The 72,089-nt window shown below is 45.7% G+C and overlaps 2 protein-coding genes across 2 annotated transcripts; both read right to left on the minus strand.

Annotated features, from left to right (window-relative positions):
• Nucleotides 1–5,435: 5,435 nt before the first annotated feature.
• On the minus strand, nt 5,436–50,304 carry LOC130356484 (olfactory receptor 7A17-like). Its single transcript, XM_056558104.1, has 3 exons — nt 49,975–50,304; nt 40,442–41,314; nt 5,436–5,546 (listed from the first exon to the last, which is right to left on the minus strand). Exons 1-3 carry the CDS (start codon nt 50,302–50,304, stop codon nt 5,436–5,438), a joined length of 1,314 nt encoding a protein of 437 aa, XP_056414079.1.
• Nucleotides 50,305–56,811: 6,507 nt separating this feature from the next.
• Nucleotides 56,812–65,943, minus strand: LOC130356527 (olfactory receptor 1500-like). Its single transcript, XM_056558204.1, has 2 exons — nt 65,935–65,943; nt 56,812–57,750 (listed from the first exon to the last, which is right to left on the minus strand). The coding sequence occupies exons 1-2, from the start codon at nt 65,941–65,943 to the stop codon at nt 56,812–56,814; spliced, it is 948 nt and encodes a 315-aa protein (XP_056414179.1).
• Nucleotides 65,944–72,089: the final 6,146 nt, after the last annotated feature.

Raw genomic sequence — 72,089 nt, forward strand, 5'->3', positions numbered from 1 at the left:
ACGTATTCGGACATGGCAAGAGTCTCTGGGGCAGAGAGAGGATAAATTCTGCCCCGGGGTGGAGTAGTACCCGGGAGGAGGTCGATAGGGCAATCATAAGGCCTGTGAGGAGGTAGAGTCTCAGCTTGTTTTTTGCAGAAAACATCCGCGAAGTCCATATAGGCCTTAGGGAGACCGGTTACTGGAGGAACCACAGAGTTACGGCAAGGGTTACTGGGAACCGGTTTTAGACAGTTCTTGGAACAAGAGGACCCCCAACTCTTGATCTCCCCAGTGGACCAATCCAGGGTTGGGGAATGAAGTTGAAGCCAGGGAAGTCCAAGGAGAATCTCCGAGGTGCAATTGGGAAGGACCAAAAGTTCAATCCTCTCATGATGAGATCCGATGCTCATAAGAAGGGGCTCCGTGCGGAAACGTATGGTACAGTCCAATCTTTCATTATTTACACAATTGATGTAGAGGGGTCTGGCGAGACTGGTCACTGGGATGTTGAACCTGTTGACGAGAGAGGCCAAAATAAAATTTCCTGCAGATCCAGAGTCCAAGAAGGCCACTGTAGAGAAGGAGAAGGCAGAGGCAGACATCCGCACAGGCACAGTAAGACGTGGAGAAGCAGAGTAGACATCAAGGACTGTCTCACCTTTGTGCGGAGTCAGCGTACGTCTTTCCAGGCGGGGAGGACGGATAGGACAATCCCTCAGGAAGTGTTCGGTACTAGCACAGTACAGGCAGAGGTTCTCCATACGGCGTCGTGTCCTCTCTTGAGGTGTCAGGCGAGACCGGTCGACCTGCATAGCCTCCACGGCGGGAGGCACAGGAACAGATTGCAGGGGACCAGAGGAGAGAGGAGCCGAGGAGACGAAACGCCTCGTGCGAACAGAGTCCATATCTTGGCGGAGTTCCTGACGCCTTTCAGAAAAACGCATGTCAATGCGAGTGGCTAGGTGAATAAGTTCATGTAGATTAGCAGGAATTTCTCGTGCGGCCAGAACATCTTTAATGTTGCTGGATAGGCCTTTTTTGAAGGTCGCGCAGAGGGCCTCATTATTCCAGGACAATTCTGAAGCAAGTGTACGGAATTGTACGGCATACTCGCCAACGGAAGAATTACCCTGGACCAGGTTCAACAGGGCAGTCTCAGCAGAAGAGGCTCGGGCAGGTTCCTCAAAGACACTTCGGATTTCCGAGAAGAAGGAGTGTACAGAGGCAGTGACGGGGTCATTGCGGTCCCAGAGCGGTGTGGCCCATGACAGGGCTTTTCCGGACAGAAGACTGACTACGAAAGCCACCTTAGACCTTTCAGTGGGAAACAGGTCCGACATTATCTCCAGATGCAGGGAACATTGGGAAAGAAAGCCACGGCAAAACTTAGAGTCCCCATCAAATTTATCCGGCAAGGATAAGCGTATCCCAGGAGCGGCCACTCGCTGCGGAGGAGGTGCAGGAGCTGGCGGAGGAGATGACTGCTGAAGCTGTGGTAGCAACTGTTGTAGCATAACGGTCAGTTGAGACAGCTGTTGGCCTTGTTGCGCTATCTGTTGTGACTGCTGGGCGACCACCGTGGTGAGGTCAGCGACAACTGGCAGAGGAACTTCAGCGGGATCCATGGCCGGATCTACTGTCACGATGCCGGCTGGCAGGTAGTGGACCCTCTGTGCCAGAGAGGGATTGGCGTGGACCGTGCTAGTGGACCGGTTCTAAGCCACTACTGGTTTTCACCAGAGCCCGCCGCAAAGCGGGATGGTCTTGCTGCGGCGGTAGTGACCAGGTCGTATCCACTAGCAACGGCTCACCTCTCTGGCTGCTGAAGATAGGCGCGGTACAAGGGAGTAGGCAGAAGCAAGGTCGGACGTAGCAGAAGGTCGGGGCAGGCAGCAAGGATCGTAGTCAGGGGCAACGGCAGAAGGTCTGGAAACACTGGCAAGGAACACACAAGGAACGCTTTCACTGGCACTAAGGCAACAAGATCCGGCAAGGGAGTGCAAGGGAAGTGAGGTAATATAGGGAAGTGCACAGGTGAAAACCCTAATTGGAACCACTGCGCCAATCAGCGGCGCAGTGGCCCTTTAAATCGCAGAGACCCGGCGCGCGCGCGCCCTAGGGAGCGGGGCCGCGCGCGCCGGGACAGAACAGACGGGGAGCGAGTCAGGTAGGGGAGCCGGGGTGCGCATCGCGAGCGGGCGCTACCCGCATCGCGAATCGCATCCCGGCTGGCAGCAGGATCGCAGCGCCCCGGGTCAGAGGACGTGACCGGAGCGCTGCAGCGGAGGGAGTGAAGCGAGCGCTCCGGGGAGGAGCGGGGACCCGGAGCGCTCGGCGTAACAATTTATAGCCTTCCCTAATAAAAGTTTCAATCACCCCCCTTTTCCCATTTAAAAAAAAAAAACTGTGTAAATAAAAATAAAAATAAACATATGTGGTATCGCCGCGTGCGGAAATGTCCGAACTATAAAATTATATCTTTAATTAAACCGCACGGTCAATGGCGTATGCACGAAAAAAGTTCCAAAGTTCAAAGTAGTTTATTTTTGGTCCCTTTTTATGTCATGAAATTTTTTTTATAAAAAGCGATTCAAAAGTCTGATCAATACAAAAATAGTACCGCTAAAAACTTCAGATCATGGCGCAAAAAATGAGTCCTCATGCCGCCCCATACGTGGAAAAATAAAAATGCTATAGGGGTCAGAAGATGACAATTTTAAACATATTAATTTTCCTGCATGTATTTATGATTTTTTCCAGAAGTCCGACAAAATCAAACCTATATAAGTAGGGTATCATTTTAACCGTATGGACCTACAGAATAAAGATAAGGTGTCATTTTTACCGAAACATGTACTGTGTAGAAACGGAAGCTACCAAAATTCACAAAATGGCGTTTTTTCTTACATTTTGTTGCACAATGGTTTTTTCATTTTTAGTTTCATTGTAGATTTTTGAATAAAATGACTGACGTCATTAAAAAGTAGAATTGGTGGCGCAAAAAATAAGCCTTCATATGGATTTCTAGGTGCAAAATTTTAAGCGTTAGGATTTTTAAAAGGTAAGGAGGAAAAAATGTAAACTTTTTTATATATATATATCAACTGGTTCCAGAAAGTTAAACAGATTTGTGAATTAAATTAATTTGTAAATTAAAAACGCCCAGTTTAGAAGCAAATCCCCATAGAAAACCTCTTCTAAACTGGGCGGTTCCCGAGACACGTGTCATCAGAGACAGAAAAGAACAACCTAAACTTCAGAAGCTCATAAGTACTGAAAGGATTAAGATTTTTTAATAGAGGTCATTTACAAATCTGTTTAACTTTCTGGAGCCAGTTGATATATAACAAAAAGTTTTTTTTCCTGGAATACCCCTTTAAGTGCAAAAATGGAAAAATGCTCGGTCATTAAGGGGTTAATATACCAGTAGGAAAACTCCTCGAGGGTTTATAGCAGCAACGAGGCCGACATCATTAGAAATGACACTATAGATAAATACAAGACCTAGTGCTGGATAATTGTGCTTAACATTATAGTAATAAAGGCTTCGTATAACTTGTTACCAGAAAGTCGCTTTTTTTAGCTTATAAAACAAAGCCTGATCCAGACCCTATCCATAGGAGTGATATAGTAATTGCTTATGTCTCACTAGAGATGAGCGAACTTACAGTAAATTCGATTCGTCACGAACTTCTCAGCTCGGCAGTTGATGACTTTTCCTGCATAAATTAGTTCAGCTTTCAGGTGCTCCGGTGGGCTGGAAAAGGTGGATACAGTCCTAGGAGACTCTTTCCTAGGACTGTATCCACCTTTTCCAGCCCACCGGAGCACCGGAAAGCTGAACTAATTTATGCAGGAAAAGTCATCAACTGCCGAGCTGAGAAGTTCGTGACGAATCGAATTTACTGTAAGTTCGCTCATCTCTAGTCTCCAGTTTCGGAAACCTCCGGGTTTCCGGGACTGGGGACATCACACCACGCCCCCTCCATTCATGTCTATGGGAGGGGGCGTCAGACATAGACATGAATGGAGGGGGCGTGGCGTGACGTCACGTCCCCAATCCCGGAAACCCAGAGGTTTCCGAAACTGGAGACGCAGCCCGCTTAGATTGCGGGTGCTGCAGGGAGATCGCGGGGGGGTCTCAGCAGCGGGCCCCCCGCGATCAGACATCCGATCCCCTATACTTTGGATAGGGGATAAAATGTTTTTGCCCGGAATACCCCTTTAATATTACAACTTGAATTTTTCACATTTAAACCCCCCCCCCCCTCCCAAAAACAAAAACAAAAAAACATTGCGCTGCAGCCACCACATAAAAAAGCAGCATATCCTCATAAAGTCAATAAGGTTTTTACAACCATTGTGACCATATTTGCGGGACCCTCTATCTATTATTGCGGTTTGTATATATATATATATATTGATCTTTCCCAGCTAATTAGAACTTTTATCTTATCATTAAAATGTCGTATCATTGGGGGTTCAACGTCCTTCCAAAACTGCGCAATTGTTTTCCTAGCCATAGATAATAAACGACTGAAAGCTACTTTCTCATTTTCCCCAATTGGTAAATCTTTAACATAACCTAGAATACAGGTTATAGGGGTTCTTGGGGGTATTAATAGCAAATACGGAGTTAATTGTACTTAGAATAGATGACCTATAATTATAAATAGTCGGGCAGCTTCACAACATGTGGAGAAGGTCGGCGCCACCTTGAGAACAACGCTGACATAAAGAGTATTTTTTAAAACTTATTCTGTGAAGAAAAGCCGATAAAAAAGCTGATAAACCCGCTATAAAATATATAGTTGCGATGGACCCCCAACTTTCCCCAGAGGTTGATCAGGAACAGCTTTTAAAGAGGTATTCCAGGAAAAACTGGCTCCAGAAAGTTAAACAGATTTGTAAATTACTTCTATTAAAAAATCTTAATCCTTTCAATAATTATCAGCTGCTGAAGTTGAGTTGTTCTTTTCTGTCTGGCAACAGTGCTCTCTGCTGACATCTCTGCTTGTCTCGGGAACTGCACAGAGTAGAAGAGGTTTGCTATGGGGATTTGCTTCTACTCTGGACAGTTCCCGAGACAAGCAGAGATGTCAGCAGAGAGCACTTAGACAGAAAAGAACCACTCAACTTCAGAAGCTCATAAGTACTGAAAGGATGAAGATTTTTTTTTAATAGAAGTAATTTACAAATCTGTTTAACTTTCTGGAGCCAGTTGATGTATAAAAAAAAAGTTTTTTTTTCCTGGATAACCCCTTTAACCCCTTAACAACCACGGGCGTAAAGGTACATCCTGGTGCAGAGGTACTTCTTGCACCAGGATGTACATTTACGTCCTGTACATGACCGCTAGTAGATATGTGCAATTCGTTTCGTCACAAATGCATATTCGTACGAATTTTACCAACTTTGTATGTTCGGATATCTTTCCATCTCCCCACTACCCCTCATGCATCTGATGAAAGGTCACATGACCTGAAACGCGTCATGCTGGACGTATCCTGGGTTTTATGCCATTGTCTTTGTGTCTGAGATGAATCCATGTCGATGTTTTTAATCTGGATGAAAATAAAGGTGAAGTTACTTTTATCGCTGGCTACTGCTGTTCTGTAATTTACAAATCTGTTTAACTTTCTGTCTCCAGTTTATTAAAAAAAAAAAAAAAGTTTTCCACTGGAGTACCCCTTTAATACAGATGCCCGAAAGAGTCCCAAACCTAGAAAGAGCATTAATCAGGAAAGACCCCATATGATTACGAAAATGTAACGCATCATTTGCTTACAGGGTAATCTTATTTTCATAAGCTCCATTCCGGAAGTCCTCAGTAGATAATGGAATTTATGCCGCCATGGGTTCCATGACTATAGCGAATAACAAAGGAGATAATGGGCAACCTTGTCTAGTACAGGTATACCCTGGGTCCTTAAAGGGGTAATCGGCCCCTAGATATCTTATCCCCTATCGAAAGGATAGGGGATAAGATGTCAGATCGTGGGGGTCCTGCCGCTGGGGACCCCCAGGATCTCGGCTGCAGGACCCACCTGTTGGGGCTTCCGGCAGCACCAGAGTCTCTCATCCTAATGCCTCAAGACCACGGTGATGTGAGATTGTGACGTCACGACTCCGCCCCCATGTGACGTCATGCCCCCTCAATGCAAGTCTATGGGAGGGGGCGTGACGGCTGTCACGCCCCCTCCCATAGACTTGCATTGAGGGGCGGGGTGTGACATCACACGGGGGCGGAGTCGTGACCTCATGATCTCACGTCACCATGGTCGGGAGCCGAAGCCTCCAGCGTTTCCGGAAGCCGCAACAGGTGGGTCCTGCAGCCGAGATCCCGGGGGTCCCCAGGATCTGACATCTTATATATATCAACTGGCTCCAGAAAGTTAAACAGATTTGTAAATGACTTCTATTAAAAAATCTTAATCCTGTCAGTACTTATGAGCTGCTGAAGTTGAGTTGTTCTTTTCTGTCTAAGTGCTCTCTGATGACACGTGTTTCGGGAACTGTCCAGAGTAGAAGAAAATCCCCATAGCAAACCTCTTCTACTCTGTGCAGTTCCCGAGACAAACAGAGATGTCAGCAGAGAGCACTGTTGCCAGACAAAAAAGAACAACTCAACTTCAGCAGCTGATAATTATTTGAAGGATTAAGATTTTTTAATAGAAGTAATTTACAAATCTGTTTAACTTTCTGGAGCCAGTTGATATAAGAATTTTTTTTTTCCTGGAATACCCCTTTAACCCCTTAACGACAATGGACGTAAATGTACGTCATGGTGACGTGGTACTTAACGCACCATGACGTACATTTACGCGCCGACATGATCGCGAGCACCATGCCCGGCAGGGCCCGGCTGCTATTAGCAGCCAGGGACCCGCCAGTAATGGCGAATGTCCGCGATCATGCGGATGTCCGCCATTAACCCCTCCGATGCCGTGATCAACACAGATCACGGCATCTGGGGCATTGCGGTACTTTGCACGGATGATCGGATCGCCCGCTGCGCTACCGCGGGGATCCGATCATCCAGCATGGCGGCCGGAGGTCCCCTCACCTGGCTCCGGCCGTCTCCCGGGGTCTCCTGCTCTGGTCTGAGATCAAGCAGACCAGAGCAGAAGATCTCCGATAACACTGATCAGTGCTATGTCCTATACATAGCACTGAACAGTATTAGCAATCAACTGATTGCAATGAATAGTCCCCTATGGGGACATAAAAAGTGTAAAAAAAAAAAAAGGAAAAAAAATGTAAAATAAAAAAGTAAAAAAATTTGAAAAATCCCCTCCCCGAATAAAAAAGTAAAACATCAGTTTTTCCCATTTTACCCCCAAAAAAGTGTAAAAAACAATAATTAATACACATATTTGGTATCGCTGCGTGTGTAAAAGTCTGAACTATTAAAATATATTGTTAATCATCCCGTACGGTGAACGGCGTAAACGTAAAACATTTTTAAAAAGTTCAAAATTGCTGCTTTTTTGTCACATTTTATTCCCAAAATTTTTTATTAAATATTAATAAAAAGTAAAACCTAAACAAAGTGATACTGATAAAAACTACAGATTATGGCGCAAAAAAATTAGCCCTCATATCGCCCCATATACGGAAAAATGAGAAAGTTATAGGTAGTCAAAATAGGGCAATTTCAAACATACTAATTTTGTTAAAATGGTTTGAGATTTTTTTTAAGCGATACAATTATAGAAAAGAATATAATCATGGGGATCATTTTAATCGTAATGACCCACAGAATAAAGAAAACAGGTAATTTTTACCGGAAAGTGTACAGCGTGAAAACAAAACCTTCCAAAATTTGCTAAATTGCTGTTTTCTTTTCAATTTTCCCTCATAAATAATATTTGTTTGCTTGCACCGTACATTTTATGGTAAAATAAGTGATGTCATTACAAAGTACAATTGGTGATGCAAAAAACAAGCCCTCATGTGGGTCTGTGGATGGAAATATAAGAGAGTTATGATATTTAGAAGGCGAGGAGGAAAAAACAAAAATGCAAAAATAAAATTGGTCTGGTCCTTAAGGCCAAAATGGGCCTGGTCCTTAAGAGGTTAAAGATCTATCTAAATTCATTCGGTCCTCCTCAGACAGTTTTGGCAAGTTGACAGATTGTAAAATTGTATCAATTTCCCCCGGGGTTGATACATCTCTTGTTTTATAAAGGGAAGCATAGAATTTTTCAAGCACGTTTAAAGGGGTACTCCGGTGAAAACCTTTTTTCTTTTAAATCAACTGGTGGCAGAAAGTTAAACATATTTGTAAATTACTTCTATTAAAAAATCTTAATCCTTCCTGTACGTATTAGCTGCTGAATGTTACAGAGGAAATTCCTTTCTTTTTGGAACACTGATGATATCACGAGCACAGTGCTCTCTGCTGACATCTCTGTTCATTTTAGCAACCATGCATAGCAGATGTATGCTAAGGGCAGCATGGTGGCTCAGTGGTTAGCAGTGCTGGGGACTTGGGTTCAAATCCCACTAAGGACAACAATAAATAAAGCGTTTTTATTATTATAATAACGTCAGCAGAGAGAACTGTGCTCGTGATGTCATCAGAGAGCATTCCAAAAAGAAAAGAATTTCCTCTGTAGTATTCAGCAGCTAATAAGTACATAGTTAGTACGGTCGAAAAAAGACATATGTCCATCAAGTTCAACCAGGGAATTAAGGGGTAGGGGTGTGGCGCGATATTGGGGAAGGGATGGGATTTTATATTTCTTCATAAGCATTAATGTTATTTTGTTCCATAAATGTATCTAATCCTGTTTAAAACCTGTTAATTGTTCCTGCTGTGACCAGTTCCTGAGGTAGACCGTTCCATAAGTTCACAGTCCTCACGGTAAAGAAGGCGTGTCGCCCCTTGAGACTAAACTTTTTCTTCTCCAGACGGAGGGAGTGCCCCCTCGTCCTTTGGGGGGGTTTAACCTGGAACAGTTTTTCTCCATATTTTTTGTATGGGCCATTAATATACTTATATACGTTTATCATATCCCCCCTTAAACGTCTCTTCTCAAGACTAAACAATTGTAACTCCTTTAATCGCTCCTCATAGCTAAGATGTTCCAGGCCCCATATTAGTTTAGTCGCGCGTCTCTGCACCCTTTCCAACTCTGCAGTGTCCCTTTTATGGACAGGTGCCCAAAACTGAACAGCATATTCCAGGTGAGGCCGTACCAATGATTTATAAAGGGGGAGTATTATGTCCCTGTCCCTTGAGTCCATGCCTCTTTTGATACATGACAATATCCTGCCGGCTTTGGAAGCAGCAGCCTGACATTGTGCTATTCTGTAGTCTGTGATCTACAAGTCACCCAGATCATTCTCTACCAGTGACTCTGCCAGTTTAATCCCCCCTAAGACATACGACGCATGCAGGTTATTAGTATACACAGCCCCCTCTATATACACAGCCCCCCCTCTATATACACAGCCCCCCCTCTATATACACAGCCCCCCTAAGACATACGACGCATGCAGGTTATTAGTACCCAGATGCATAACTTTACATTTATCCACATTGAACCTCATTTGCCAAGTAGATGCCCAGACACTTAGTCTATCCAAGTCATCTTGTAACTTATACACATCCTCTATAGACTGTACCCCCCCCCCTCTATATACACAGCCCCCCTCTATATACACATCCTCTATATACTGTACCCCCCTCTATATACACATCCTCTATAGACTGTACCCCCCTCTATATACACATCCTCTATATACTGTACCCCCCTCTATATACAGAGCCCCCCTCTATATACACAGCCCCCCTCTATATACACAGCCCCCCTCTATATACACATCCTCTATAGACTGTAACGTGCTACAAAGCTTGGTGTCATCTGCAAAGATAGAAACAGAGCTGTTAATACCATCCTCTATATCATTGATAAATAAATTAAACAACAGCGGGCCCAGTACAGAACCTTGGGGTACACCACTAATAACCGGGGACCAATCAGAGTACGAATCATTGACCACCACTCTCTGGGTACGATCCATGAGCCAGTGTTCAATCCAGTTACAAACTAAAGTTTCCAAACCCAAAGACCTTAACTTACCTGTCAGACGTCTATGAGGGACAGTAAGGATTACGTTTTTTAATAGAAGTAATTTACAAATATGTTTAACTTTCTGCCACCAGTTGATTTAAAAGAAAAAAAGTTTTCACCGGAGTACCCCTTTAAGGACCCATGACGTACAGTTACTTCATGGGCAGTTCCGGTCCCCGCCGTGCGCCGGGTGGGGATCGGACTGGGATGCCTGCTGAACTCATTCGGCAGGCATACCATGCAAACGCCCAGGGGGGTCATCAGACCCCCCCATGTCGGCGATCGTGGCAAAATGCAAGTGAATTCACACTTGCGATTTGCGCAATTCCGGGTCATTACGGGTCTATAGTGACCCGGTGACCCGGAATGTAAGGGGGATCGTGGTTGTCTAAGACACCCAGGATCCCCCTGAAGTGATAGGAGTGAGGTGGCAGCGGTGCCACCCCTCCTATCCCTGCTATTGGTGGTCTAGACGTGACCACCAATAGTAGATCGGGGGCGGGGGGGTTAACTTTCGTTTTCCCCATCCTGCCCACCCACAATAGGCGGGGCAGGACGGGGAAACGACGGGGACCGGCGCCGAAGATCCACTTACCCATCCAGGCGGGCGACGGAGGCTGCGGGCGACGGAGATCGGCGGGCGGCGATGTCGTGCGGCTGGATCGTACGGAAGCCGGTGAGTTGCCTAGCAACATCTGGAGGGTAAAGTTTGAGACCACTATACAGTGGTCTCTAACTGTAGCCCTCCAGATGTTGCAAAACTACAACTCCCAGCATGCCCAGACAGCTTTTTTCTGTCTGGGCATGCTGGGATTTGTAGTTTTGCAACAGCTGGAGGACCACAGTTTGTAGATCACTTTGCAGTGTTCTCTAAAACTGTAGCCCTCCAAATGTTGCAAAACTACAAATCCCAGCATGCCCAAGCAGCTGTCTCGGCATGCTGGGAGTTGTAGTTGTGTACCTCCAGCTATTGCATAACTACATTCCCTTCAGCAATCAGTACATGCTGGGAGTTGTAGTTTTGCAACAGCTGGAGGCACCCTGGTTGGAAAAAAAACTGAGTTAGGTAACAAAACCTAACTGAAGGTTTTCCAACCACTGTGGCTCCAGCTGTTGCAAAAGTACAACTCCCAGCATGCTCAGTCTGTCAGTACATGCTGGGAGTTGTAGTTTTGCAACAGCTGGAGGCACACTGGTTGGAAAAAACTGAGTTAGGTAACAGAACCTAATTGAAGGTTTTCCAACCAGTGTGCCTCCAGCTGTTGCAAAAGTAAAACTCCCTGCATGCTCAGTCTGTCAGTACATGCTGGGAGTTGTAGTTTTGAAACAGCTGGAGTTTTGCCCTCCCAGGGGGAACGTACAGGGTACATTCACAAGGACAGGTTTACAGTAAGTTTCCTGCTTCAAGTTTGGGCTGCGGCAAATTTTTCTCCGCAGCGCAAACTCCTAGCGGGAAACTCACAGTAACCCACCAGTGCGAATGTACCCTAAAAAACACTACACTAACACATAATAAAGGGTAAAACACTACATATACACCCCCTTACACTGTCCCCCCCAATAAAAAGGAAAAACTTATTGTATGGCAGTGTTTCCAAAATGGAGCCTCCAGCTGTTGCAAAACAACAACTCCCAGCATTTCCAGACAGCCACTGACTGTCCAGGCATGCTGGAAATTTAGCAACAGCTGGAGGCACCCTGTTTGGGAATCACTGGCGTAGAATACCCCTATGTCCACCCCTATGCAATCCCTAATTTAGTCCTCAAATGCGCATGGAGCTCTCTCACTTCGGAGCCCTGTCGTATTTCAAGGAAACAGTTTAGGGCCACATATGGGGTATTTCCGTACTCTGGAGAAATTGCACTACAACTTTTGGGGGCTTTTTCTCCTTTTACCCCTTATGAAAAGGAAAAGTTGGAGGCTACACCAACTTGTTAGTGTAAAAAAATAAAAAAATTTACACTAACATGCTGGTGTTGCCCCATACTTTTTATTTTCACAAGCGTTAAAATTTGACAAAATTTGTAACGCAATTTCTCCTGAGTACGGAAATACCCCATATGTGGGCGTAAAATGCTCTGCGGGCGCACAACAAGGCTCAGGAGTGAGAGCGCACTATGTACATTTGAGGCCTAAATTGGTGATTTGCACAGGGGTGGCTGATTTTACAGCGGTTCTGACATAAACGCAAAAAAAGAAATACCCACATGTGACCCCATTTTGGAAACTACATCCCTCACGGAACGTAACAAGGGGTATAGCGAGCCTTAACACCCCACAGGTGTTTAATGAAAATTCTTCAAAGTTGGATGGAAAAATGAAAAAAAAAAAAAATGTCACTAAAATGTTGGTGTTACCCTAAATTTTTTATTTTCACAAGGGAAAATAGGAAAAAAGCCCCCCAATATTTGTAACCCCATTTTTCTGAGTAAGAACATACCCCGTATGTGGATGTAAAGTGCTCTGCGGGCGAACTACAATGCTCAGAAGAGAAGAAGCGTCATTGGGCTTTCAAAGAGAAAATGTGTCCAGAATTGAAGGTCACGGCCAGAACAATGGACCCCCCCACATGTGACCCCATTTTGGAAACTACACCCCTCACGTAATGTAATAAGGGGTACAGTGAGCATTTACGCCCCACAGGTGTCTGACAGATTTTTGGAACAGTGGTTCGTGAAAATGAAAAATGTAATTTTTCATTTGCACAGCCCACTGTTCCAAAGATCTGTCAAACAAGTGGGGTATATATACTCACTGCACCCCTTAATAAATTCTGTGAGGGGTGTAGTTTCCAAAACAGGGTCACATGTGGGGGGGTCCACTGTTCTGGCACCACGGGGGGCTTTGTAAACGCACATGGCCCCTGACTTCTATTCCAAACAATTTTTTTTTTCCAAAAGCTCAATGGCGCTCCTTCTCTTCTGAGCATTGTAGTGCGCCAGCAGAGAACTTGACGTCCACACATGGGGTATTTCCATACTCAGAAGAGATGGGGTTACACATTTTGGGGGGCATTTTGTCCTATTAACTCTTGTAAAGAAATTTAATTTACACATCCAAATTTAATGAAAAGTCGTCAAACACCTGTGGGGTGTTAAGGCTCACTGGACCCCTTGTTACGTCCCATGAGGGGTGTAGTTTCCAAAATAGTATGCCATGTGTTTTTTTTTTTTTTCTGCTCTGGCACCATAGGGGCTTCCTAAATGTGACATGCCCCCCAAAAACCATTTCAGAAAAACTCACTCTCCAAAATCCCATTGTCGCTCCTTCCCTTCTGAGCCCTCTACTGCGCCCGCCGAACACTTTACATAGACATATGAGGTATTTTCTTACTCAAGAGAAATTGGGCTACACATTTTACGAAGATTTCTCTCCTTTTACCCCTTTCAAAAATTCAATAACTGGGTCTACAGGAACATGCCAGTGTAAAAAATGAAGATTTTGAATTTTCTCCTTCAATTTGCTTCTATTCCTGTGAAACACCTAAAGGGTTAACAAACCTTTTGAATTTCATTTTGAATACTTTGAGGGGTGCAGTTTTTACAATGGGATCATTTGTGGGGTATTTCTAATATGAAGGCCCTTCAAATCCACTTCAAAACTGAACTGGTCCCTGAAGAATTTCGATTTTGAAATATGTTGTGAAAAATTGGAAAATTGCTGCTGAACTTTGAAGCCCTCTGATGTCTTCCAAAAGTAAAAACATGTCCCCTTTATGATGCAAACATAAATTAGACATATTGTATATGTGAATCAATATATAATTTATTTGGAATATTCATTTTCCTTATAAGCAGAGAGCTAAATTTTTAATTTTTTTCATCAAATTTTTAATTTTTCACCAAGAAATGATGCAAGTATCAACAAAATTTTACTGCTAACATAAAGTAGAATATGTCACGAAAAAACAATCTCAGAATCAGAATGAAAGATAAAGGCATCCCAGAGTTAATAATGTTTAAAGTGACAGTGGTCAAATGTGCAAAAAATGGCTGGGTCCTACAGTGAAAATTGGCTGGGTCCTTAAGGGGTTAAAGGGGTACTCCACTGGGAAAAAAAAATGTTTAAATCAACTGGTGACAGAAAGTTAAACAGACTTGTAAATTACTTCTATTTAAAAATCTTAATCCTTCCAGTACTTATCAGCTGATGTTTGTTCAGGAGAAAGTTCTTTTCTTTTTGAATTTCTTTTCCAGTCTGACCACAGTGCTCTCTGCTGACACCTCTGTCCATGTTAGGAACTGTGCAGAGTAGGAGCAAATCCCCATAGGAAACCTCTCCTGCTCTTGACAGTTCCTGACATGGACAGAGGTGTCAGCAGAGAGCACTGAGGTCAGACAGAAAGGAAATTCAAAAAGAAAAGAACTTCCTGTGGAGCATACAGCAGCTGATATGTACTGGAAGGATTGAGATTTTTAAATAGAAGTAATTTACAAATCTGATTAACTTTCTGGCACCAGTGGATTTAAAAAAAAACTTTTCCAGGGGAGTACCCCTTTAAGAATGATCCATCATATCAAAGCTATTAAAGAGTTAAAGAAACCCACCATCTCAGAGCTACCAAAGATTTAAAATACCCCACCATCTCAAATCTATCAATAAGTTAAAGACATCCACCATCTCGAAGCTACCAAAGAGATAAAGAGACCCATACTCTCAGAGCTACCAAAGATTTAGAATACCTCACCATCTAAGAGCTGTCAATAAATTAAAGGGGTTATCCAGGAAAAAATTGGCTCCAGAAAGTTAAACAGATTTGTAAATTACGTCTATTAAAAAATCTTAATCCCTTCAGTACTTGTGAGCTGCTGAAGTTGAGTTGTTCTTTTCTGTCTAAGTGCTCTCTGATGACACCTGTCTCGGGAACTGTCCAGAGGAGAAGCAAATCCCCATAGCAAACCTCTCCTACTCTGTGCAGTTCCCGAGACAAGCAGAGATGTCAGCAGAGAGCACTGTTGCCAGACAGAAAAGAGCAACTCAACTTCAGCAGCTGATAATTATTGGAAGGATTAAGATTTTTTAATAGAAGTCATTTACAAATCTGTATAACTTTCTGGAGCCAGTTGATATATATATATATATATAAAAAAAAAAAAAAAAATTTAAAAAAAGAAAGAAAGAAAAAAAATGTTTTTTTTCCTGGAATACCCCTTTAACCCCTTAAGGACTCAGGGTTTTTCCGTTTTTGCACTTTCGTTTTTTCCTCCTTACCTTTTAAAAATCATAACCCTTTCAATTTTCCACCTAAAAATCCATATTATGGCTTATTTTTTGCGTCGCCAATTCTACTTTGCAGTGACATTAGTCATTTTACCCAAAAATGCACGGCGAAACGAAAAAAAAAATCATTGTGCGACAAAATCGAAAAAAAAAACACCATTTTGTAACTTTTGGGGGCTTCCGTTTCTACGCAGTGCATATTTCGGTAAAAATTACACCTTATCATTATTCTGTAGGTCCATACAGTTAAAATGATCCCCTACTTATATAGGTTTGATTTTGTCGCACTTCTGGAAAAAATCATAACTACATGCAGGAAAATTTATACGTTTAAAAATGTCATCTTCTGACCCCTATAACTTTTTTATTTTTACACGTACGGGGCGGTATGAGGACTCATTTTTTGCGCCGTGATCTGAAGTTTTTATTGGTATGATTTTTGTTTTGATCTGACTTTTTGATCACTTTTTATTCATTTTTTAATGTTGTAAAAAGTTACCAAAATACGCTTTTTTTGAGTTTGGAATTTTTTTGCGCGTACGCCATTGACCGTACGGCTTAATTAATGATATATTTTTATAGTTTGGACATTTACGCACGTGGCGATACCACATATGTTTATTTTTTTTTTTTTTTACACTGTTTTATTTTTTTTATGGGAAAAGGGGGGTGATTCAAACTTTTATTAGGGAAGGGGTTAAATGACCTTTATTAACACTTTTTTTTTACTTTTTTTTTGCATTGTTATAGGTCCCATAGGGACCTATAACACTGCACACACTGATGTCTCATCCTGATCACAGGCGTGTATTAACATGCCTGTGATCAGCATTATCGGCGCTTGACTGCTCCTGCCTGGATCTCAGGCACGGAGCAGTCATTCGTCGATCGGACACCGAGGAGGCAGGTAAGAGCCCTCCCGGTGTCCGATCAGCTGTTCGGGACGCCGCGGCGGTCCCGAACAGCCCGACTGAGCAGCCGGGATACTTTCAGTTTCACTTTAGAAGCGGCGGTCAGCTTTGACCGCCGCTTCTAAAGGGTTAATACCGCACATCGCCGCGATCGGCGATGTGTGGTATTAGCCGCGGGTCCCGGCCGTTGATTAGCGCCGGGACCCACGCGTTATGATGCGGGATCGCGGCGCGATCCCGCTTCATATCGCGGGAGGCGGCGCAGGACGTAAATATACGTCCTGCGTCGTTAAGGGGTTAAACAAACCTACCATCTCAGAGCCACCAAAGAGATTAAAAAAAACACCATCTCAGAGCTATCAATGAGTTAGAGAAATCCACCATCTCAGACCTACAAATCTCTACAATCTCATCGATACCAAAAGGAATTCCCCATCTCAGTCCTACCAAAGATTTTGGATACTAGACCCCACCATAGCAGCCAAAGAGGTTAAGAAATCCACCATCACAGAACTACCTGATCTTATGGGATCATTTACAGATAACCTCTTAGATCTTATTGATATGTCCTGAATGTACAAATACAGTGAAGATTATGAAATCATTTAAAGGGGTACTCCACTGGAAAAAAAAAATTTTTTAATCAACTGGTGCCAGAAAGTTAAACAGATTTGTAAATCACTTCTATTAAAAAATCTTCATCCTTCCACTACATATCAGCTGCTGCATGATCACAGGACATTTTATTTTTTATTTTTGAATTTCTTTTCTCTCTGACCACAGTGCTCTCTGCTGACACCTCTGTCCATTTAGTAACTGTCCAGAGCAGGAGAGGTTTTCTCTGGGGATTTGCTCCTATTCTGGACAGTTCCTAAAATGGACAGAGGTGTCAGCAGAGAGCACTGTGGTCAGACAGAAAAGAAATTAAAAAAAGAAAAGAACTTCCTGTGGATCATAACAGCAGCTGATACGTACTGGAAGGATTAAGATTTTTTTAATAGAAGTCATTTACAAATCTAAGGTAGAAGTATAGGGAGAGCACACATGGAGAACTATATCACCGAGTGACGTCTACAGCAGGGAACGCGGCGATTTTCCAAAAAGTCTCCTGCGGGGTGCACGTACACAGATATGAAGTATCAAATAGAACAACAAAAAGAAACGTAGGTGCACTCACCGCAAAGTCGAGACTGTCACATCTGGGTATCCGGTGTCGGGTAGCCGGGTCACGGCATTCGGCGCTGGTTACTTGTGGCGCTCAGAGCGCCACAAGTAACCAGCGCCGTATGCCGTGACCCGGTTACCCGACACCGGATACCCAGATGTGACCGTCTCAACTTTGCGGTGAGTGCACCTACGTTTCTTTTTGTTGTTCATTTACAAATCAGTTGTTGTTCATTTACAACACCAGTTGATTTAAAACATTTTTTTTTCCAGTGGAGTACCCCTTTAAGGGACCTCTACATGTTGTGTATAGATGAACCCCTTGAAATAAACAAAATAATACAGAAATAAAACTCCAAATCTGTCCTACTGATCCTGGGTGTTACTTACGAATAAGGAGGAGAACTGTAAGGGTTGTGGTCATGATCCGACATCCGTGGTGAACGCCTCACCGTCGGCAGCCCTCTATATATACAGTATGTGTATACGCCGTAGTCCTGGTCCCTCATGACCGTCACCGGGATGTTGCTTCTTACTAATGAGAGTTTATTAAGTCACCGGGGATCTCAGGTGTCACAACCAGAACACTGACTGCACATCCCATAATATCACCTCTGCAGCTCTAGGATCTTATCTTCCCATCATTCTAGGTGGACAGGGCTCGTTTATGGATAATGGTCAAAAACATCTAAAAAACATCAAATATCCGAGAGCAAAATGTTTTGTTCCTGGAGTCAGATGATCAGTGGTGATCTTATAGAGTAGATCCCTATGAACTATTCATAACAACTCTATGGGGAGGGCAAACTAGGCCAAATAATTAGTGTTGAGCGACGTCACGAGCTCCCGGCGCCAGCTCCAGCGTTCAGAACAGTTTGTTCCAAATGCTGAGCAGCGGAGTACCCCTTTATACTGATGTCAGATACTGAACCATGTTCTTTTTTCTAATTGGTTTCTATTTTCTGATTTTAGTTTTTCATTTTACAAAATTTAGGCCTTCACAATCCCTAAGATTAAAAGATGAATTAAGAAATTTAAACTGAAGATTTTGGATAGCGGGTGCTACCTATGAGAAAATTTGAAATTCCCAGACCCAGGCCAAACAGTGGCATCAGTAACCCATATATTGCCTGAATGACACAGCCTGGAGTTGGCTGATGCATTAGTACACACCAGGGCTTCACAATCCCCCCCAAAAAACAAAAAAATGTTTGAAATTTTTGAAGAAGATTTTGGATAGTGGGTGCTACCTATGAGAAAATTTGAAATTCCCAGACCCAGGCCCGGCAGCGCCATCAGTAAACCATATATTACCTGAATGACACAGTCTGGAGTTGGCTGATGCATGAGTACACACCAGGGCTTCACAATCCCCCGCAAAAAACACAAATATTTTTGAAATTTTTGAAAAAGATTTTGGATAGCGGGTGTTACCTATGAGAAAATTTGAAATTCCCAGACCCAGGCCCAGCAGCGCCATCAGTAAACCATATATTGCCTAAATGACACAGCCTGGAGTTGGTTGATGCATGAGAAGACCATTGAAATATCAGATTTTTTTATTTGAAATTTAAATCAAACTTTGAGTGTCCCAGACCCCAGCGTGTGGGTACGAAGGGCCAAATCTAACAAGCCCCCACAGGGCTCATGTGGCCGTGTGATGTAGGCGCAACATCTCCATTGTCCTGACCGGCCATTGTTTCCAACACTTTTCGCCAAGGCAAACCATATGAAGAACAGCGTGACACCGCCGTGCCCTGCACACATGGTATGCTGAAGGGCCATTGAGACTTGTCCGGGCAGTGGAGGCTTAGGACACATTGGAGGATGTGGAGGCAGAGTCGCACACTGTCACAGGACCAACAGGCAGACAGTGTGGAGCAGGAAGCAGCATGAGTACACAAGATGGGTTCACAATCCCTAAAATTAAAAGGTGAACTTTGAAATCTCTATTGAAGATTCATGTTAGGTAGTGCTACCGTCCAAAAATTTAAGGCCCAAGCCCAGAAGCATCAGTAAGCCAAGTAATTCCTGAAAGACACAGGAGCAGGCATCAGCAGTACACCCAAGGGTTTCATAACTCCTTTACATTGCAAGATCAAGATCAATGTTGAAATTTGCATTAAGCATGTATTTAGCTACTGCTAAACATCCAAAAATTAAAGGCACAAGGCCAGAAGCATCAGTGAGGCAAGTAGTTCCTGAAAGAGACACAGGATGAGTCAGGAGCAGGCATTCGCAGTACCCAAGAGGGTTTCATAACCCTAATTGATAACCAAAGAGGGTTTCATAACCAAAGATAATTGGGAAGTGTTGGTGTAGCAACATGGTCAATCTACTCTGAGGCATCTGGCATTGGTGGCTGGAAATCCTGGCTGATCCATCCCTGATTCATCTTGACAAACGTCAGTCTCTCCACATTTTTCGTGGACAGACGAGTTCGCCTTGGGGTGACTATGGCCCCGGCCGCACTAAACACCCGCTCTGATGGCACACTACTGGCCGGGCAGGAAAGCTTTTCCAGGGCAAACTCTGCTAATTGCGGCCATAAATCAAGTTTGGCTGCCCAGAAGTCCAGCGGATCTTCAATGGTTGTTGGTATGGCCATGTCAAGGTATGCCACCCCCTGCTGGTTCAGGTCCTGCTCCATGTCTACCTGCTGCTGATGAGTTGCTTCACTATGCGGGTGAAGAAAGTTACTCATCAGCGACTGTAGACTTAGGCTGCTGCTGATTGAGCTGATACTGCTCCTGCCACCCCTCCCCTCCCCAGCAGCCATGGCAGTGGAAGGTGAGCGCAGAGGGCCCCCCGAGTCAGACCTGCGAGTGGATGGACCGTGTCGCTGATAGGCATCGGCCAACTGACTACATAGGATCTCTCTGTAGTAGCAAACGGCAGGTGTAACGTATGAGCTGCCACTGGTTCACATTGAAGTTTCACAGGGGAGTACTCCTATCTGCTTGGATCATCAAGAAATCGGTGATGGCTTTTCTTTGTTCGTATAGTCTGTCCAACATATGGAGGGTGGAATTCCAATGTGGGGAAACCTCACCAATAAGACTATGTTGTGGGATACCGTTCTGACACTGCAGCTCAAGGAGGGTGTGCTTTGTGGTGTACGAGTGGCTGAAGTGCATGCACAGTTTCCTTGCCATTGTCAGGATGTTTTGCAAATGCGGTGAAGACTTCAGGAAGTGCTTGACAACCAGAATCAACACGTGTGCCATGCAGGGCGCATGTTTCACACTTCCTTGTGGCAGTGCAGACACGATGTTCTTCCCGCTGTTTGTTACCATGGTTCCCATTTCCAGATTTCATGGAGTAAGCCATAATCAGATTTCTTGACAAATGAATTTTAGCAGTTCCACCCCTGTGACTCCGTTCGCCAAGGCAAACCATGTGAAGAACATCTTGACACCACCGTGCCCTACACACATGGTACGATGAAGGGCAACCAAGATTTCTATGTGTAGTGGAGGCCGAGGACATGGTGGAGGATGAGGAGGCGGAGTCGCACACTGTCACAGCACCAACTGCCTGAGAGCGAGAGCGTGGAGGAGGAAGCGGTGTGACCTGTCCAAGTTGCTGTTGTGGCTGTGCAGGGACCACATTTTCCCAGTGGGCCGTAAAAGACAAGTATTGTCCCTGTCCGTAGTTAAAGCTCCACACGTCGGTGCTGCCGTGCACTTTTGAACACACCGACAGGCTCAAGGACTGGCCCACCTTCTCTTGTACAAACTTATGCAGGGCTGGTACTGCCTTCTTTGCAAAGAAATGACGGCTTGGGACTCTCCACCTCGGCTCGGCACAAGCCATCAATTCTATGAAAGGTGCAGAGTCCACCACTTGAAAAGGGAGGGACTGCAGCACCAGCAACTTGGACAGGAGCACATTCAACTTCTGTGCCATTGGATGAGTGGGCGCATACTGTTGTCTCTTGGACATGGCTGACTAAAAGCAGGAGAAGCAGGAGCATCTGGAGCGACAGAAGGAGGGTTTGGCACACAGCTCCATTCGGCTGAGCGGATGGCCACTTGGTGATTAAGCAGGCTGGACCACTACATCAGAGCCACGGTTCTCCCATGCCGCTTCATGGTGGTGAAGCATGTGTTGACGCAGGGCCATGGTGCCGACATTGGGACCCGGGCCATGCTTCACCTTCTGCCGACATATCTTCCATGTGGCTACGTGAACCTCCTCCGGATGCCTGATGAAAAACTTCCACACCGCAGAGTAGCTGATTTTCCCATCTACAGTCCACACTAATTGACTGCTACTGGAGCCGTCTCCAGGAACCCCTGTTCCACTAACTCCCGGAAAGGTAGGCTGCCGCAAAGCAGGTGGTCTCCCCCTTGCACGTTTGGCTCCAGAATTTCCACTCCTGCCACCATGCTGACTGCCAACCGTGCTACCGCCTAGCTGCCTCAAGGGCAACCTGCAACTCTCTTCTCCTAATGATGATGAAGCCCCTTCTGCATCCGGCTCCCAATTGCGATCGGCTTCATCATCATCAACAGGTGTGTGCACGTCACTGATGTCCTCCTCAGGTTCCCCAACAGTGTCTGCTTCAGGACCCTGAACCCTGGCAACACCGCCTCCCACGTCACTCTCCGCATCACTACTTGGCCGCCTAGCAGAGGAAGCGGCGCATGTCTCCTCCCCTTCTTGGCTGGGCAGTAGCTGCTGACTTTCCACTATTAGATTGTCCTCAGTGCATAGTGGAGCTGAACCCACAGTATAAGATACTTCTCTAGGAGAGGGAACAGCATAGGACAAAGGCAATGAGATGACAGGGACTGCTCCCGGGCCATGCCAACTGAGGATTGTGTCTGAGGAACCCACCGACTGTTTACTGGGGGTACCAGATGTCACTTATGATGAAGTGGATGACTGTGTTAACCAATCGATGACGGCAGATGGGTTGCTGGTCGAGACACGACCGCTGGCTGATAACGGGTGCTCAGGCCTCTCGCTGCGACTCCTGCTGCCATTCGCCTCTAGTCTGCTTCCACCTCTGCCTGACGTATTTAGGCCTCTGCCACTCCTCTGTGCACGTCCTGGCACTTCTCTGCCTGACATACTTAGTGCGTTTATGAGGGTATTACAATATGCTACACTACTCTTTAAACAGTATTTGTCTAGAACAGCAGCAGGTGATTACTTACGGCTGTCCTTTCACAGTGTCACGATGCCGGCTGGCAGGTAGTGGACCCTCTGTGCCAGAGAGGGATTGGCGTGGACCGTGCTAGTGGACCGGTTCTAAGCCACTACTGGTTTTCACCAGAGCCCGCCGCAAAGCGGGATGGTCTTGCTGCGGCGGTAGTGACCAGGTCGTATCCACTAGCAACGGCTCACCTCTCTGGCTGCTGAAGATAGGCGCGGTACAAGGGAGTAGGCAGAAGCAAGGTCGGACGTAGCAGAAGGTCGGGGCAGGCAGCAAGGATCGTAGTCAGGGGCAACGGCAGAAGGTCTGGAAACACTGGCAAGGGACACACAAGGAACGCTTTCACTGGCACTAAGGCAACAAGATCCGGCAAGGGAGTGCAAGGGAAGTGAGGTAATATAGGGAGTGCACAGGTGATAACTCTAATTGGAACCACTGCGCCAATCAGCGGCGCAGTGGCCCTTTAAATCGCAGAGACCCGGCGCGCGCGCGCCCTAGGGAGCGGGGCCGCGCGCGCCGGGACAGAACAGACGGGGAGCGAGTCAGGTAGGAGAGCCGGGGTGCGCATCGCGAGCGGGCGCTACCCGCATCGCGAATCGCATCCCGGCTAGCAGCAGGATCGCAGCGCCCCGGGTCAGAGGACGTGACCGGGGCGCTGCAGCGGAGGAGGTGAAGCGAGCGCTCCGGGGAGGAGCGGGGACCCGGAGCGCTCGGCGTAACAGTACCCCCCCCCTTGGGTCTCCCCCTCTTCTTGGAGCCTGAGAACCTGAGGAGCAGACTTTTGTCAAGGATGTTGTCCTCAGGTTCCCAGGATCTCTCTTCAGGACCACAACCCTCCCAGTCTACTAAAAAAAAATTTTTTCCTCTGACCTTTTTGGCAGCCAAAATCTCCTTGACCGAGAAGACGTCCGAGGAGCCGGAAACAGGAGTGGGAGGAACAGATTTGGGAGAAAAACGGTTGAGGATGAGTGGTTTGAGAAGAGAGACGTGAAAGGCATTAGGGATACGAAGAGAAGGAGGAAGAAGAAGTTTATAAGAGACAGGATTAATTTGACACAGAATTTTGAAAGGACCAAGATAGCGTGGTCCCAACTTGTAGCTAGGGACACGGAAGCGGACATATTTAGCGGAGAGCCATACCTTGTCTCCAGGGGAAAAAACGGGGGGAGCTCTTCTTTTCTTATCCGCGAACCTCTTCATGCGTGAAGAAGCCTGTAAGAGAGAATTTTGGGTCTCTCTCCATATAATGGAAAGGTCACGAGAAATTTCATCCACAGCGGGCAGACCAGAGGGCAAGGGGGTAGGGAGGGGGGGAAGAGGGTGACGGCCGTACACCACGAAAAATGGGGATTTGGAGGAAGATTCAGAGACCCTGAAGTTATACGAGAATTCGGCCCATGGAAGGAGATCTGCCCAGTCATCCTGGCGGGAGGAAACAAAATGTCGCAAATAATCACCCAGGATCTGGTTAATTCTTTCTACTTGTCCATTGGACTGGGGATGATATGCAGAGGAAAAATTTAATTTAATCTTGAGTTGTTTACAGAGAGCTCTCCAGAATTTAGACACGAATTGGACCCCTCTATCCGAGACAATCTGCGTAGGCAACCCGTGAAGACGAAAAATGTGTACAAAAAATTGTTTAGCCAACTGAGGCGCAGAAGGAAGACCAGGAAGAGGAATGAAATGTGCCATTTTGGAGAATCGATCAACGACCACCCAAATAACGGTGTTGCCACGGGAAGGGGGTAAATCAGTAATAAAATCCATACCAATCAGAGACCAAGGCTGTTCGGGGACAGGCAGAGGATGAAGAAAACCAGCGGGCTTCTGGCGAGGAGTCTTATCCCGGGCACAGATAGTGCAGGCTCGCACAAAGTCCCCAACATCCGTCTCCAGAGTTGGCCACCAATAGAAGCGGGAGATGAGTTGCACAGATTTCTTGATGCCCGCATGACCTGCGAGATGGGAGGAGTGACCCCATTTGAGGATTCCGAGGCGTTGGCGTGGAGAAACAAAGGTCTTTCCTGGAGGAGTCTGTCTGATGGAGGCAGGAGAAGTGGAGATCAGGCAGTCAGGTGGAATGATGTGTTGCGGAGGGAGATCAACTTCTGAGGCATCCGAGGAACGAGAGAGAGCATCGGCTCTAATGTTCTTATCGGCAGGACGAAAGTGAATCTCAAAATTAAATCGGGCAAAGAACAGAGACCACCGGGCCTGGCGAGGATTCAGCCGTTGGGCCGACTGGAGGTAGGAGAGGTTCTTGTGGTCGGTGTAGATAATAACAGGAAATCTTGATCCCTCCAGCAGATGCCTCCATTCCTCAAGTGCTAATTTAATGGCTAGAAGTTCTCGATCCCCGATGGAGTAGTTCCTCTCCGCTGGAGAGAAGGTCCTAGAGAAAAAACCACAAGTGACAGCATGCCCGGAAGGATTTTTTTGTAGAAGAACAGCTCCAGCTCCTACTGAGGAGGCATCAACCTCCAATAGGAAGGGTTTGGAAGGGTCAGGTCTGGAGAGCACGGGAGCCGAAGAAAAGGCAGACTTGAGTTGTTTAAAGGAGTCTTCTGCTTGAGGAGGCCAGGACTTGGGATCAGCATTTTTCTTGGTTAAAGCCACGATAGGAGCCACAATGGTAGAAAAATGTGGAATAAATTGCCTGTAATAATTGGCGAACCCCAAAAAGCGTTGGATAGCACGGAGTCCGGAGGGGCGTGGCCAATTTAAGACGGCAGAGAGTTTGTCTGGATCCATCTGTAGTCCCTGGCCAGAGACCAAATATCCTAGAAAAGGAAGAGATTGGCATTCAAACAGACATTTCTCAATTTTGGCATAGAGTTGGTTGTCACGAAGTCTCTGAAGAACCATACGGACATGCCGGCGGTGTTCCTCTAGATTGGCAGAAAAAATTAGGATATCGTCCAGATATACCACAACACAGGAGTATAATAGATCACGAAAAATTTCATTGACAAAGTCTTGGAAGACGGCAGGGGCATTGCACAGTCCAAAGGGCATGACCAGATACTCAAAGTGTCCATCTCTGGTGTTAAATGCCGTTTTCCACTCGTCCCCCTCTCTGATGCGGATGAGGTTATAGGCGCCTCTTAAGTCCAATTTAGTGAAGATGTGGGCACCTTGGAGGCGATCAAAGAGTTCAGAGATGAGGGGTAAGGGGTAGCGGTTCTTAACCGTGATTTTATTAAGACCGCGGTAGTCAATGCAAGGACGTAGGGAGCCATCTTTTTTGGAGACAAAGAAAAATCCGGCTCCGGCAGGAGAGGAGGATTTACGGATAAAGCCCCTTTTTAGATTCTCCTGGACGTATTCGGACATGGCAAGAGTCTCTGGGGCAGAGAGAGGATAAATTCTGCCCCGGGGTGGAGTAGTACCCGGGAGGAGGTCGATAGGGCAATCATAAGGCCTGTGAGGAGGTAGAGTCTCAGCTTGTTTTTTGCAGAAAACATCCGCGAAGTCCATATAGGCCTTGGGGAGACCGGTTACTGGAGGAACCACAGAGTTACGGCAAGGGTTACTGGGAACCGGTTTTAGACAGTTCTTGGAACAAGAGGACCCCCAACTCTTGATCTCCCCAGTGGACCAATCCAGGGTTGGGGAATGAAGTTGAAGCCAGGGAAGTCCAAGGAGAATCTCCGAGGTGCAATTGGGGAGGACCAAAAGTTCAATCCTCTCATGATGAGATCCGATGCTCATAAGAAGGGGCTCCGTGCGGAAACGTATGGTACAGTCCAATCTTTCATTATTTACACAATTGATGTAGAGGGGTCTGGCGAGACTGGTCACTGGGATGTTGAACCTGTTGACGAGAGAGGCCAAAATAAAATTTCCTGCAGAACCAGAGTCCAAGAAGGCCACTGTAGAGAAGGAGAAGGCAGAAGCAGACATCCGCACAGGCACAGTAAGACGTGGAGAAGCGGAGTAGACATCAAGGACTGTCTCACCTTTGTGCGGAGTCAGCGTACGTCTTTCCAGGCGGGGAGGACGGATAGGACAATCCCTCAGGAAGTGTTCGGTACTAGCACAGTACAGGCAGAGGTTCTCCATACGGCGTCGTGTCCTCTCTTGAGGTGTCAGGCGAGACCGGTCGACCTGCATAGCCTCCACGGCGGGAGGCACAGGAACAGATTGCAGGGGACCAGAGGAGAGAGGAGCCGAGGAGACGAAACGCCTCGTGCGAACAGAGTCCATATCTTGGCGGAGTTCCTGACGCCTTTCAGAAAAACGCATGTCAATGCGAGTGGCTAGGTGAATAAGTTCATGTAGATTAGCAGGAATTTCTCGTGCGGCCAGAACATCTTTAATGTTGCTGGATAGGCCTTTTTTGAAGGTCGCGCAGAGGGCCTCATTATTCCAGGACAATTCTGAAGCAAGTGTACGGAATTGTACGGCATACTCGCCAACGGAAGAATTACCCTGGACCAGGTTCAACAGGGCAGTCTCAGCAGAAGAGGCTCGGGCAGGTTCCTCAAAGACACTTCGGATTTCCGAGAAGAAGGAGTGTACTGAGGCAGTGACGGGGTCATTGCGGTCCCAGAGCGGTGTGGCCCATGACAGGGCTTTTCCGGACAGAAGACTGACTACGAAAGCCACCTTAGACCTTTCAGTGGGAAACAGGTCCGACATCATCTCCAGATGCAGGGAACATTGGGAAAGGAAGCCACGGCAAAACTTAGAGTCCCCATCAAACTTATCCGGCAAGGATAAGCGTATCCCAGGAGCGGCCACTCGCTGCGGAGGAGGTGCAGGAGCTGGCGGAGGAGATGACTGCTGAAGCTGTGGTAGCAACTGTTGTAGCATAACGGTCAGTTGAGACAGCTGTTGGCCTTGTTGCGCAATCTGTTGTGACTGCTGGGCGACCACCGTGGTGAGGTCAGCGACAACTGGCAGAGGAACTTCAGCGGGATCCATGGCCGGATCTACTGTCACGATGCCGGCTGGCAGGTAGTGGACCCTCTGTGCCAGAGAGGGATTGGCGTGGACCGTGCTAGTGGACCGGTTCTAAGCCACTACTGGTTTTCACCAGAGCCCGCCGCAAAGCGGGATGGTCTTGCTGCGGCGGTAGTGACCAGGTCGTATCCACTAGCAACGGCTCACCTCTCTGGCTGCTGAAGATAGGCGCGGTACAAGGGAGTAGGCAGAAGCAAGGTCGGACGTAGCAGAAGGTCGGGGCAGGCAGCAAGGATCGTAGTCAGGGGCAACGGCAGAAGGTCTGGAAACACTGGCAAGGGACACACAAGGAACGCTTTCACTGGCACTAAGGCAACAAGATCCGGCAAGGGAGTGCAAGGGAAGTGAGGTAATATAGGGAGTGCACAGGTGATAACTCTAATTGGAACCACTGCGCCAATCAGCGGCGCAGTGGCCCTTTAAATCGCAGAGACCCGGCGCGCGCGCGCCCTAGGGAGCGGGGCCGCGCGCGCCGGGACAGAACAGACGGGGAGCGAGTCAGGTAGGAGAGCCGGGGTGCGCATCGCGAGCGGGCGCTACCCGCATCGCGAATCGCATCCCGGCTAGCAGCAGGATCGCAGCGCCCCGGGTCAGAGGACGTGACCGGGGCGCTGCAGCGGAGGAGGTGAAGCGAGCGCTCCGGGGAGGAGCGGGGACCCGGAGCGCTCGGCGTAACACACAGTATGTAGGCCCTTGACAGATTAACAGGTACAAAATGGTACACTAATTAGATGTACGTATGCGGTATGCACTGATGAGGGCAGAAAAATGCGCAACAATACGCAGAAAAAATCAGTATTTTTGTAAGTACTATTGTTTGTGAGTACTATTGTTTGGACTTTCACAGTATGTAGGCCCTTTACAGATTAACAGGTACAATATGGTATACTACTTGGATGTACGTATGTGGTATGCACTGATGAGGGCCGAAAAATGCACAACAATACGCAGAAAAAAATCTGTATTTTTGTAAAACACCAGCCAGTGAGTACTTTTGTTTGGACTTTCACAGTATGTAGGCCCTTGACAGATTAAAAGGTACAAAATGGTATACTACTTGGATGTACGTATGCGGTATGCACTGATGAGGGCAGAAAAATGCGCTACAATGAGCTTAAAAACTCTGTAATTTTTGTAAAACACAAGCTGGTGAATACTATTGTTTGGACTTTCACAGTATGTAGGCCCTTGACAGATTAAAAGGTACAAAATGGTACAATACTTGGATGTACGTATGCGGTATGCACTGATGAGGGCAGTAATACGTGCAACAATACGCAGAAAAAAAATCCGTATTTTTGTAAAACACCAGCCGGTGAATACTATTGTTTGGACTTTCACGCTTTGTAGGCCCTTGACCGAGTAACAGGTACAAAATGGTACACTACTTGGATGTACGTATGCGGTATGCACTGATGAGGGCAATAATGTGCGCAACAATACGCTGAAAAAATAAGTAATTTTTAAAAACACCAGCAGGTGAGTACTTTTGCCAGGAGTCAGGACTTTCCCTGTATCTAGACTTGTTACAGATACAGAATAGTAGGCTGCTTTGATGTAGGTATGTGTTATGCACGTATGAGGGCAGACAAATGCACTACAGTCCGATGAAAAATAACGTATTTGTGCACAGCAGCAGGACCCAACAGTGCAGAACCACAATAATTATAAAACAACCCAGAGCAATGAAGATAGAGAAATCTACAAGACTAGGCAGAAAGAGGCCAAGCAAGTTATAAGAACTTCTAAAACACAGGCAGAAGAAAAACTAGCTCAGTCTGTGAAAAAAGGGGATAAGACATTCTTCAGATATATAAATGAAAAAAGAAAACTAAAACAAGGAATAACTAAATTAAAAACAAAGGAAGGAAGGAATGTAGAAGAGAATAAGGGGCGAGCCGACTGCCTTAATGATGACTTCTGTTCAGTTTTTACAGAAGAAAAAGAAGGAAAAGGACCTCCATTAGAGAGGAAAACTAAGGAATCGTTTGATGCATGTGTCTTTACAGAGGAAGAGGATCTACGTTTGCTTTCTAAAGTGAAGGCAAATAAATCACAGGGGCCTGATGGGATACACCCAAAATTATTAAAAGAGTTTAGTGGTGAGCTAGCAAAACCGTTAAAGGGGTACTCTGTTGAAAACCTTTTTTCTTTAAAATCAACTGGTGGCAGAAAGTTGAACATATTTGTAAATTACTTCTATTAAACAATCTTAATCCTTCCAGTACTTATTAGCTGCTGAATGCTACAGAGGAAATTCCTTTCTGTTTGGAACACTGATGACATCACGAGCACAGTGCTCTCTGCTGACATCTCTGTCCATTTTAGAAACCATGCAGAGCAGATTTATGCTAAGGGCAGCATGGTGGCTCAGTGGTTAGCACTGCTGCCTTGCAGTGCTGGGGACTTGGGTTCAAATCCCACTAAGGACAACAATAAGTAAAGCGTTATTATTATAATGATGTCAGCAAAGAGCACTGTGCTCGTGATGTCATCAGAGAGCATTCCAAAAAGAAAATAATTTCCTCTGTAGTATTCAGCAGCTAATAAGTACAGGAAGGATTAAGATTTTTTAATAGAAGTAATTTACAAATATGTTTAACTTTCTGCCACCAGTTGGTTTAAAAGAAAAAAGGTTTTCAATGGAGTACCCCAGATTTATTTAACCAATCAATGGTAACAGGAGCCGTCCCGGAAGATTTGAAATTAGCAAATGTTGTGCCCATTCACAAGAAAGGTAGTAGGGAGGAATCAAGCAACTATAGGCCAGTAAGTCTGACATCAATAGTGGGGAAATTAATGGAAACCCTACTAAAGTATAGGATTGTGGAACATCTAAAATCCCATGGATTGTAAGATGGAAAACAACATGGGTTTACTTCAGGGAGATCATGTCAAACTAATCTGATTGATTTTTTTGACTGGGTGACTAAAATAATAGATGGCGGAGGGGCAGTAGACATCGCATATCTAGATTTTAGTAAGGCTTTTGACACTGTCCCACATAGAAGATTTATCAATAAACTTCAGTCATTGAGCTTGGACTCCAATATTGTTGAGTGGATTAGGCAGTGGCTGAGTGACAGACAACAGAGGGTTGTAGTCAATGGAGAATATTCAGAGCGCGGTCTTGTCACCAGTGGGGACCTCAGGGATCTGTACTGGGACCAATATTGTTTAATATCTTCATTAGTGATATTACAGAAGGTCTCGATGGTCTTGGTCTTTTTGCTGATGACACAAAGATAAGTAGCTGTCACGCTCCCAGCTGGTAGGAGGTGGATCCTCTGTGCCAGAGAGGGATTGGCGAGGACCGTGCTAGTGGACCGGTTCTAAGTCACTACTGGTTTTCACCAGAGCCCGCCGCAAAGCGGGATGGTCTTGCTGCGGCGGTAGTGACCAGGTCGTATCCACTAGCAACGGCTCAACCTCTCTGGCTGCTGAAGATAGGCGCGGTACAAGGGAGTAGACAAAGGCAAGGTCGGACGTAGCAGAAGGTCGGGGCAGGCAGCAAGGATCGTAGTCAGGGGCAACGGCAGGAGGTCTGGAACACAGGCTAGGAACAAACAAGGGAACGCTTTCACTAGGCACAAGGGCAACAAGATCCGGCGAGGGAGTGCAGGGGAAGTGAGGTATATATAAGGAGTGCACAGGTGAACACACTAATTAGAACCACTGCGCCAATCAGCGGCGCAGTGGCCCTTTAAATCGCAGAGACCCGGCGCGCGCGCGCCCTAGGGAGCGGGGCCGCGCGCGCCGGGACAGGACCGACGGAGAGCGAGTCAGGTACGGGAGCCGGGGTGCGCATCGCGAGCGGGCGCCACCCGCATCGCGAATCGCATCCCGGCTGGAGGCGGTACCGCAGCGCACCCGGTCAGTGGATCTGACCGGGGCGCTGCAGCAACGAGGATGAGGCGAGCGCTCCGGGGAGGAACGGGGACCCGGAGCGCTCGGCGTAACAGTACCCCCCCCCTTGGGTCTCCCCCTCTTCCTGGGTCCAAAGAACCTGAGGATCAAAAACTCAATTCTCTTGTGATGAGGTCCGATGCACATTAGGAGGGGTTCCGTGCGGTAACGCACGGCACAGTCCAATCTTTCATTGTTAACACAATTGATGTAGAGGGGTCTGGCGAGACTGGTCACAGGGATGTTGAACCTGTTGATAAGAGAGGCCAAAAAAAAATTTCCTGCAGATCCGGAATCCAAGAAGGCCATAGTAGAGAAGGAGAAGGTAGAGGCAGATATCCGCACAGTAAGGCGTGGAGAAGCAGAGTTGACATCAAGAACTGTGTCACCTTTGTGCGGAGTCAGCGTACGTCTTTCCAGGCGGGGAGGACGGATAGGACAATCCTTCAGGAAGTGTTCGGTACTGGCACAGTACAGGCAAAGATTCTCCATGCGGCGTCGTGTCCTCTCTTGAGGTGTCAAGCGAGACCGGTCAACTTGCATAGCCTCCACGGCGGGAGGCACAGGAACGGATTGCAGAGGACCAGAGGAGAGAGGAGCCGGGGAGAAAAAACGCCTCGTGCGAACAAAGTCCATATCCAGGCGGAGCTCCAGACGCCATCCGGAAGAACGCATGTCAATGCGAGTGGCAAGATGAATGAGTTCATGTAGGTTAGCAGGAGTCTCTCGTGCGGCCAGAACATCTTTAATGTTGCTGGATAGGCCTTTTTTAAAGGTCGCGCAGAGAGCCTCACTATTCCAGGACAACTCGGAAGCAAGAGCACGGAACTGAATGGCGTACTCGCCAACGGAAGAAACACCCTGGGCCAGGTTCAGCAGGGCAGTCTCGGCAGAAGAAGCTCGGGCAGGCTCCTCGAAGACACCACGGACCTCAGCGAAGAAGGACTGGACTGTGGCTGTGGCAGGATCATTGCGGTCCCAGAGCGGTGTGGCCCCAGACAAGGCCTTTCCAGAAAGGAGACCACGGCAGAGTCTAGAGTCCTCATCAAATTTGTCCGGCAGGGACAAGCAGGGGTTAGGAGCGGCCGGTTGCTGCGGAGGAGTTGCAGGAGCCGGCGGAGGAGATGGTTGTTGCAGCTGCTGTGTCTGAGACTGAAGTTGCTGTATCTGCGGCAGCAGCTGCTGTATCTGTGACTGAAGTTGCAGTGTCACGGTGGTCAAGTATGCCAGCTGGTGATTTCGTTGGGCAATCTGTCGGGCTTGCTGGGCGACCAGTGTGGGGAGGTCGGCGACAAGTGGCAGAGGAACTTCAGCGGAATCCATGGCCGGATCTACTGTCACGCTCCCGGCTGGTAGGAGGTGGATCCTCTGTGCCAGAGAGGGATTGGCGAGGACCGTGCTAGTGGACCGGTTCTAAGTCACTACTGGTTTTCACCAGAGCCCGCCGCAAAGCGGGATGGTCTTGCTGCGGCGGTAGTGACCAGGTCGTATCCACTAGCAACGGCTCAACCTCTCTGGCTGCTGAAGATAGGCGCGGTACAAGGGAGTAGACAAAGGCAAGGTCGGACGTAGCAGAAGGTCGGGGCAGGCAGCAAGGATCGTAGTCAGGGGCAACGGCAGGAGGTCTGGAACACAGGCTAGGAACAAACAAGGGAACACTTTCACTAGGCACAAGGGCAACAAGATCCGGCGAGGGAGTGCAGGGGAAGTGAGGTATATATAAGGAGTGCACAGGTGAACACACTAATTAGAACCACTGCGCCAATCAGCGGCGCAGTGGCCCTTTAAATCGCAGAGACCCGGCGCGCGCGCGCCCTAGGGAGCGGGGCCGCGCGCGCCGGGACAGGACCGACGGAGAGCGAGTCAGGTACGGGAGCCGGGGTGCGCATCGCGAGCGGGCGCCACCCGCATCGCGAATCGCATCCCGGCTGGAGGCGGTACCGCAGCGCACCCGGTCAGTGGATCTGACCGGGGCGCTGCAGCAACGAGGATGAGGCGAGCGCTCCGGGGAGGAACGGGGACCCGGAGTGCTCGGCGTAACAGTAACAGGGTTGATGTTCCTGGAGGGATCCGCCAGATGGAAAAGTATTTAGGCAAACTAGAAGAATGGTCAGAACTCTGGACACTGAAATTTAATGTGGATAAGTGCAAGTTAATGCACCTGGGGCGTAAAAACCCTCAGGCAGAATATAGATTATTTGACAGTCCTGACCTCAGTATCTGAGGAAAGGGATTTAGGAATAATTATTTCAGAAGACTTAAAGGTCGGAAGACAATGTAATAGAGCAGCAGGAAACACAAGCAGAATGCTTGGATGTTTAGGGAGAGGTATAAGCAGTAGAGAGGGAAGTGCTCATGGGTGTATAGGGAGAGGTATAAGCAGTGGAGAGAGAGAAGTGCTCATGGGTGTATAGGGAGAGGTATAAGCAGTAGAAAGAGAGAAGTGCTCATGCCTCTGTATAGAACACTGGTGAGACCTCACTTGGAGTATTGTGCGCAGTACTGGAGGCCGTATCTCCAGAAGGATATAGATACTCTAGAGAGAGTTCAAAGAAGATACTAAACTAGTACATGGATTGCAGGATGAAACTTACCAGGAAAGGTTAAAGGACCTTAACATGTATAGAAGAAAGAAGAGACAGAGGGATGTGATAGAGACTTTATATACATAAAGGGAATCAACACGGTAAAGGAGGAGAGGAGATTTAAAAGAAGGAAAACTACCACAAGAGGACATAGTTTTAAATTAGAGGGGCAAAGGTTTCTGCAGTAATATGAGAAAGTATTACTTTACTGAGAGAGTAGTGGATGCATGGAATAGTCTTCCTGCAGAAGTGGTCACTGCAAATACAGTGAAGGAGTTTAAACATGTATGGGATAAGCATAAGGCTATCCTTCATATAACATATAGATAGGTATAAGGCTATCCTTCATATAAGATAGAGATAGGTATAAGGCTATCCTTCATATAAGATAGAGATAGGTATAAGGCTATCCTTCATATAAGATATAGATAGGTATAAGGCTATCCTTCATATAAGATAGGGATAGGCATAAGGCTATCCTTCATATAAGATATAGATAGGTATAAGGCTATCCTTCATATAAGATAGAGATAGGTATAAGGCTATCCTTCATATAAGATATAGATAGGTATAAGGCTATCCTTCATATAAGATAGAGATAGGTATAAGGCTATCCTTCATATAAGATAGAGATAGGTATAACGCTATCCTTCATATAAGATAGGGATAGGCATAAGGCTATCCTTCATATAAGATAGAGATAGGTATAAGGCTATCCTTCATATAAGATAGAGATAGGTATAAGGCTATCCTTCATATACGATAGGGATAGGTATAATGCTATCCTTCATATAAGATAGGGATAGGTATAAGGCTATCCTTCATATAAGATAGGGATAGGCATAAGGCTATCCTTCATATAAGATAGGGATAAGCATAAGGCTATCCTTCATATAAGATAGGGCCAGGGACTATTCATAGTATTCAGATTATTGTGCAGTTTAGATGGGCCAAATGGTTCTTATCTGCCGACACATTCTATGTTTCTATAAATTAGGGATTAAACCCTAAATTGCACTCTGTCACACAATCCTGAGCAGCAGATGATTTGTGGAGCAAATAAAAATAAACTCAATTGGGCTGAAAAATGAGGAGATAAGATGGTTGATAAAGTTCCGGCAGCTTGGAGATCTGTATGAGGCAGCTGACAGCTATCTGCCCCTCTCTGCTGCAATGCTCAATAACGTGAATAGGAGGTTTAGCAATCAATGATCCTTCTCAGAGTAACAGCACAGCACTTTGCACTCCTGCCTTTCCCTAATGCTGATGTGACTAGCAGTTGCAGTGTAACGCTGTGGTATGAGCTATTCACACACACACAGTCCCGTCCTCTCCATCTGAGTGCATAGATGAAATGAAGAGAGGCAAGATGGCCGCCGATTATATAGGGGCTGTGACATCACAGGGGTCAGTGAACACTGATAGGCTGCATCTCACATGTGGTTCATGGTCAGACCGCCTACCTTCATTCCCGCCGCTGTTTCCCGACCTCCCATAATCCCCTGCCCCATGTAATCACATGTGGATCCACCATCTTAGCTCTCCAATAGCCTGGAACGCTGTAAAATGGAATTTAATGAAGCGATTCGCACAATAGAATCGCAGCGATATTCGCATTAGTTGCAAATCGAATATTTCATGAAATTCGTAACAAATTCGGGTTCATCAGCTTCAATTCGCTCATGTCTAATTATTATGTAGGCGGCCAAAATGCCAGAACTGTTTTTAACAGCATTTAGAGATATGCTTTACAGCAATACCCAAGGACATAGGCGGCAATAGACAGCAGCTGACCCATTCACGTGACTAGAAAATCTGTTTAAGCATGCTCTGTGACGAGGTCATTTTTACAGAGGGAGGGGGAGGCTGAGTTCTTAATGTCTCCTCTATCTACTTCAGTCATCTTTAATTGTAATGCTGTACTGATCACTTTCCTCCTCCTTATCATCAAATATATAACAGAAAGTATCAGTTTAGTTTTAGGCTTAACCCCTTAAAGGGGTACTCCACCCCTAGACATCTTATCCCCTATCCAAAGGATAGGGGATAAGATGCCAGATCGCCGGGGACCCGCTGCTTGGGACCCCCGGGATCGCCGCTGCGGCACCACGCTATCATTAAAGCACAGAGCGAGTTCACTCTGCACATAATGACGGGCGATACAGGGGACGGAGCAGCGCGATGTCATGGCTCCGCCCCTCGTGCCGCGGTGCCGCAGCGGCGATCCCGGGGTCCCCAGCAGCGGGACCCGGCGATCTGACATCTTATCCCCTATCCTTTGGATAAGGGATAAGATGTCTAGGGGCGGAGTACCCCTTTAAGGACCCAGCCAATTTTCACTGTGGTACCGGGCCATTATTTGCACATCTGACCACTGTCACTTTAAACATTAATAACTCTGGGATGCTTTTACCTTTCATTCTCATTCCAAGATCGTTTTTCATGACATATTCTACTTTATGTTAGTGGTAAAATCTTTTCGATACTTGCATCATTTCTTGGTGAAAAATTCCAAAATTTGATGAAAAAATTGAAAATTTTGCATTTTTTTTAAACTTTGAAGCTCTCTGCTTATAAGGAAATATTTTTAATATTCCAAATAAATTATATATTGATTCACATATACAATATGTCTAATTTATATTTCCATCATAAAGTTGAGATGTTTTTGCATTTAGAAGAGATCAGAGGCTTCAAAGTTCAGCAGCAATTTTTCAATTTTTCACAACATATTTCAAAATCAAAATTTTTCAGGGACCAGTTTTGTTTTGAAGTGGATTTGAAGGGCCTTCTTATTAGAAATACCCAATAAATGACACCATTGTAAAAACTGCACCCCTCAAAGTATTCAAAATGACATTCAAAAGGTTTGTTAACCCTTTAGGTGTTTCACAGGAATAGCAGCAATTTGAAGGAGAAAATTCAAAATCTTCATTTTTTACACTGGCATGTTCTTGTAGACCCAGTTATTGAATTTTTACAAGAGGTAAAAAGAGAGAAATCTTTCTAAAATGTGTAACCCAATTTCTCTCAAGTAAGAAAATACCTCATATGTGTATGTCAAGTGTTCGGCGGGCGCAGTAGAGGGCTCAGAAGGGAAAGAGCAACATTGGGATTTTGGAGAGTGAGTTTTTTTTAAATGGTTTTTGAGGGGCATGTCACATTTAGGAAGCCCCTATGGTGCCAGAACAGAGAAAAAAAAAACACATAGCATATTATTTCGCAAACTACACCCTTCAAGGCATGTAACAAGGGGTACAGTGAGCCTTAACACTCCACAGGTGTTTGACGACTTTTCGTTAAAGTTGGATGTGTAAATTATTATTTTTTTCACTAAAATGCTAGTTTTCCCTCAAATTTAAAATTTTTACAAGGGATAATAGGACAAAATGCCCCCCAAAATTTGTAACTTCATCTCTTCTGAGTATGGAAATACCCCATGTGTGGACATCAAGTGCTCTGCTGGCGAACTACAATGCTCAGAAGAGAAGGAGTGCCATTGAGCTTTTGGGAAAAAAAATAATTTGGAATAGAAGTCAGGGGCCATGGGCGTTTACAAAGTCTCCCGTGGTGCCAGAACAGTGGACCCCCCCCCACATGTGACTCCATTTTGGAAACTACACCACTCGCAGAATTTATTAAGGGGTGCAGTGAGTATTTACACCCCACTGACGTTTGACAGATCTTTGGAACAGTGGGCTGTGCAAATGAAAAATTGCATTTTTCATTTTCATGGACCACTGTTCCAAAAATCTGTCAGACACCTGTGGGGTGTAAATGCTCACTACACCCCTTATTACATTACATGAGGGGTGTAGTTTCCAAAATGGGGTCACATGTGGGGGGGTCCATTGTTCTGGCACTATGGGGGCTTTGTAAACACACGTGGCCTTCAATTCCAGACAAATTTTCTCTTCAAAAGCCCAATGGCACTCCTTCTCTTCTGAGCATTGTAGTTCACCCGTTGAGCACTTTACTTCCACATATGGGGTATGTTCTTACTCAGAAGAAATGGGGTTACACATTTTGGGGGGGCTTTTTTCCTATTTACCCTTGTGAAAATGAAAAATTTAGGGTAACACCAGCATTTTAGTGAAAATGTTTTATTTGAAGAATTTTCATTAAACACCTGTGGGGAGTTAAGGCTCACTATACCCCTTGTTACATTACGTGAGGGGTGTAGTTTCCAAAATGGGGTCACATGTGGGTATTTCTTTTTTTGCGTTTATGTCAGAACCGTTGTAAAATCAGCCACCCCTGTGCAAATCACCAATTTAGACCTCAAATGTACATGGTGCACTCTCACTCCTGAGCCTTGTTGTGCACCCGCAGAGCATTTTACGCCCACATATGGGGTATTTCCGTACTCAGGAGAAATTGCGCTACAAATTTTGGGGGTCTTTTTTTCCTTTTAACGCTTGTGAAAATAAAAAGTATGGGGCAACACCAGCATGTTAGTGTAAAATGTTTTTTTTTTTTTTTTTTTACACTAACAAGCTGGTGTAGCCCCCAACTTTTCCTTTTCAAAAGGGGTAAGAGGAGAAAAAGCCCCCCAAAATTTGTAGTGCAATTTCTCCCGAGTACGAAAATACCCCATATGTGACCCTAAACTGTTTCCCTGAAATATGACAGGGCTCTGAAGTGAGAGCGCCATGTGCATTTGAGGACTAAATTAGGGATTGCATAGGGGTGGTCATAGGGGTATTCTACACCAGTGATTCCAAAACAGGGTGCCTCCAGCTGTTGCTAAATTCCCAGCATGCCTGGACAGTCAGTGGCTGTCTGGAAATGCTGGGAGTTATTGTTTTGCAACAGCTGGAGGCTCCGTTTTGGAAACCCTGCCGTACAATATGTTTTTCATTTTTATTGGGGGGGGGAGACAGTGTAAGGGGGTGTATATGTAGTGTTTTACCCTTTATTATGTGTTAGTGTAGTGTAGTGATTTTAGGGTACATTCGCACTGGCGTGTTACGGTGAGTTTCCCGCTAGGAGTTTGCGCTGCGGCGAAAAAATTGCCACAGCCCATACTTGAAGCAGGAAACTTACTGTAAACCTGCCCGTTTGAATGTACCCTGTACATTCACATGGGGGGGGGGGGGGCAAACCTCCTGATGTTTCAAAACTACAAGTCCCAGCATGTACTGACAGACCATGCATGCTGGGAGTTGTACTTTTGCAACAGCTGGAGGCACACTGGTTGGAAAACCTTCAGTTAGGTTCTGTTACCTAACTCAGTATTTTCCAACCAGTGTGCCTCCAGCTGTTGCAAAACTACAACTCCCAGCATGTACTGATCACCAAAGGGCATGCTAGAAGATGTAGTTATGCAACAGCTGGAGGTACGCAACTACAACTCCCAGCATGCCGAGACAGCTGTTTGGGCATGCTGGGATTTGCAGTTTTGCAACATCTGGAGGGATACAGTTTTAGAGAACACTGCAAAGTGATCTCCAAACTGTGGCCTTCCAGATGTTGCAAAACTACAACTTCCAGCATGCCATGACAACTGTTTGGGCATGCTGGAATATGTAGTTTTGCAAACAGCTGTCATGGCATGATGGGAGTTGTAGTTTTGCAACATCTGGAGGGCTACAGTTGGAGACCACTGTTAAGTGGTCTCAAACTGTACCCTCCAGATGTTGCTGGGCAACTTAACGGCTTCCGTACGATCCAGCCGCACGACATCGTCTCCCGCCGATCTCCGTCGCCTTCAGCCTCCGGATGGGTAAGTGGATCTTCGGCGTCGGTCCCCATCGGTTTCCCCGTGCTGCCCCGCCTATTGTGGGGGGGCAGGACAGGGAAAACTAAAGTTAACCCCCCCCCGCCCCGATCTGCTATTGGTCGTCGCTTCTGACGCCCAATAGCAGGGATAGGAGGGGTGGCACCCCTGCCACCTCACTCCTATCCCTTCAGGGGGAACGTAGGTGTCTTAGACTACCGCGATGCCCCTTATATTCCGGGTCACCGGGTCACCATAGACCCGTATGACCCGGAATAGGCACAAACCGCAAGTGTGAATTCACTTGCAATTTGCCGCGATCGCCGACATGGGGGGTCTGATGACCCCCCGGGGCATTTGTGCGAGGTGCCTGCTGATCGATATCAGCAGTCATCCCGGTTGGACCGGGACGGAAATTCCCACGGGCGTATGGATACGCCCTTCGTCCTTAAGTACCACAAAGCCAGGGCGTAACCATACACCCTAGGTCCTTAAGGGGTTAAGATGTTAAAGGGGTACTCCACTGGCCAATGTGGAACTAAATGTTCCGAACGCTGTTTTCGCGCTGCGGGGGTCGGCCATGCCCCCTCATGATGTCACGACCATGCCCACTCTATGCAAGTCTATGGGAGGGGGCATGAAGGCCATCACGCCTCCTCCCAGTGGTGGGAACCCCATGATCAGACATCTTATCCTCATTTCCATTAGATAGGGGATAAGATGTCTAGGGGTTGAGTACCCCTTTAAATGACGATCTCAAAGTTCTTTTAATCTCCTCATTCCTGAGACAAAATATGATTGGACTGCTAGAATGGGGCACAAAGGTGTAGAGGAAGATAAGAGAGACGTAAACGTCCACCTGTGGCTTTTGGGTCTGTTCGTAGGTGTAAACAAGGAGCCGCGGTACGTAGTAGGTTCTGATGATGAACCAGTGGGTCACACAGGTGTAGACGGCTTTATTACCACTATTAGATTGGGCCGACGAGCAGACTTTTGTGATGATGATGGTATAGGAGAATATGATGAAAGATAATGGCCCCAGGTGACAGACTAAGCCAATATAATAGGCTTTCAAAAGAGTTGGAGCCGGATCCATATAGGTTGTGACTCCAACAGTACCGATAGAACAAAAACAATTCTTTATCTTATTTGACCCACTATATGGAAGAGCATATGCCAAAATCATGATGCCAAGTCCGATCACAACAGCTATCATGCATAACGCTATGCAAACGAATACGGTAAGTCTGTTACCAATGATGGCGTGATACTGAAGGGGCTTACAAATGGCGACATAGCGGTCAATGGCCATAAACATGATGATAAAGGAGTCAAGAGGATTAAGGGTGTGAAAGATTAAGGGTGTGAAAGTTGAGGTGTCAAAGAGAAGGTCGGAGAAGGCCAGGCTTGCGATTATAATGTACATCGGTTGGTGTAAATGTTCTTTATAGAAGGCCAACAGGATGACAGTGAGGTTTGCACATAATGACAGATAATAGATCAGGAAAATAAGAATCCCAAAGACAATGTGATGTTTCTCAGGAAGACCAGGAAACCCAACCAGGACAAACTCGAAAAATGCTGATTCATTGGCCATTAACGTCTTCAATATCTGTGAGAAACACAATGGGGGACATATTCATAGACTTTTGTATTAACCCCTTAGGGAATTTTCACCTTAAAGGGGTACTCCCGCCCTAAGACATCTTATCCCACCACTGGGGACCCCTGCAATCTTGCATTCAGCACCCACATCCTTTGGATAGGGGATAAGATGTCTTAGGGCCGGAGTACCCCTTTAAGGACTCAGCACTTTTTTGCAATTCTGACCACTCTCACTTTATGCATTAATAACTCTGGGATGCTTTTACCTTTTATTCTGATTCTGAGATTGTTTGTTTTTTCGTGACATATTCTACTTTAATATACAGGAAAATATTTGTTGTTACTTGCATCCTTTCTTGGTGAAAAATCCCCAAATTTCATGAAAATTTAGAATTTTTCTAACTTTTAAACTTTCTGCTTGTAAGGAAAGTGGACATTTTTAATAAACTATATATTGATTCACATATACAATATGTTTCCATCATAAAGTTGACATGTTTTTACTTTTTGAAGACATTAGAGGGCTTCAAATTATAGCAGCAATTTTCAAAATTTTCAGGAAAAATTCAAGTTAAGTTTGAAGTGGATTTGAGGGGCTTTTCTGTGAGAAATACCCCCTAAATTACCCCATTATAGAAACTGCATCTCTCAAAGAAATCAAAATGACATTCAGAAAGTTTTTTTTTTAACCCTTTAGGTATTTCACAGGAATAGCAGCAAAGTGAAGGAGAAAATTTTATAATCTTCATTTTTTACACTCTTACATGTTCTTGTAGAGCCATTTTTTTAAATTTTTACAAGGGGTAAAAGGAGAGAAATTCACCCAAAATGTATAACCAAATTTCTCTTGAGTAAGGCAATACCTCTTATGTGGATGTAAAGTGCTCTGCATGTGCACTACAAGGCTCAGAAGGGGAGGAGCGACAATGGGATTTTGGAGAGTGAATTTTGCTGAAATGTTTTTTGTTTTTTTTTTGGGGGGGGAGGGGGCATGCCGCTAAATGCGACATGCCCCCCAAAAACCATTTCAGAACAGCAAAAAAAAAAAAAACACATAACATTCTATTTTGGAAACTACATGCCTCAAGGAACGTAACAAGGGGCACAGTGAGCCTAAACACCCCACAGGTGTTTGACGACTTTTCATTAAATTTGGATATGTAAATTTTAAAAAAAATTCACTGAAATGCTGGTTTTTCCACACATTTTACATTTTTAAAAGGGGTAATAGGAGAAAATGCCCGCAAAATTTGTAACCCCATTTCTTCTGAGTATGGAAATACCCCATGTGTGGATGTAAAGTGCTCTGCTGGCGAACTACAATGCTCAGAAGAGAAGGAGTCACATTTGGCTTTTGGATGCAAATTTAGCTGAAATGGTTTTTGGGGGGCATGTCCCATTTAGTATGCCCAGAACAGCAAAAAAAAAAAAAACACATGGCATACTATTTTGGAAACTACACACCTCAAGGAATGTAACAAGGATTACAGTGAGCCTCAACACCCCACCGGTGATTGATGACTTTTTGTTAAAGTTGGATGTGTAGATGGAAAAAAATGTTCACTAAAATGCAGTTTTTTCCCCAAAGTTTACATTTTTACAATGAGAAAATGTCCCCCCAAAATTTGTAACACCATTTCTTCTGAGTATGGAATTACACCCATATGTGGATGTAAAGTGCTCTGCAGGCAAACTACAATGCTCAGAAGAGGAGGAGCTCCATTGAGCTTTTGGAGAGAGAATTTATTTGGAAAGGAAGTTGGGGGCTATGTGCGTTTACAAAGCCCCCATGGTACCAGAACAGTGGACCCCCCCACATGTGACCCCATTTTGGAAACTACACCCCTCAGAGAATTTAATAAGGGGTACAGTGATCATTTACACCCCACTGGCGTTTGACAGATTGTCATGTCTGTATTGGTCTGTGTTCACACACAGCCTATTGGTTATGCTGTATGTGAACAGTTTTATCTTTCCTGGACAGGGAAGAGTTGATTTCTCCGGCCTTTTCAGCACAGGCCTCTGTTAGTCAATAGCCTTTCAGGTGTGACTATTTATAGTCAGCCCAGCTTAGTCTCTGTGCTGGTGATTGAGTTGGACTTCCTGATGTCTAGCTGCTAACATACTGCCATGCTGCTAATGGAGGCTGGGTGAAACACTTCTTATTTGAGCTTTTATCTACTATATCTGTTTTAGCATGCATTTTGTATTTTCTTGTTTTAGCTTTGTTATTTGGCATGCTCAGTAGATTTTAAGCTGTGTTTTTACAGTCGGTTTTAGGATTTGTATATCCTTTCTCTTATGTGTCTGTTCACACGGTGTATTCTCTTGTTTCTGTTTATGTGACGTTCTGTGTTATATTTCTGTTTTCCTACTGGGCCAGCATCCTGACCACACTGCGGTGTGTGTGCTGCTGGCCAGTAGTCTATTTGGATTTATTATTAATTGCTATTCCTATAGTGGAGTGTCCAGTTTGTGTGTCCAGTGTGAACAGTGCCCTAACTGGCATCCCTGTTTCTGTTCCATGGGACTCCTTGTCTTCTGGAGGTGTTCTAAAGGCATTGCGATTATTACTGTCTTGTGTTCAGTGTGAACAGTGTTCTATAAATATATCCTGTGTATCTGGCATTTCTATTACCTGTCCATGGACACTTCTTGTCTACTGGAGGTTTTGCTTAGGGAATGCGTATATTCCTCATTAGCGATAGATCCCTGTTTCTGGTCCATGGGGACTTTGTTTCTTCTGGATGTTCTGGGGAATTATGCTATGTTCCTGTCTGTTCCTATAGTCTGTTTACTTATCCGTTTTCCTGTCTGGTGTTTTGATCTTTATGGTTATTAGTTCTTGATTTCAGATCTTTGGAGTTCTGTACATGACTACTGATCTATAGTGTCCTCTGTACATGACTACTGATCTATAGTGTCCTCTGTTCACGACCGATCTATAGTGTCCTCTGTTCATGTCCGCTGAGAGTGTCCTCTGTGCTGCTCACTGATCTGTGTCCTATTGACTTAATCTGTTCTAGAAGAGTTCTATGTTCCTGTTATGTTTCTGATTTGTGACCGACCATTTATTGGTATGTGTTTTTAGTTAGGCCTCTGCACTTTAGTTCAGGAAGAGACCAGTGCCCAGTTGTCGATTCACCGGTTAGGGGTCAGTTTAGGGCTCACTCTCCCTGCCCCCCGGTCGTTCCTTGACACAGATCTTTGGAACAGTAGGCTGTGCTAATGAAATATAACATTTTTCATTTTCCCAGACCACTGTTCCAAAAATCTGTCAGACACCAGTGGGGTGTAAATGAGCACTGCACCCCTTATTACATTACATGAGGGGTGTAGTTTCCAAAATGGGGTCACATATGGCGGGAGTCCACTGTTCTGGCACCCAAGGAGGTCTTTGTAAACACACGTGGCCTTCAATTTCGGACAAATATTCTCTCCAAAAGCCCATTGACGCTCCTTCTCTTGTGAGCATTGTAGTTTGCCCGCAGTGCACTTTACATCCACATAATGGGTATTTGTGTACTCAGGAGAAATTGCATTAGAAATTTTGGGGTCTTTTTTTTCTTTTACCTCTTGTGAAAACGAAAAGTATGGGGCAACACCAGCATGTTAGTGTATCAAATAAAAAATTTTTACAATAAGAACATGCAAGTGTAGACACCAACTTTACCTTTTTATAAGGGGTAAAACGAGAAAAAGCCCATCAAATTTTGTTAGGCAATTTCTCCCGAGTACGGAAATACCCCATATGTGGCACTAAATTGTTGCCTTGAAATACAACAGGGCTTACGATGTGAGAGAGCACCATGCGCATTTGAGGCCTAAATTAGGGATTTGCATAGGGACGGATCCGAATGCAAGCATTACACTTGCCTCCGATACCAAAATTACCCTACAGCAGTGTTTCCCAAACAGAGTGCCTCCAGCTGTTGCAAAACTCCCAGCATGCCTCGACAGTCAATGGCTGTCCGGCAATACTGGGAGTTGTTGTTTTGCAACAGCTGGAGGCTCTGTTTTGAAACAGTGTCGTACGAGACATTTCTCATTTTTATTGGGTGGGGGGTGACTGTGTAGGGGTATGTGTATATGTAGTGTTTATTTTTTATTTTGCACGGTGTAGTGCAGTGTAGTGTTTTTAGGGTACATTTACATGGGCGGGGGTTTACAGCCAGTTTGCCGCTGGGAGTTTGAGCTGCAGTGGAAAATATCTCAAACTTGCAGCGAGAAACTGACTGTAAACCCCCGCCCATGTGAATGTACCCTGTTGCAAAACTACAACTTCCAGCATGACCGTTGGCTGTCCGTGCATGCTGAGGGTTGTAGTTATGCAACATCTGGGGGGGGGGCACGCTCTTCGGGAGAGGAATACTTCTTTTTATGTGCCCGGGCCGGCTCCCGTGTGTGGCTGCAGGCGGGGGCCGGCCAGAGCAAATAAAAACTAATACTGTATACTAAAAACCAGGGGGCCTCCAGTTGTTGTGAAACTACAACTCCCAGCATGCCCAGACCGGCAAAGGCTGTCCGGGCATGCTGGGAGTTGTAGTTTCACAATAGCTGGAGGCCCCCTGGTTTTTAGTATACAGTATTAGTTTTTATATGCTCTGGTCGGCCCCCGCCTGCAGCCACACATGGGTGCCGGCCCGGGCACATAAAAAGAAGTATTCCTATCCCGGACATCCCTGTGTTCCGAAAAATATTTTTGGGACATAAGGATGTCTGCCGGTCACTCACCATTCCCCGGCCAGCGCGCGTCCTCCTTCAGTCCTTCGCTTCTCCGCCTCTATAGTTGTACGCACGTCCCCCGTCACTGACGTCCTGTGCGTACAACCATAGAGACGCAGGAGGACCGCAGGATCATCGCAGGAGGACGCGCGCTGGCCGGGGCCTGGTAAGTGACCGGCGGCGCGTCATCTTCTTCAGTGATCCGGTCACCGCTCCCCCGGTCCCGGCACCTACTGCTATGGTCCATAGGCCATAGCAGTACATGTGACCCGGGCCGGAGGAGCGGTGACCGGATCACTGTGGGGGCAGCAGTACAGACATACAGCCTCCAGCCATATACTGTATATGGCTGGAAGCTGTATGTCTGTGGGGTGGGGGGAAACTGCCTACTATTGTGGGGGAACTGCTGACCTAATGTGGGGGGGAGCTGCCTACAAATGTGGGGGGAGCTGCCTAATATTGTGGGGGAACTGCCTACTATTGTGGGGAACCTGCCTACTATTGTGGGGGAAATGCTGACCTAATGTGGGGGAGCTGCCTTCTATTGTGGGGGAACTGCTACTATTGTGGGGGAGCTGCCTACTATTGTTGGGGAGCTGCCTATTAATGTGGGGGAGCTGCCTACTAATGTGGGGGAGCTGCCTACTATTGTGGGGGAGCTGCCTATTAATGTGGGGGAACTCCCAAACTAATGTGGGGGAGCTTGCAATCAAATGTGGGGGAACTGCCAACTTAATGTGGGGGAACTGCAACCTAATGTGGGGGAACTATACTGCCTACCTAATGCGAGGGGAACTATACTGCCTACCTAATGTGGGGGAACTATACTGCCTACCCAATGTGATGGAACTTTACTGCCTACCTAATGTGGGGAACTATACTGCCTACCTAATGTAGGGGGAACTATACTGCCTACCTAATGTGTGGGAACTATACTGCCTACCTAATGGTGGGGGAACTATACTGCCTACCTAATGTGGGGGAACTTTACTGCCTACCTAATGTGGGGAACTATACTGCCTACCTAATGTGGGGGCACTTTACTGCCTACCTAATGTGGGGGAACTATACTGCCTACTTAATGTGGGGGAACTTTACTGCCTACCTAATGTGGGGGAACTACAAGGTACCGTACATCACTCTACATTTTAACTGTAAAAGTTGGGGGTCGTCTTTTACGCCCAGTCGTCTTATACGTATATATTGTATTCATAGACCTGCTGACAATGTGGAGAATGTGTAATGTTCACACTCAATAAAGTGTTTGAAAATAAACTTGTGTTTAGATGCATTTTACTTTAATTACATCAGTATTTTCATAACAAACAATACATGTGCTTAGAGGGTGAGGGTTTCTTTAACTAATCTAGCGGAAGAGACTCGAGTGCTAAAATCCACGGGTTAGGGGACGCAAATTACTTGCCTTGCCCCGGGTGCTGACAACCCACGCTGCGCCACTGCCAAGACAGCACAGGAGTTTGTTAGGGACAACTCTGTGAATGTCCTTTAGTGGCCCAGCCAGAGCCTGAACCCAATGGGACCTGAAAATGGCTTCTATTAACTGGAGGCCACAGTTTATAGACTACGTGTATAAAGTATATACTGTCTGATGAGTATACAGTAAGTAGAATATAACATACCTATTGCCCGGCACACGCGAGGCTCTTCTATCAGATCGTGTATAATAGAATCTCTCTGCTCTTTTATACAGGTCGGGCGGCAGGTTTGTTCCTTAGAGAGATTGTGGAAATTTCGGGATACAGGTACAGTAATTGCTCATTAATGTTTTGAATGCAACAAACTTTTAATCTCTGAAGATGTTTTATTCCCTTCAGTTGTATTACAGCTATTTTGCACACACATATTTTCTACATCGTTACGTGAACATCAACTGCCTTGCAGTCTGTACTATACAAAGGTGTCTTACTGTGAAACTAATCATCACGTTTTTATAGTTAAAGGGGTACTCCGGCGCTTAGACATCTTATCCCCTATCCAAAGGACCCCGCCTGGGACCCCCCTTGATCTTGCATGCAGCACCCCAGTTAAAATCAGTCCCCGGTGCATGTTCGCTCCGGGTCTGATTACCGGCGACCACAGAGCCGGCGGCGTGTGATGTCACGCCTATGCCCGCGTGTGATTTCACGCTCCGACCCTCAATGCAAGCCTATGGGAGGGGGCGTGACAGCTGTCACGCGCCCTCCCATAGGCTTGCATTGAGGGGCAGAGCATGAAATCACACGGGGGCGAAGTCGTGACGTCACATGCCGCTGGCCCTGTGGTCGCCGGTAATCAGACAGCTGTCATGCCCCCTCCCATAGGCTTGCATTGAAGGGCGGAGCATGATGTCACACGGGGGCATAGGCATGACGTCACACGCCGCCGGCCCTGTGGTCGCCGGTAATCAGACAGCTGTCACGCCCCCTCCCATAGGCTTGCATTGAAGGGCGGAGCATGATGTCGCATGGGGGCGTAGGCGTGACGTCACACGCCGCTGGCCCTGTGGTCACCGGTAATCAGACAGCTGTCACGCCCCCTCCCATAGGCTTGCATTGAGGGGCAGAGCATGACTTCACACGGGGGGCGTAGGCGTGACGTCACACACCGCTGGCCCTGTGGTCGCCGGTAATCAGACAGCTGTCACGCCCCCTCCCATAAGCTTGCATTGAGGCTCAGAGCGTGATGTCACATGGGGGCGTAGGCTTGACGTCACACACTGCCGGCAATTAGACAGCTGTCATGCCCCCTCCCATAGGCTTGCATTGAGGGGCAGAGCATGACGTCACACGGGGGCGTAGGCGTGACATCACACGCCGCCGGCCCTGTGGTCGCCGGTAATCAGACAGCTGTCATGCCCCCTCCCATAGGCTTGCATTGAAGGGCGGAGCATGATGTCATACGGGGGCGTAGGCGTGACGTCACACGCCGCCAGCCCTGTGGTCACCAGTAATCAGACAGCTGTCATGCCCCCTCCCATAGACTTGCATTGAAGGGCGGAGCATGATGTCACACGGGGGCGTAGGCGTGACGTCACACGCCGCTGGCCCTGTGGTCGCCGGTAATCAGACAGCTGTCACGCCCCCTCCCATAGGCTTGCATTGAGGGGCGGAGCGTGACATCACACGGGGGCGTAGGTGTGACGAACATGCGAACATGCTCCAGGGACTGATTTTAACTGGGGTGCAGCGTGCAAGATCACGGGGTCCCCAGCGGCGGGACCCCCGCGATCAGCCATCTTATCCCCTATCCTTTCGATAGGGGATAAGATGTCTAAGCGCCGGAGTACCCCTTTAAAGTAATTCAAGAAGACAGAGAGCACAGTTGCTGACTAGCGCACCTGTATGGGCTAATACTGCACAGTTCCCAGGTGTGTCCAATGGCCATAGCTGACAAGTAATATTACTGATGGGGTGCTAAGTTGTGAAAAACATAGAGCAGAAATCCAATATATAGAGAAGAGTGAACTTGCTCTCACCGTCCATGTAGTCGAATTAATCACCGGTCCTCCGTTCGGCAGGGAGACATAAGTTAAGAGCACTCAGAGGCTAACAAACGTTTTTTTTTTTTTTTTTTTTCTTCAAACATATTTTATTGAAATTTTTAACAAAAACAATATAATTTTTTTTTTTTTTTTTTTTTTAAAAGGGAAAATAATACATAATATACATACATGCGATGTCTTGCAAGAGCACAAAGGCAACATCTCAAGTTTAGCAGAGTAACATTAGAAATTTCACCCTTAACAATGTAAACCGTTGTAAAGTCAAGACAGAAGTCTGGGGGGGGGGGGGGAACAGAAAGGGCAACTTGACGTGCTGAAATGAGGAGTATTCGCGGCCCTGTTTATGATCGAGGCAGGCGTAGGGTTCCCAAGGTATCCCCTATAGATTGTAAACAGTACCACTCTGTGAGGCTGAAGGATTGGACTATGTCAGCTATTACAGAGGTCATATAATGGTTAACAATAATATGTTTCCACTTGTCAAAAAATTTCTGAGTCTTAGTGTTTTTGTGTCGTTCCGTGTCAAGCCGGTCAACATTACAGAACAGTTTCATTTGTTGGATTACCATTGACAAAGTGGGGCTAGAAGTAGATAACCATGCAGTAAAAAGGCAGCGCAAAGCTACCAGTAAGACGACATGAATCAGTGTGGGTACCGCCGAGTGTTCCGTATGAGACAGTTCTGGGGGTCTCAGTTGGTGGAAAAGGAAAACCTGAGGCTGAAGGGGCAAGGTCAGTTTCCAAGTGTCTCTAAGATAACTTTGAATCATCGTCCAGTATTCCTGAGTAGAAACACAGGCCCAAACACCATGCCAAAGGTCAGTAAGCGGTGAGACGCACATTTGGGGCCGGCCGTTATTCTGTCGGGGAAATCTGGGGAAGGGAGTATATTGAATCCATAGAGAGCTCTGTGTGCGGATTTAAAATAAGTCTCTCTCCAGCGCTCTTTGATTACACATGTGAGTAGTTTTTGCCAGCCCTTCAAAATACTATCTGAGATATTGTCATCAGGGATCCACTGTCCCCAGGACGCAAACAGAGAAGAAGGGTCCACTTTCAAGAGGGTTTGTCTAAATGCAGGATAAAGGTCCGAGATCGACAGGCTGCGCTGGCCCGAACCAATGAGGTCGTCCATGGGATGTGCATTCGCTTCCCTAGACAGATCGCGCAATCGGTGTTTTAGGAAAGAGTAGATTTGATTGAGAGTATAAATGTGAGACGCTTGCTCGGGCGTGATCCAGGGATGTTCCTGATTGTTCATCAGATCGTTAGCTGTACGGATGGCATGATCCTACCATGTAGTCAAAGTCCTTGCCGTGATTCCATCCGGAAGCTCAGGCAGGCCTGTAAGAGGGAGATATTTCGATACTAAGTAGGGAAGACGATACAGCTTACGAGCCTCTTTCCATGTCACGATGGTATCCCTTAACAATGAGGAATGTTTGACCAACGGAGGAAGTCTGGAGTACGGCGTATGTAGCAGCGCCGCCAGATTCTGCAGACCTCCAGATGTTGAAAAACAACAACACCCAGCATGCCCGGACAGTCGTTGGCTGTCCGGGCATGCTTGGAGTTGTAGTTTTGCAACATCTGGAGGTCTGCAGGTTGAAGGCCACTGGTATTGGAGTTTATACTCACCTGTCCAAGCCGCTCCGGACCGTCACCGCTGCCCTGGATGTCGCCTTCCATCACTGTCGCCGCGTCCCCGGTGTGTCCCCGATGCTCCGGCCAGGCATCTGCTTCCCCGGCACCCTCGCGCTCCGTCACCGCCATCACATCGTTACGCACGCCGCTCCTATTGGATGACGGGACGGCGTGCGCAGCGACGTGATGACGACGATGGAAAGCGCCGACGATGCAGGGAATCCCGAAGAGGACGCGCCGGAGCCCCGAGGACAGGTAAGTGATCGTCAGCGGACCACACGGGGCACCGTAAACGGCTATCCGGCGGTAGCTGAAGCAGCCTGCGCTGCCGGATAGCCGTTTATGCGATGGCCCCGATATACAAAAGCATCATATGTTGATGCTGCCTCTGAGAGGCCATCGTATGTTGAAATGATCGTATGTCGGGGCCATCGTAGGTCAGGGGGGATCACTGTATTTACCTTCTATGTAGAATATGATCTTCCACTTATTGTACGCTTTGATGTGCGTTCACAATAAATTATCACTTGGCAAAAGTGTTGTTTCTTGAATTCTAATAATAACTTTACATATTTGCCATGGATATCTGGATCAGTAAAGTCCTTAACAGTTACACCTGTTCCCAAAAATACCAGCGGTAAACATTGCGGGCAGACGTAGTAAACGCAACAGCCGAGGTGACAACCGAGACCAGTGTGGTCAGACTGGAGAGAACTACACAACTTTCTGTGGAGCATACAACAGCTGATAAGTACTAGACATCTTTTCCTTTGGATAGTGGAAAAGATGTCTGACCCCAGCAGCAAGACCCCCGCGATCTCGGATGCTATATCTCCATGCCTGACATCCGGTGCATGAAGCAAACTTCGTTCCTTGCCGGATGACTAGCGATGCGGGGCGGAGCCTCGTGACATCACGGCCATGCCCCCTCAATGCAAGTCTATGGGAGGGGGCATCACTTGCATTTAAGGGGCGTGGCCGCAACATCACGAGCCTCCAGCGCTGCACCCGACACTCTAAATGAACGCCAGGTGCCGCAGGGAGATCCTGGGGGACCCCCGTGACCAGACAACTTATGCTCTATCCTTTGGATAGGGGATAAGATGTCTAGGGGCGGAGTAACCCTTTAAGATTTTTATATATAAGTATTTACAAATTTGTATAACTTTCTGCCACATTTTGATTTAAAAGCATATTTTCTTTCCCCGGAGTATTCCTTTAACTTTCTCTGGTCTGGCCAAGACTCTGGCTGGACAAGACCTATACTCCTTCAGCCGGTAGATGGGTCAGGACACATGACAACCTATACACTATATCAGCCGGTAGATGGGTCAGGCCACATGACAAGCTATACACTATATCAGCCGGTAGATGGGTCAGGTCACATGACAACCTATACACTATATCAGTTGGTAGATGGGTCAGGACACATGACAACCTATATACTATATCAGCTGGTAGATGGGTCAGGACACATGACAACCTATATACTATATCAGCTGGTAGATGGGTCAGGTCACATGACAACCTATACACTATATCAACCGGTAGATGGGTCAGGACACATGACAACCTATACACTATATCAGCCGGTAGATGGGTCAGGACACACGACAACCTATGCACTATATCAACCGGTAGATGGGTCAGGTCACATGATAACCTATACACTATATCAGACGGTAGATGGGTCAGGACACATGACAACTTATACACTATATCAGCCGGTAGATGGGTCAGGACACATGACAACCTATACACTATATCAGCCGGTAGATGGGTCAGGTCACATGACAAGCTATACACTATATCAGCCGGTAGATGGGTCAGGTCACATGACAACCTATACACTATATCAGTTGGTAGATGGGTCAGGTCACATGACAACCTATACACTATATCAACCGATAGATGGGTCAGGACACATGACAACCTATATACTATATCAGCCAGTAGATGGGTCAGGTCACATGACAACCGTTACACTATATCAGCCAGTAAATGTGTATCGGGACAATGCACCTTCATTGGCTGTATACAGAAACTCTCATACATACACTTTATCAGCTGGTAGATGGGTCAGGTCACATGACAACCTATACACTATATCAGCCGGTAGATGGGTCAGGTCACATGACAACCTATACACTATATCAGCTGGTAGATGGGTCAGGTCACATGACAACCTATACACTATATCAGTTGGTAGATGGGTCAGGTCACATGACAACCTATACACTATATGAGCCTATAGATGGGTCAGGACACATGACAACCTATATACTATATCAGCCTGTAGATGGGTCAGGTCACATGACAACATATACACTATATGAGCCTGTAGATGGGTCAGGACACATGACAACCTAAACACTATATCAGTTGGTAGTTGGGTAAGGACTCATGACAACCTATACACTATATCAGCTGGTAGATGGGTCAGACAACATGACAACCTATACACTATATCAGCCGGTAGATGGGTCAGGCCACATGACAACCTATACACTACATCAGTTGGTAGATGGGTCAGGACACATGACAACCTATATACTATATCAGCCTGTGGATGGGTCAGGCCACATGACAACCTATACACTATATCAGCCAGTAGATGGGTCAGGCCACATGACAACCTATACACTATATCAGCTGGTAGATGGGTCAGACCACATGACAACCTATACACTATATCAGCCGGTAGATGGGTCAGGCCACATGACAACCTATACACTATATCAGTTGGTAGATGGGTCAGGTCACATGACAACCTATACACTATATCAGCTGGTAGATGGGTCAGGACACATGACAACCTATACACTATATCAGCCCGTAGATGGGTCAGGACACATGACAACCTATACACTATATCAGCTGGTAGATGCGTCAGGTCACATGTCAACCTATACACTATATCAGCTGGTAAAAGGGTCAGGACACATGACAACCTATACACTATATCAGCCGGTAGATGGGTCAGGCCACATGACAACCTATACACTATATCAGACGTTAGATGGGTCAGGACACATGAGAACCTATACACTATATCAGCCGGTAGATGGGTCAGGACACATGACAACCTATACACTATATCAGCTGGTAGATGGGTCAGGTCACATGACAACCTATACACTATATCAGCTGGTAGATGGGTCAGGTCACATGACAACCTATACACTATATCAGCAGGTAGATGGGTCAGGACACATGACAACCTACACACCATATCAGCCGGTAGATGGGTCAGGACACATGACAATCTATACACTATATAAGCCTGTAGATGGGTCAGACCACATGACAACCTTTACACTATATAAGCCAGTAAATGGGTCAGGTCACATGACAACCTTTACACTATATAAGCCAGTAAATGGGTATCGGGACAATGCACCTTCATTGGCTGTATACAGAATCTCTCATTTCTTTAATGGTAGAGCTTCACCACTGTTGCTCAGGTATCAGCCACTATTGACCGTATCATTTCGTTATTTGATCCTGATGAGTTTACCATTCTGAGGAGGTGACGTAAATTACAGATTGTTGCAAATCAACAGTTCTATCAACTTTTTGTGCTTGGGTTCCTCAGTGTGACCCATCCCAATGGTTTGGGACGTTGACCACACAGGGGTTCTCATCAAATTGGCTTGATATTCAAAAATATTAGGGCTAAGTTCACATCACTGTTGACCTCTGTCCCATTCAGGGTCCATTTGGCCCCCTTTTTTTGTGTCTAGCAGACTCTGAACGGGTTGAAGCATAACTGAAACCGCCAGGTCCCAATGGATCCCATAGACTTGATTGGTGTCTGTCAGGTGTCCCTTATTTAGGGAAGTTAAGTGGAGAAAAATAGAGTTCTCCTTTAACTCCTGCCTTTTTGCGACGGAGCTCCCATTAGAGATCAAAATGTGTCCGAGGCCTAAAAAAAATTCCTTAAAATCTTAAAGGGGTACTCCGCCTCTAGACATCTTATCCTTTAGACATCTTATCCTCTTTCCAAAGGGACCCCCAGACTCTGTATAGAAAGCTGGGTTCCCGCAGCGGGGGATGTGATGCCACACCACGCCCCCTCATGATGTCTTGCCACGCCCCCTTGTGACATCATGCCATGCCCCCTCCATTCATTTCCATGTGAGGGGGCGTGGGGGCCGTCACGCCCCCCCCCCCCATAGACATGATTGAAGGGGGCATGGTGTGATGTCACGAGGGGGCGTGGCATTTCGTCAGGTCTCCCGCCACAGAAATCCAGAATTCTAAACATACTAAGGGGGTCCCTTTAGAGAGGGCATAAGATGTCTAGGGGCTTTCATCCCCCCCCCCCCCCATAATTTCGCCACATTCCAATATCCATCCAACTTCTTTTTCTTCTTTTTTTTGGTATGCAGTATGTTTTGGTACACATAAGTTATGGTAAAATGTACAATAAAAGTAAAAATGGAAAATGGAGAAAAAAAAAAGCAGTTCCAACCTGTACTTGTACGACATTTACAGATCATTAATAATTTATTATTAACATTGCGGTAATTCTATAATTCAGTATAGTACAATTACCCGGACACCAGATATTATTGAGAAAATCCCTATATTGTTTTGTTTATTTAATAATAATATTAATTTGAGCAGCAAACCTTTTTCCCCCTACCTATGTACCTACCTACCTGATGCTGGTGAATGGAGATATACGAGTGCTTGTCCAAGAATTATAACAACAATGGTAATAATAATAATAATAGTAAGAGTCATTATAATAATAATATCAGGTTGTTTAGACAGATAAGATCTCATAGATCAGGTTGTGGTTTCTGCGTCCTATAGATGGCAGTGCAACCTATGGCTACTAACAACATTTACACTTACACTTATGTAACAGGACCTAAAGCGTAGTTTACATAGGCGTCATCAAGTCTGTTTTTGTATATTGCCATTCCCATCGCATAATGAATCCCATTGACTCAAAATGAGTTCCATTGACTTATAATGGATCAAATTGACTCCTAATGGGTTCCATTGACTTCTAATGGATCCAATTGACTCCTAATGGGTTCCATTGACTTCTAATTGATCCAATTGACTCCAAATGGATTCCATTGACTTCTAAGGGATCCACTTGACTCATAATGCGTTTCGATACATTTTTGATGGGTCCTATTGACTTTTAATAAACTCCATTGACTTCTTATGGATCCCATTGACTCATAATGACTCATAAGTTCATTAACTTATAATTGATCCATTGACTTCTAATAGGATCAATTGACTTATAATGGATCCAATTGACTCATAATGGGTTTCGATACATTTTTTGATAAATTATATTGACTTATATTGACTAACATACTAACATAGGTCATAAGGTTGAAAAAAGACCAGAGTCCATCAAGTGAGTTCCATTGACTTCTTATGGATCCCATTGACTCATAATGGGTTCCATCCACTTATAATGAATCCCATTGACTCACGATGGGTTCCATTAACATATAACAGATCCACTCTACTCCTAATGGGTTCTTTTGACATATAATGGATCACTTAGCCCCAAGTTTGTTCATTTCTGAGGAGACAGTTTAGGTACCCACAATTATAACATTGTAGGCTAGTCTTTCTTTACTAATATTCTTTATTTGTAATTAAAAATTGTTTTCTCTCTTTAATATTGATTTCAACGTTCTTTTAATTTCCTCATTTCTGAGACAGAATATGATGGGACTAGTTGAATGAGGCACGAAGGTGTACAGACATATAAGAGAGATGTAAACGTCCACCTGCGGCTTTTGTATCTGTTCAAAGGTGTAAACAATCATCCGTGGGACGTAGTAGATCACGATGACGAACCAGTGGGTCATGCAGGTGTAGAAGGCTTTATTCCAGTTGCTGGACTTTATTGAAGAACAGATATTTGTGATTATGACACAATAGGAGACAATGATAAAAAAAAACGGGCTCACGTGAACGGCAAAGCTCATATAGTAACCTTTCAAATGAGTCGGAGCCGGATCAACGTAGGTTGTGCCGATAACAGCTCCCATAGAGCAGAATAGGTTATTTACTTTATTTGAACCAATGTAAGGTAGACCAAGCATCAGATACAGGACAGTAAATCCAATCACCAGAGCTAACACGTATAACACTACCAGACTGATTCTAATAAATCTGTTACTAACAATGGCGTGATACCGGAGGGGCTTACAAATGGCAACATAGCGGTCAATGGCCATGAATGTGATGATAAAGGAGTCAAGAGAATTCAGGGTATGAACGATGGTCATCTGTAGGAAACATCCCGCGAAGGTCATGGATCCAGCTCCAAACCAATACTTGGCAATGATGTTTGGTAAAGTCGAGGTGTCGAACAAAAGGTCGGAGAAGGCCAGGTTTAAGATTATAATATACATCGGTTGGTGTAAATGTTTTTTAAGGAAGATCAACAGGATGACAGTGAGGTTTGCACATAATGACAGATAATAGATTAGGAAAATAAGAATCCCAAAGCCAATGTGATATTTCTCAGGAAGACCAGGAAACCCAACCAGGACAAACTCAAAAACTGATTCATTGGCCATGTTCTTCTTCGGTATCTATAAGAAATAAAATATATTCAACTAAATCAACCTATAAAAAGTCCAGAAAATTATTCAGATACATTATAATTAGTTGAGTTTTTTTTTTTGAAAGCTCTGCTTTCGGAAAGTGTTCGGTTCGGACAAGTCATCTCTTTTGTCACAGTAAAGCAGCGATCTGTATAGATTGCTGTTTTGCTGTAAAATCTTGCCGGGTTGAGCACTATGCATTGGTCCAGCAAGGAAAGAGGTAATTAGGGCTGCTGAGCAATAGCAGTTAAAACTTACCCGTCAGATCCCACAAAAAAATTTTATGCCTCTATCACCTATATTTATTATAAAAATATTTATTTTCACTAGCCCACAGTATTAGAAGTCCTCTCAGGGAAAGGGGTCGTGTCCGTCCCTGGTGGTGGTGGGAGGTGATTGGTACATCTTGTCCATTACTCATGGACAAGCTGATGCTTCTGCAGGACTGGTTAATGTCCCAGTAGGTATGGGGACCCATAGTAAGCAGATTTTCAGGAGTCGTTTTCTTTATTAAATATTCAAAATTTTGTAAACAACCATATTATAAAATGTCTTTAACCCCTTAAGGACAGCAGTTTCTTTTTTCATTTTTGCACTCTCTTATTTTCCACTTCACCTTCTAAAAATCTGAACACTTTTAATTTTGTACCTACAGACAATTTTGCAACACCAATTGTACTTTGTAATGACATCAATCGTTTCACCACAAAATCACCACTTTTTAGACATCACAATCAATGTTCAGAACGCTGGAGCACCGAAGCACCACAGTGCTCTCTGCACTGTCCAGAGTAGGAGCAAATCCCCATAGCAAACCTCTCCTGCTCTGGACAGAGGTGTCAGCAGAGAGCACTGTGGTCAAACAGGAAGGAAATTCAAAAAGAAAAGAACATCCTGTGGAGCATACAAAAGCCTCTAAGTACTTTAAGGATTAAGATTTCTTTAATAGAAAAAAATTTTTTTCCAGTGGATTACCCCTTTACGGTCTCCCATCACTTCTTTGTGATACTAAAAACCAGGATCTTGTGGGGACTACAGAAACAACTGAACTGACTCCACCTTTTTCTTACCCTACTCACTTGTTTCCCCACACCTGGTGCCCTTCACAAGAACCACAGGGCCGCATACAGAGCTTGACTCTAGTTTTTCGGAACGTTGAGCACATGGATCTCTATTTTCAACTAGTGCCACCCAAAATGTCCTCATTGAAATCGTTGATTCATAGAACTTCCTTGCAAAACTCAATATAATCTAACTCAGTGGTCTCAAACTGTGGCCCTACGGACGTTGCAAAACTTCCACTCACAGCTGTTGGCTGTCCGGGCATGCTGGGAGTTTAAGTTTTGCAAAATCTGAAGGGCCACAGTTTGAGACCACTGATCTAGCCCCTCTAAATAAGGTCCTGATAGGGGTTCCAGTTTAAGCCAATATGCTTCCATTTTGCTTTGCCATCCTCCCAGATGGACCACCTTGGTGAATTTTCCCCCCTAACCAATCATCCAGAAAAGATTCAGGACTGGAACCAGTGCTACTAGTCTCTTGGCCATTTATGAAGTGGATTTAAACCAAGACCCTCTGGATTATTCATCATTCTCTTTTTTCTAGCTTATCCTTTTAGGGTAGATTGACGCTGCGGATGCGTTACTGACCATCCCTGGAGTGTGCCTCCTGCTGTGCCCATGTGCCCTGCTTTGTCTGCTCGTCAACAGCTGTTCGCGCTACTAGCAGACACACAGTGATCTGCGAGTTGCGTGCATAGTGGTCGCTCACCCTGCTCCCTGAGCTAGGCCTAGAGAGGCTGCGATGTATGTATTAGTTTGTATACCGTTGCTACCCCTGACTGTTTCCTCTCACCCTTTACTGTGTTTTTGTAGTTTGCCATTGTGACTTGACGTCCCAGCACTGTAAATTAGGAAGGGACCGTCTTCATGGGTTGTGGATGTGTCTCCTAGGGCGGATATGAAATAGACAGGGACAGGGGCTGTGGATAAGTGCAGGGCTTCACTGATTCCTTGTCCATATGTGACAATATGGATTTTTCTGTATGCTAGAGTGTTCCCCAACCCAGTCCCCAATAACCCCCAATATTCCAGGTTTCTTCAGTTACTTCATTAGAACAGTGTCACGCGCGGATGCGCAGTGTACTCACAAACATGGCGGTCCCTCACCCAGCTCCCTGAGCTAGGCCGAGAGGGACCGCGATGTCTATGAGTACAATGTGCATGTGACTCACAGATAATTGTGTGTCTGCTCATAGGGGAGGATTGTTGCTCACGAGCAGACAAAGCAGGGCACAACAAGAGGGTCAGTAGCACATCCGCAGCATCAAATCCGCTTAGGATGCACTACCTGTGATCCTAACCTTAGTGGAAAAGCTTCTGACCAATACCTACTACCCAAAGAAATGTTTCTCCTCCTTATACTCTATGGTCAAAGAAACGCCTCTGAAAAGAGTCTATATTGCTCATCCACAGCCCCTGTCCCTGCCTATTGTGTATCTTCCCTAAGCGACACATCCACAACCAATGAAGACAGTCCCTTCCTACTTTAAGTGCTGGGACGTCAAGTCAAAAGGGCAAGCTACAAAAACACAGTAAACAGTCAGGGGTAGCAATGGTATATAAACACACAAATTAATACAGAGTGAACAAGCTGAGGTCAGAACCAAAAGGACTAAAGAAATGCTGAATCAATAAGCAAAGGGTTAACCAGAAAACACAGCCAAAGTCAGTCAGAATAGAGAATACAGATAACGCTAGCTTCAGAAGTTATTTCTTTTACAAGCAACATGTAAATGAACCAGGAACCAGGCAGACTTAAATAGACACTGTTATTAAAACAAATTTTTGCTACTGCACTCCTCGTGGTAAGTAAAACATCTTTCAAATGTACTTTGTTTAAAAAAAAGGAAGTTTTCTATGTTTTATTTGTGTTTTAAAAAAGCTACCACTTGGTGTCCCCCTACTTGTCCAGAGCACATTTTCCCCCATCTCTTGCACAGACGTTGGACTTCTGCTGGCTTGGCAGAAGTCCAAAATCAGGAAATACTGAGGGCGGTCTGTGCAGCTTTAGCCAATCATAGCTCATCTCACACTGAACTGTTCTGGGCAGTGTGTAACAGAGTGAGGGAGGAACTTCTCCCTGTATGGCTTCAGATGATGTCACGCCTGCTGGGGAACACCCCCTTCCCAGTCTGTGAATGTGACTGAGATTGAGCAGAAAATACAGAGCAATATCAAGGTAGAAAACTAACAAACAATAAAAAATAAAGGCCGGGGGTGGTTTATCATGATGGGGGCAGTGAACTGGGAAGATTATCAAATTTATCAAGATCATGACAGGTACTCTTTAAATACCCAGGACTAGCAGGGTGCGGATGTAAGATGAGATCTGAATGGATAAAGATGCAACAGAGGGGATTGGTTACAGCTTCACCACAGCCACTACAAGCTAAGTCAGAAACTAGAAAAGTTTAATACATTTAAGATAATTTCTTGGTAATACCCTAACACATGCTGGTGCTTAATGTTTTGGAGTTCATTCATCCACACTTGGGGGTCTTGCCCCACTCTTCCACCGTATGAGCAGTCATATAACAAATCTATGAAGGCCATGGCCCCGGACCAGCCAATCAACATCTTCGTAGACCTTCGGAACATACGAATAACAAGACAAGCCACCTTTCTTATTGGCCGGAGATGAACTTTTGATACTTCTCCTTCTCCACTCTTGAGATCCCAAACTTGTCCAACCATTGAGCAAAATGATCCACATTTACCATCTGGAGGAAAAGGCTGCCATAGCCTCTAGGCAACACCATAGCTTCCGCGGCTCTCCAGTACACTATTTTGGTTAGGTATTTGGCTGTCTGGGCATGCTAGGATTGGTAGTTTTGCAAGCACTGGAGGCAGACTGGTTGGGAAACACTGTCCTAGAGACATGTCAAAAGATTTGATCGGTCTAGGTGTGAGTGTTTAGACCCTGACCAATTTCTACAACGCGTGTGGAGAGAAGCATGCGGCTAAGCGCTTCTCTCCCTGCTTTCCGCACTGATGACTGAGTCTGTCTCCAAAGCCACAAGAGAACGTGCTTAGTTCATTCTGTTGGGTGAACAGGAGTCCGAGGGGTCACTTACTTTAATATGTTCAGTAGGTCCTGAGATATGTCCCTCAGAAGATCCTCTGCTAAATTCTGTGAATCACGCGCATGGGGCAGGGCTTTGTCAGCTCAATTTACATATTAATTGTCTGTGACTCCACTTTACTAGGATGTGCAGTCACAGATAATGAATATGTAAATAGAGCTGGTGAAGCCCCACCCCCTGCATGCGATTCACTGAATTCAGCAGAGGGACATATCTCATATTAAAATAAGTGACCCCTCTTTGGACTCCTGTTCACCCAGACGATAAACCAGTGTATTGGGTTTAATGTGGGTAAACAGGCTGACTGTTTTCTTTTAAGTGTCATACAGTAATGGACATGCTTACCAAGGATCTGTGCTTGTGTTGGTGGTAAATGGCCATGTCCTGTGTCCACCATCATGCTGCTTGCTTGTTTTTGAGAACTAGCTAATTCCTGTTTCCATAGTCTCCCTTAGACTACAATCCCCAGGATCCTTTGTTTTAAGGTCGGAGGTCCCTTATTGTCCTTCCACACATCGGTCGCCCCACCCATTGCAGCACAGCACAATCTGACACACAAGCTGTGGATCTGCATGATGACGAATGTGAGCCAGTAACGTCATCAGGGGCCGGCTTCCCACACCACAGAGGAAAAAGCCAAGCCCCCTTTCATTATCTGACTTGTAATGTATTGTCTTGGGCTGCACAGCAAGTTGGGAAAGGTCCGAGACATCACTTATTTTGTGGGCTGCAGAAAATGAACTTCCAGGGAGAAGAAAGACAGAGCAATTTGATGCCAGCCACCAAACACTGGTAAGTGACATTTATATGTAACTAGACTAAATAAATATATATATATATATATTGTGTGTGTATGTGTGTGTGTAGTGTCCCAGTACAGAATATGGTCCTGTCAGGTAAATGCTGCCTCAGGTGCCTTAAGAATGTCTGTTCCCGGCCCACAACTCCAGATGCCATGATATTTTACTTTATGTCTTACTGGATGATGATTTCTGCTATATAAGTTATGCTAGGTTTATTAAATGTCAATGTGCCTTTAAGCGTGAGCAATGCAGAGGAGGTCAAGTGATCATTGTGCCCAATGGGAGCCCCTGCCTGCTGCCTTAACTAGTCCAGACAGGGAGGGGTCAGGAGAGTTAGGTGAGAGGGTGAGGAGAGGAGGTAGAAGTGTAGAGAAGGAGTGAGAGGAGTGCTGCAGGGAAACAATGGAGTCCGAAGAAAGTCAGAAGACATGCAGCAACGCTATCTGCAGGTGTCCCCCACACAGGACGAGTCAGTTATTCCTAGATGTGGGGAGTTTGAGCTGATGTGTTGACGGGCCCCATAACCCAAGTCCAGGATAACGTCAGTGAGGGCCAAAGGTCTAGTCCAAGACCCCGGCGGTAGGAAACTTAATGGAATGCTCTGCAGAACCCAAGTCAGCTTTAGTTGTCTCCAGTAACAAGTAACAGTCTCTCCAAGTAACTAACTCCAGTCAAATCAAGTTGTAAGTAAGTGTAGTACACTACAAGTCTCAGCAGGCTCAATGATTTCTTGATTTCCTCTGCATTCCTCCTGTTCTGCTCTATGTTGCGAAGGACTGTAACATCTGTCCATAAATCCTCAATAAAGGCAGTTTTCCGTAACCCTGCGTCTGAAGTGTTCATTGCCTCAGTGCTTGGCCCAGGAGGACCGCTTCACCTTGAAGTTTAGGGGGGGGTTACACTACCCTGGCGTCACAAATTATCTACTGACTGTCACTGCTCCCCACATTACAACACTACAACAAGCCATTAAATCCCAGCTCATCACATGTATATATATATATTTGGTATTACTGTAATTGTACTCACCCTGAGAGCATAGATATGTTTAAAAGTTTAAAATACAAAAAAGTCATAACAAAATCACATTTTTCCCACCTGTAAAAGAAAGAATTTAGAAAAGACATCCTATATAAGCCCTAGAGTGGTGACATTAGAAAATTCAATATACCCCTCAAATAAAATAAATAAATAAAATAAAAAGGAAAGAAAGAAAGAGAGAAAAGAAAAGAAGAAAAAGTGAGAAAAAAAACAAGCTCTAATTTGGTCATACTGACAGAAAAAAAAAAGCCCAATAAAGAAAGAAAATTGCTTGGATATTAAGGCATTGAATGGAAGGGGTTAATGGAAGCATCAAAATCGTGAAGCATTTGGGGATAACATCAAAGGGGTTTATCCAGGAATAATAAAGCAGAGCTAATTTCTTTCAAAAACAGCTCCACCTCTGTCCCCAGGTTGTGTGTGGTATTACAACTTGGCTCCATTTACAGTGGGGCAAAAAAGTATTTAGTCAGCCACCAATTGTGCACGTTCTCCCACTTAAAAAGATGAGAGGCTGAATTTCAATCATAGGTTATAACCTCAACTATGAGGGACGGATGAGAAAAATAATACATAAAATCACATTGTCAGATTTTTTCAGAATTTATTGGCACATTATTTTGGAAAATAAGTATTTGGTCACCTACAAACAAGCAAGATTTCTGGCTCTCACAGACCTGTAATTTCTTCTTTAAGTCTCCTCTATCCTTCACTCGTTACCTGTATTAATGGCTCCTGTTTAAACTTGTTATCAGTATAAAAGACACCTGTGCACAACCTCAAACAGTCACACTCCAAACTCCACTATGGCCAAGACCAAAAAGCTGTCGAAGGACACCAGAAACAAAATTGTAGACCTGAACCAGGCTGGGAAGACTGAATCTGCAATAGGCAAGCAGCTTGGTGTGAAGAAATCAACTGTGGGAGCAATTATTAGAAAATGGAAGACATACAAGACCACTGATAATCTCCCTCGATCTGGGGCTCCACGCAAGATCTCACCCCGTGGTGAGCAAAAATCCCAGAGCCACACGGGGGGACCTAGTGAATGACATGAAGAGAGCTGGGACCAAAGTAACAAAGGCTACCATCAGTAACAAAATATGCCGCCAGGGACTCAAATCATGCAGTGCCAGACGTGTCCCCCTGCTTAAGCCAGTACATGTCTGGGCCCGTCTGAAGTTTGTTAGAGAGCATTTGGATGATCCAGAAGAGGATTGGGAGAATTTCATGTGTTCAGATGAAACCAAAGTAGAACTTTTTGGTAAAAACTCAACGCGTCTTGTTTGAAGGAGAAAGAATGCTGAGTTGCATCCAAAGAACACCATACCTACTGTGAAGCATGGGGGTGGAAACATCATGCTTTGGGGCTGTTTTTCAGCAAAGGGACCAGGAAGACTGATCCATGTAAAGGAAAGAATGAATGGGGCCATGTATCGTGAGATTTTGAGTGAAAACCTCCTTCCATCAGCAAGGGAATTGAAGATGAAATGTGGCTGGGTCTTTCAGCATGACAATGATCCCAAACACACCGCCCGGGCAATGAAGGAGTGGCTTTGTAAGAAGCATTTCAAGGTCCTGGCGTGGCCTAGCCAGTCTCCAGATCTCAACCCCATAGAAAACCTTTCGAGGGAGTTGAAAGTCTGTGTTGCCCAGCGACAGCCCCAAAACATCACTGCTCTAGAGGAGATCTGCATGGAGGAATGGGCCAAAATACCAGCAGCAGTGTGTGAAAACCTTGTGAAGACAGAAAACATGTGACCTCTGTCATTGCCAACAAAGGGGATATAACAGTATTGAGATGAACTTTTGTTATTGACCAAATACTTATTTTCCACCATAATGTGCAATTACATTTAAAAAGAAATTAGACATGTGATTTTATGGATTTTTTTCTTATTCTGTCTCTCATAGTTGAGGTTATAACCTATGATGGAAATTACAGCCTCTCATCTTTTTAAGTGGGAGAACTGGCCCAATTGGTGGCTGACTAAATACTTTTTTGCCCCACTATACTTCAATGGAACCGAGCTGCAGAACCACACCCAACCTGGAGACAGACGGAGAGCTGTTTTTTTTTTTTTTTTTAAAGAAATTAGCTCTGTTTTTTTCTATTCCTGGATAACCTCGAAACCTTTGGGGCCAAAAACATTGCGGCCTACACTGTCTTATCACGTGGATCATTCCTCTCTGTTGTAGCGGTCTTCGGTGTCGATTGTTGACGTGGAGCGAAAAAATTTGATACATTGACTGATACATTGTAACATGCAGAAAAAATAAGAGAGATTTGTGCTGCTGATATGTATGACTCAAAAGTGTGTCTCCCAACTAGCTTGCCTCCAGCTGTTGCAAAACTACAACTCCTAGCATGCCCGGACAGCCGAAGGCTGTCCGGGCATGCTGGGGGTTGTAGTTTTGCAACAGCTGGAGGCATGCTGGTTTGAAAACATTGGCTTAGAGGATTGTATGCACTGAATACAATTACATAAAACATACTTGGAGTTGTAGTTCAGCGGTGACCATAGGGGCATATGGTGACCTACCTGCTGCCCGTCACACTGCCCGTCAGGCTCTTCTGTCAGATCGTATATAATAGAATCACTCTGCTCTTTTATACAGGTCGGGCGTCAGGTTTGTTCCTTGGAGAGATGGTGGAAACTATTGGGATAATTCAGTAATTGCTCATTAACGTTTCCGCATCAGACCAGGAGTCTCCGAAGACGTTCTACTCCCATATCTATAGATAACGTAACGTTCTATCTCACTCCTAGTTATTTCCATCCAGTTTGTATCACAATATATTTTATTCACCTGCTCTAAATGGTTAATATCTGGTCGGAGAACGTTCGGTGTAATAGAAATAAATTGTATCTAGCTGTATCAGGTTTAATGAAGAATTCTGCCGAACATTGTGATTAGATAAGGTAACTTTTCTTACCAGACTTGTCGCGTCGGTGACATCCTTTTTAGCTTGGGGACACACTCCGTGCCGTACCGCCTATGGCACATCCTACGACACACAAGGTTATACCGGAATCCAGTATTAGAAATCTGGCTTCTAGAACCCCCCCCCCCCCCCCCCCCCCCGTGCCATTTCATCCCCCTTCATCACTCCCTATGCTATTTCATTCAACCCTTGTGCCACTTCATTGCCCCTCTTGATCCCCCCAAAGCCACTTAATTCCTCCCCCTTAAATCCCCCCTGTGCCACATCATTCCCCCCCTCCTTGATCCCCCCGTGCCATTTCATTTCCCCCATTATCACCCCCTGTGCCATGTTACCCCTCTTTATCCTCCCACGTGCCATGTCCTCCCCATCTTGATCTGCCCATACCATTTCAACCGCCCCTTTATCTCCCCCTGTGCCACATCATTGCTTACCCTCTTAGCCATTTTATTCCCTCCTGTAGATCTTTTATTAAAAATATAAAAAATTACCATAATTATAAACAACACCATAACAATAATACAAACAACATACAATACATACATGTAATGAGTCCATATAAGTCCTTAAATGTCCATCAAAGTATTTCCTGCTCCAGCCACATTCTCACCAAACACACCACTATAATAACAACCCCACAAATGTAAACTACTAAACACTACTGAATAATAATAATAGTAATAATAATAACAAATAATAATCATAATATTCATAACCTTAAAGGGGTTATCCAGGCAAAACCTTTTTTTTTTTATATATATATATATCAACTGGTTCCAGAATGTTAAACAGATTTGTAAATTACTTCTATTAAAAAATCTTAATCCTTTCAGTACTTTTGAGCTTCTGAAGTTAAGGTTGTTCTTTTCTGTCTAAGTGTTCTCTGATGACACGTGTCTCGGGAATCGCCCAGTTTAGAAGCAAATTCCCATAGCAAACCTCTTCTAAACTGGGCGTTTCCTGAGACACGTGTCATCAGAGAGCACTTGGACAGAAAAGAACAACCTTAACTTCAGAAGCTTGTGTGACAGAAGCAGAAGCTGGTGTGACATCAGGGGCATCACTCGGCAGTGCCGGCCGCCGCCACTGCTCACCGACTTAGCGATCAATGAACCCAGACGAGAGATCTCGACATACTGAATCTCAAAAGGTGCCACAGATCAGATTGGTTTCTGCGCGGCTACTCAGTGGGTCCTCATGGCCTCTATTCGACCCATGGCTTCCATGTGTCCATCATGCCCCTCAAATAAACGCAATACAGGAGTACGGCCCCAAGTCCCAAAGTGGCTAACATAGTCCCATAGTCCCAATAATTAAATGGTAACTTTAACTGAAGAAGCTGGATCCTCACATAACATGGTGCTAATGTGATGCTAATGTAATGTGTAGGGAAATACCTTATCACTTCGTGACGCCAGGGCACCGTTATCCTATACATGGTCCGAGGTAGAGACAGCTTCTCCTGGGCCAGATACGAGGAGTACAGGAACACACCAATGTCAGGTTATGGATGACTGTCTTTACTGAGCAGAAACTGACTTTAGAAAGGATTGAAGATTGATACAGGTAGATACAGGGTTCTGTCAAGGTGCTGTAGCTTTCCCCGTCAGGCTTGAATTTCCTATGTGCGGCTGATCCTTGCAGAATGACCGGATAAAGTAGATTTAATCTGGGCCTTCCCTTAGAGCTTCTCTACACCTCAAACCTTTACCACGCCGGTGCTCAGACTCATCTCAGTGACTAGCACTGGACTGGGGAAACTCCTCCCCCCACTACACTATATGACCAAGAATTTAGGGGTTCCCATTGGCAGGCAGGGTCACATAAGGTTTACACAGCTCCTCTCTTAAAGGTACAAAACATATATAAATAACAAGAATAGAAATAACATATAGCATGATACCAATGAAAATATATAAAACTTTTGGTAAAGTGCTGAAACACAATAGAAACAAATCAGTCCCACGGTGGGCCCAAAACCTGTGGTCTGCCCAAAGAAGTGCGAAGCCACAGGATAGACCTTTGGTGCTGGGACACCACACTAACACTTTGTCATAGAGGGGAAGGAATAAGTCTCTAGGTTCTTATGGTCTCTTTTGCCCCAATAGTTCACTCACTATTCTACATTGGGAGTAATAGGCCTTTCCCCAGGCCTCAGGATAGCCGATCTCTCACTCGTCTCTGTACATCTCGGGGCTGGTAGGGTCAGAGCTAGTTTGTGCTACTGAAAACTTGTAGAAGGCCTGAGGGCTGGAACCAAACCAGTTTAGTCTGGTCTAAATGAAGAAATGTGAGGGTGTCTCTGTATTCTGTTTCTTCTTGGTAAACCAGAGTCGGAGTCTGTCCTGCAAGGTCTAGTAAGGAAGTTTAGGCCTAGTCAGAAACATTAAAGGGGTTATCCAGGAAAAAACTTTTTATATATATCAACTGGCTCCAGAAAGTTAAACACATTTGTAAATTACTTCTATAAAAAAAATCTTAATCCTTTCAGTACTTATGAGCTTAGTTAAGGTTGTTCTTTTCTGTCTAAGTGCTCTCTTATGATACGTGTCTCGGGAAACACCCAGTTTAGAAGCAAATCCCCATAGCAAACCTCTTCTAAACTGGGCGTTTCCCAAGACAGGTGTCATCAGAGGATTTAGACAGAAAAGAACAACCTTAACTTCAGAAGCTCATAAGTACTGAAAGGATTAAGATTTTTCAATAGAAGTAATTTACAAATCTGTTTAACTTTCTGGAGCCAGTTGATATATATATATAAAAAAAGTTTTTTCCTGGAAAACCCCTTTAAAGGGGAATTCCCGCCCTAAGACATCTTGGGGGAGATTTATCAAAACTTGTGCAGAGGAAGAGTGGTGCAGTTGCCCATGGCAACCAATCAGATCACTTATTTCATTTTGCAGCGGCCTTGTTAAAAATGAAAGAAGCAAGCTGATTGGTTGCTGTGGGCAACTGGGCAACTTTTCCTGTGGAAAGGTTTTGATAAATCTCCCCCCTTATCCCCTATGCAAAGGACAGGGGATAAGATGTCTGACCGCGGGGTCCCGCCACTGGGGACCCCCACCATCTTGCATTTTGCACCCACCACGCCCCGCCCCCGCTATGCAAGTCTATGGGAGGGGGCGTTACAGCACTGGCACGGTTCATTAGGGGGCACTGGCACAGTTCATTAGGGGCACTGGCACAGTTTTTTAGGAGCACTAGCACAGTTCATTAGGGAGCCCTGGCACAGTTTATTAGGGGGCACTGGAATGGTTCATTAGGGGGCACTGGCATGGTTCATTTGGGGGCACTGGCACAGTTCATTAGGGAGCACTGGCATGGTTCATTAGGGGGCACTGGCACGGCTCATTTGGGGGCACTGGCACAGTTTATTAGGGGTCACTGATACAGTTCTTTAGGGGCACTGGCACAGTTCATTAGGGGGCACTGGCACAGTTCATTAGGGAGCACTGGCATGGTTCATTAGGGGGCACTGCCACAGTTCATTAGGGAGTACTGGCACAGTTCATTAGGGAGCACTGGCATGGTTCATTAGGGGGCACTGGCACGGCTCATTTGGGGGCACTGGCACAGTTCATTAGGGGGCACTGGCACAGTTTATTAGGGGCACTGGCACAGTTTATTAGGGGCACTGGCACGGTTCATTAGGTGTCACTAGCACAGTTTATTAGGGGTCACTGGTACAGTTCTTTAGGGGCACTGGCACAGTTCATTAGGGAGCACTGGCATGGTTCATTAGGGGGCACTGGCACAGTTCATTAGGGAGCACTGGCATGGTTCATTAGGGGGCACTGGCACGGCTCATTTGGGGGCACTGGCACAGTTCATTAGGGAGCACTGGCACAGTTCATTAGGGAGCACTGGCATGGTTCATTAGGGGGCATTGGCACGGCTCATTAGGGGTCACTGGCACAGTTAATTAGGGGCACTGGCACAGTTTATTAGGGGCACTGGCACAGTTTATAAGGGGGCACTGGCACAGTTCATTAGGGAGCACTGGCACAGTTCATTAGGGAGTACTAGCACAGTTCATTAGGGAGTACTAGCACAGTTCATTAGGGAGCACTGGCATGGTTCATTAGGGGGCACTGCCACAGTTTTTTAGGGGCACTGGCACAGTTTATTAGGGTCACTGGCACAGTTCATTAGGGAGCACTGGCACAGTTCATTAAGGGCACTGGCACAGTTTATAAGGGGCACTGGCACAGTTTATTAGGGGGCACTGGCACAGTTCACTAGGGGAAGTGGCACAGTTCTTTAGGAGCACTGGCACAGTTCTTTAGGGAGCACTGGCACAGTTCATTAGGGGCACTGGCATGGTTCATTAGGGGCACTGGCACGGTTCATTAGGGGTCACTGGCACAGTTTATTAGGGTCACTGGCACAGTTTATAAGGGGCACTTGCACAGTTCATTAGGGGGCACTGGCACAGTTCACTAGGGGAAGTGGCACAGTTCTTTAGGAGCACCGGCACAGTTCATTAGGGGCCACTGGCACCATTCATTAGGGGGCACTTGCACAGTTCTTTAGGGGGCACTGGCACAGTTTATTAGGGAACACTGGCCCGGTTCATTAGGGGGCACTGGCACAGTTCATAAGGGAGCACTGGCATGGTTCATTAGGGGGCACTGGCACAGTTCATTAGGGAGCATTGGCACAGTTCATTAGGGGGCACTGGCACGGCTCATTTGGGGGCACTGGCACAGTTCATTAGGGAGCACTGGCATGGTTCATTAGGGGGCACTGGCACGGCTCATTAGGGGTCACTGGCACAGTTAATTAGGGGCACTGGCACAGTTTATTAGGGACACTGGCACAGTTTATTAGGGGGCACTGGCACAGTTCATTAGGGAGCACTGGCACAGTTCATTAGGGAGTACTAGCACAGTTCATTAGGGAGCACTGGCATGGTTCATTAGGGGGCACTGCCACAGTTATTTAGGGGCACTGGCACAGTTTATTAGGGGCACTGGCATGGTTCTTTAGGGGTCACTGGCACAGTTTATTAGGGGTCACTGGCACAGTTCTTTAGGGGCACTGGCACAGTTCATTAGGGAGCACTGGCACAGTTCATTAAGGGCACTGGCACAGTTTATAAGGGGCACTGGCACAGTTTATTAGGGGGCACTGGCACAGTTCACTAGGGGAAGTGGCACAGTTCTTTAGGAGCACTGGCACAGTTCTTTAGGGAGCACTGGCACAGTTCATTAGGGGTCACTGGCACAGTTTATTAGGGTCACTGGCACAGTTTATAAGGGGCACTGGCATGGTTCATTAGGGGGCACTGGCACGGTTCATTAGGGGTCACTGGCACAGTTTATTAGGGTCACTGGCACAGTTTATAAGGGGCACTGGCACAGTTCATTAGGGGGCACTGGCA

The sequence above is a fragment of the Hyla sarda genome, chromosome 2 (genome assembly GCF_029499605.1).
Source record: "Hyla sarda isolate aHylSar1 chromosome 2, aHylSar1.hap1, whole genome shotgun sequence".
Taxonomy (NCBI): Eukaryota; Metazoa; Chordata; class Amphibia; order Anura; family Hylidae; genus Hyla; species Hyla sarda.

Bases quoted from the DNA above. Each gene is read 5' to 3' on its own strand.
- LOC130356484 (XM_056558104.1), bottom strand. From the start codon at position 50,304: ATGATTCAAAGTTATCTTAGAGACACTTGGAAACTGACCTTGCCCCTT. The intron at 41,315-49,974 runs GTAATAGCTGAC...TGTTTCTCACAG, and splicing joins TTAACCATTATATGACCTCT to ATATTGAAGACGTTAATGGC. The intron at 5,547-40,441 runs GTACTCAACCCC...ATTTTCATCCAG, and splicing joins TGAGATCGTCATTTAAAGGG to ATTAAAAACATCGACATGGA.